The sequence below is a fragment of the Geotrypetes seraphini genome, chromosome 2, assembly GCF_902459505.1.
Source record: "Geotrypetes seraphini chromosome 2, aGeoSer1.1, whole genome shotgun sequence".
Lineage (NCBI taxonomy): Eukaryota > Metazoa > Chordata > Amphibia > Gymnophiona > Dermophiidae > Geotrypetes > Geotrypetes seraphini.
This window is the reverse complement of record NC_047085.1, coordinates 42,182,467-42,254,555: the sequence shown is the minus strand read 5'-3', so window position 1 is coordinate 42,254,555 and position 72,089 is coordinate 42,182,467. Positions and strand designations below refer to the sequence as shown.

At 42.8% G+C, this 72,089-nt stretch overlaps 1 protein-coding gene and 1 long non-coding RNA gene across 2 annotated transcripts; both read right to left on the bottom strand.

Moving 5' to 3' along the window:
• Positions 1 to 20,967: 20,967 nt before the first annotated feature.
• On the bottom strand, positions 20,968 to 21,998 carry LOC117355842. The gene is made up of 2 exons (XR_004538457.1): positions 21,594 to 21,998; positions 20,968 to 21,065 (listed from the first exon to the last, which is right to left on the bottom strand). It is a non-coding gene; the product is annotated as an uncharacterized LOC117355842 (long non-coding RNA).
• A 6,650-nt stretch (positions 21,999 to 28,648) lies between these two features.
• FBXO32 (F-box protein 32) lies at positions 28,649 to 67,088 on the bottom strand. The gene is made up of 9 exons (XM_033934793.1): positions 66,884 to 67,088; positions 54,599 to 54,711; positions 52,717 to 52,766; positions 50,061 to 50,153; positions 45,083 to 45,176; positions 41,312 to 41,496; positions 40,099 to 40,281; positions 31,501 to 31,644; positions 28,649 to 29,414 (listed from the first exon to the last, which is right to left on the bottom strand). The coding sequence occupies exons 1-9, from the start codon at positions 66,994 to 66,996 to the stop codon at positions 29,325 to 29,327; spliced, it is 1,065 nt and encodes a 354-aa protein (XP_033790684.1). The 5' UTR covers positions 66,997 to 67,088; the 3' UTR covers positions 28,649 to 29,324.
• Between the last annotated feature and the right edge of the window lie 5,001 nt (positions 67,089 to 72,089).

Genomic DNA, 72,089 nt, shown 5'->3' with positions numbered 1-72,089 from the left:
GAAGGACTGAGGTTGAGTTAGACACTAAAGAATAACAGGGGATGGTTTCCCAGTGTGCACCACTTGCTGTGCTCTTCATTTAAAGATGGCCTGGCCTGTAGTGTTCACAACCCACTATGCTTTAATTTCCTGTATATGGACTTAGTCATTTGTGACGAGTCTAACACCCCCAATTGTTTTGAAAAGCTGGCTCCTATGCTTCTGTTAAATATTGAGAATCTAGTGATTGAACATAGTGCCTTACCTGGACGTACGTAAACTGATCCATTGGTGTTAATTGATAGACAACCCATAAATGAACAAGAGGTTTTACCTGTCCTTCAGTAGTTATGATGCCATACTTGTGTTACTCCAGCTCTTCATGTTTTCATATTTGTCAGAATTTGCTCTTTTCTGATCTGAAGAAGGGTTACCTTTAAAAGCTCATCATAAAATGCACTGAGTTCGTCCAATAAAAAAAGATAGATTGTGAGCCCACCGGGACAGACAGGGAAAAATGCTTGAGTATCTGAATAAATTCATATAAACCATTCTGAGCTCTCCTGGGAGAACAGTATCGAAAGTTAAAATTTAAAAAAAAAAAATTTCCTTTGGGTTTTTTTGTTTGTTTTATTTCTTTATGCTACCTTGGAAAGTGGCCACCACACCATTTCCATCTCATACAAAGAAGAAAAATCCACCACAGATACAGAAGCAAATTCAAACACAGCGGTAGAGACGACAATTGGCAAAGGAGACAAAGGCTCTCAGTCAGACGATTGTAGATAAAACTCTTTAATTTGATGATTTATTGTAGGTAAAAACATTTCAGCACAGCTGGTTTATCTCCCCTTTTATGTTTTATTTTCATTTTGGGAGCAAAACAACACTCAAAGAGAGAGACCAATATTCCACACAGATTCCGATACAAGCAGCAACAAAAAAAAAGTGGAACAGAAGATACTGTACATATAAGGAGATTTCAAGTGCACATGTTTATTCTCAAAATATAATTGATAAATCCACTAAAAACGCCCTTGAATGCAGAACTTCTGTGGCAAAGTTGTGACAGAAATTGTACTATATACTTTTGGCTCAGAAATGTATCTTGAACATGGGACCTTACACGGGCCGTGTTTCAGCGGTATTTTGCCTTCCTCAGGGGCCTGATAGTAATCTTTAACCCGAGATCTAAGAGAAATGGCGGTGAGCTTTAAAAGTTGTCAGCCTTCAGTAAAACTGGAAATTTCAAAGAGGAGAACGTGATGCTTGGCAGGAGACACTCATACTAAGGGAGTGTTCTCTTTGAAATTTCTAGTTTTACTGAAGGTTGATAGCTTTTAAAGCTCACAGCCATTTCTCTTAGACCTCAGGTTAAAGATTACTATCAGGACCCCTGAGGAAGGCAAAATACCGCTGAAATACGGCCCGTGTAGGGTCCTGTGTTCACAGTATATTCCAAAAGTGAGAGGATGATATGCACGGATGGGGAAAGGGACCTTGGGGTGATAGTGTCCAAAGATCTAAAGGCGAAAAAACAGTGCGACAAGGTGGTGGCTGCTGCCAGAAGGATGCTGGGCTGTATAAAGAGAGGCATAACCAGTAGAAGAAAGAAGGTGTTGATGCCTCTCTACAGGTCGTTGGTGAGGCCCCACTTGGAGTATTGTGTTCAGTTTTGGAGACCGTATCTGGCGAAGGACATAAGAAGACTTGAAGCAGTCCAGAGGAGGGCGACGAAAATGATAGGAGGTTTGTGCCAAAAGACTTATGAGGAGAGACTGGAAGCCCTGAATATGTATACCCTAGAGCAGTAATCTCAAACTCACGGCCCGAGGGCCACATGCAGCCTTGGTATGTTTATCATAATCACAAAAGTAAAATAAAACAGTTTCTTGATCATATGTCTCTTTAGCTATAAATTACAATATTATTATTAAGACTTAGCCAAAAGGAAAGATTTATAAACTATAAGTTTTACCTCTTGCAAAATTGTCATTTCTTTACTATGACATTAACTATTGTTTTCTGAGGCCCTCCAAATACCTACAAATCCAAAATGTGGACCTGCAAAGGGATTGAGTTTGAGACAACTGCCCTAGAGGAAAGAAGGGACAGGGGAGATATGATTAAAATGTTCAAATACTTGAAAGGTATTAACGTAGAACAAAATCTTTTCCGGAGAAATGAAAATGGTAAAACCAGAGGACATAATTTGAGGTTGAGGGGTGGGAGACTCAAGAGCAATGTGAGAAGATTCTTCTTTACGGAGAGGATGGTGGATGCCTGGAATGCGCTCCCGAGAGAGGTGGTGGAGAGGAAAACGGTGATGGAGTTCAGAAAAGCGTGGATAAACACAGAGGATCTAGAATCTGAAAATAATAGTAAATAGTGAAGAACTAAGGCCAGTACTGAGCAGACTTGCACGGTCTGTGTCTGTATATTGCTGTTTGGTTCAGGATGGGCTGGGGAGGGCGTCAATTGGCTGGGATGGTGTAGATGGGCTAGAGTGAGTTTTAAAGGAGACTTCAGTAGTTGAAACCTTAGCACAGTACCGGGCAGAGCTTTTGGATTCTTGCCCAGAAATAGCTAAGGAGAAGAAAAATAAATAAATTTTAGATTGAATCAGGTTGGGCAGACTGGATGGACCATTTAGGTCGTTATCTGCCGTCATCTACTGTTTTACTATGTCACGACTTTAACACAGAAGTTCTGCATTCTAGGGAGTTTAGTGGAAATATCAAAGATACTTTGAGAACAATAAACATTTGCATTTGAAATCTCCTGTATGTCCAGGATCTTCTGTTCCACTTTTTGTTGGTTATTTTCATTTAACACATCATTTGTATTTTTACCTTTTGTTTTTTTGCAGCATGTTATTGTTTTGAAGCTTCTTTAATCTGGTAATTGAGGTTCAGTCACATATCAGGTATGATTTTTGGCTTGCTCCTCTCTATTATATTCCATTTTTCTGTATGATTTGTAGCAGGTTGTGTTTACTTGTTCCTTTTGAGTTGGTTATTTATTGTTTTTAATTGTTATGGCCCATTACTGAGCATATTGTGCACGGTCTATGTCATGTTTTAATTATCGTTTTAATTAAGCATCATAAGAGCATTTTACTGCAGGCCGGCAAATAGGAATTTAATGAGCGTCAGAGCATTTACCTCTCCAGCCCACCGTAAAATGCTCTTATGCTGCTTAGTAAAAGGAGCCCTATGTTTGTAAATTATGTTATAATTATGTTTTCATCGTGAGAGATAGCCATCCAGTAAAATATCGGCTAATCTCAATAGAGTGACACCACCAACTCCAAAGAAGGGAAGAGAGAAAGCTTGCCTTAATAGGGAGAACAAACCAGTGAAACGGCAAGCGTTATGTCGAAACCAACAGCAATAATTTTAGTTTTAAAAAACACGCCCCAACAAGAATCTTGGTTTCGCCAAATGAAAATGCCTTCCGCAGGGGACACTGGAATTTGAACACGTGAGGCAGATTAAATCTATACAATGTAATGCGTTATAATATACAGATGGAGTATAATATTGAGTTAATCCAATCATGCATCTGTCACATATGATAGGCCTTGCTGTAAAGATCTAAGGCAGGCAATACTGGTATTCTAACACCCATATTAATTCCTTAACTTATCTCTACCACAGTTTAGTAAAAAAAAAAAAAAAGGGGGGGGGGGGGTTCTACCTTGACCTGGAGCGCTAAATGCTTCAATGCTGCTCTGACGCTCATATGAATTCTATGAGAATCAGAGCATTTAGTGCTCTGGGCCATGGTAGAAACCTACTGTAGCTTAGTAAAGAGACCCCAGTGTCTTTCATTCACAGCTAGCCATAGCCCAGCATTGGAGTAATACACCTTGGCCAGGGGTGAGAAACATAAGAACTTAATAATTACTATACAGGCTCAGACTGAAGGTCCATCTAGCCCAGTATCCTGCTTCCAACGGTGATCAATCCAGATCATATGTACCTGGCAGAATCCCAAAAAGCAGCAGAATTCCATATTGCTGACCCCAGGGATAAATAATGGCTTTACCCTTGTCTAACTTAATATAAGTTCATAAATTTTTCCTCCAGGGTATCATTGTAGACAATATGATGAAACTTTCCGCCCAATGTACGGCGGTGGCCAAAAAAGCAAACAGGATGTTGGGAATTATTAAAAAAGGGATGGTTAACAAGACTAAGAATGTCATAATGCCCCTGTATTGCTCCATGGTGCAACCTCATTTGGAGTATTGCATTAAATTCTGGTCTCCTTATCTCAAGAAAGATATAATGGCACTAGTAAAGGTTCAAAGAAGAGTGACCAAGATGGTAAAGAGGATGGAACTCCTCTCGTATGAGGAAAGACTAAAACAGTTAGGGCTCTTCAGCTTGGAAAAGAGAAGGCTGAGGGGAGATATGATTGAAGTCTACAAAATCCTGAGTGGAGGAGAACGGGTACAAGTGGATCGATTTTTCACTCCATCAAAAATTACAAACACTAGGGGACACTCGATGAAGTTACACAGAATTCTTTTCAAAACCAATAGGAAGAAATTTTTTTTCACTCAGAGAATAGTTAAGCTCTGGAATGCGTTGCTAGAGGATGTGGTAAGAGCGGATAGCATAGCTGGTTTTAAGAAAGGTTTAGACAAGTTCCTAGAGGAAAAGTCTATAGGCTGTTATTGAGGATGACATTGGTGAAGCCACTGCATGGAATGTTGCTACTCCTTGGGTTTTGGCCAGGTACTAGTGACCTGGATTGGCCACCGTGAGAACGGGCTACTGGGCTTGATGGACCATTGGTCTGATCCAGTAAGGCTATTCTTATGTTCTTATGTACCCAGATACACTAAAGGGGGAATTCATCAATGTGTGCTACTGTTAATATGGGTTATTTTAGTACTCCTACTCCTCAATATGCTGTTCTCGCTGGGATTTCAGGGTTCTGTTTTCTCCTGTTTTTCTTCCTACCTCTCCCATCGTTCTTTCAGTGTAATTATGGTGAATCCTCCTCTGCTGTTATCCCACTGTCTATCGGTGTACCTCAAGGTTCTGTCTTGGGTCCTCTCCTCTTCTCCATACATACCCTCTCTCTCGGTACACTGATCTCCTCCTATGGTTTTCAATATCACCTATATGCTGATGACTCCCAGATCTATCTCTCCACCCTAGATATCTCTACAGGAATTCAGGCCCGAATCTCAGCCTACCTGTTTGACATTGCTGCTTGAATGTCTTATCGCCATCTAAAACTGAATATGGCTAAAACCAAACTCCTCATCTTTCTGCCTAAATCCACCTCCCGCCGTTCTCTATTTCTGTGGATAATACACGCCTCCTCCCTGTCTTGTCAGCTCGCAACCTCGGGGTCATCTTTGACGCCTCTCTCTCTTTCTCCTCGCAGATCCAACAAGCCCCTAAAACCCGTCGCTTCCTCCTCTATGATATTACCAAAATCTGACCTGTCCAAGCGCGCTACTGAAACCCTATTCCACACTCTCATCACCTCTCTCGTAGGACTATTGCAACATACTTCTCTCAGGTCTTCCGCTCAACCTCTCCCCCCTGCAACCCGTTAAAAATGTCGCTTTATGACTCATATTCCTGCTAGATCTGCCATGCTCATGTTCCCCTCTCCTCAAGTCACTTCATTGGTTCCCCATCCATTTCCGAATACAATTCAAACTCCACTTACTGACTTACAGTAGCCCCTCAATATCTGTCCTCACTTAGCTCCCATTATGCTCCTCCCACTCCCTCACGTGAACTCCGTTCATCAGCTAAGACCCTCCTATCTTACCTTTTTTCCTCCACAGCCAACTCCAGACTCCGTCCCTTCCTTCTTGCCATGCCATAAGCCTGGAGCAAGCGGCTAGACTCAATATGTCATCCTCCGTCTCTAGCAGTATTCAAAGTTCAAGCTAGAAGACCACTTTGTTGGAGCTGTTTTCAACTCTTAATTCACTATCAGATACCTTATACCCATTGTATCATTCCTTCTGCCAGAAACTCCCCAACCCGAAGATGTTCTGTCTGTCCAAATCAGATTGTAAGCTCGTCTGAATGTTAAAATGTACAGTGCTGCACACGCCTTTCAGCACCACAGAAATGATAGTAGTAGTACTTGGTTCCCATTTTATCCAATGCAACCTTGTGCTAAAATAGCCCGTCTTAACAGTAGCATATATTGATGAATTTCCCCCCAGACTGCTTATACCACATTCTCTGGCATCAAGCTTCACAGCTTCACTACTCACTGATTCCCCCCCCCCCCCCCCCAAATTCTATAAAATATGCCTACAGTTCAGCAACTACATTGGCAAGCCTAACTTACCCCTCCTTTTACAAAAGCACGGAAAAGGTTTTTCGCGCCGGCCAGTACGCTAAATGCTCTGCACTGCTCTGATGCTCATAGGAACTCTGTACTTGCCAGCCGGTGCTAAAAACCTCTTCTGCGCTTTTGTAAAAGAGAGGGTTAATTGACACCAATTGGCAAATTTCAATTTATTATTTCTAATCTGCCTTTATCCAAGGCAGATTACAAAATACATATCTAATAAAACAGTAATAATACATACAAGCATACTCACAAAACAGAATCTGCTGTCACATTAAAATCTAACATTACTGACCACCATATTTCATATTACAGAAAAAATATGTTTTTTTAAACATGTGTTTAAATTTGTACAAGTTTGTCAGATGTTGGAAAAATATTGAAAATTGCTGGACTAAAGGCTCCTTTTACAAAGGCACACTAGCGGTTTTAGCGCGCGATTAGCGTGCGCTAAATTGCCTTGCGCACTTGCCGCTACCGCCCCCTTTTAAGCAGGTAGTAATTTTTCGGCTAGCAAGCACTAATCTTGTGCATGTGCACCTTAGTAAAAGGAGCCCTAAGTATATAGCCCTTGATGGAGACTGCCACAACTTTGTTGGTTGGGCTGAGTGTGGGAACGCTGAGGACGCCATTCTGAAACAGGGTGAGATCAGCACACTGATTTCCTGATCCTTGTGAAAGAAATGCTGAATCATTTCCTCTCTCCCCCTTACCTGTCACAAATGAACCCTTATCTTAATTTAACTAGTCCTTATTTGGAAAGGACATCAGCTGACAGCCTTGGATACGTGCAGAGACTCAGGGTTTGTCAACGTGTTAATCAGGCATTGCTTACGTGCAGAGTTGAGGGTGATACGATGTAAATGCATGTGACTTTGTATCCACCAATCATTAGACATGTAATTGAGGGAGTTACTATGATGTCAATAGAATAGAAGCATAATAAAAGGGGTTCGGAGCTAGCCACTGGCAACCCCTCCTTCCTGTGTGTGTGTTCGCTGTGTTCCATCCCTACAGCTGAGAACTTTTCAGTGGCCCCTTGTAGATCTTTTCTTTGGGTGATGACCCTTAATATGGAACCTAACATCACATAGCTATGATTTGGATTATTCTTCCCAATATGCACTTTGCCCTTGTCCATTTTAAATTTCATCTGCCATTTTGATGCACAATCTTCCAGTCTACTAAGGTCTTCCTGCAATTTCTCACAGTCTACATGCAAATTAACAACTTGGAATAGTTTTGTGTTATCTGCAAATTTAATCACCTCATTCATAATTCCCTTATGTACTCCACTATTCACCTTCTTCTATTGAAAGAGCCATGTAATTCTACCTTTTGTTTTTTATCCATTAACCAGTTCCTAATCTACAACAGAACATTGCCTCCTATCCCATGGCTTTTTAATTTTCTCAGAAATTTTCAGGCGGGCCCTTCCAGTCCAGCTCCCCCTCTTGTTGATTCCTGGGCCAGTTTCATGAAGCAATTGTTTATTTTGTCTAGGAAGTTTACCTCCCTAGCATTTCCTGAGAAGACATTTATCCAGTCAGTATTGGGTAATTTAAATCAACTGTCAACAAATTATATTACAAAATAAAGGAGAAAAAGCAGTTTATAACCAGCAATCAACAAAAATATCACCACTCTACAATATCTGTGGTTGGGTCTGCTGCCAGTTCATATTGAAAGTTATCTAATATAATAAAATGATAGGCCGCGCATGCGCACTAAAAAAACGTGTTCCCTGATCCGTCGCAGAAAAACGAGTGTGCATGCGCGCCCCTGGCTCTCACTGTGCACTATGATCAAGCTGCCGCCACGGCTCCTCTCTCGAACCGCAGCAGGATCGAGAGAGGAGCTGCGACGGGGGCTTTCAGGACAGAATATGATTACCATGTTTCTTTAGGCAGCCCCAGTTGTTTACTTGGATTCAATGTCAGCATTAGGGTTCGCCGCCCTCCAGCCGTCAGAGCCAGGTGAGGAAGGCCGCCGCAGCCTCGCGGCTAGGTAGGGGGACAACAATCGTGCTTATGCTCAAGCCGCCGCCACGACTCCTCTCTCGAACCGCACCAGGATAGAGAGAGGAGCTGCTGCGGGGGCTTGAGTATAAGCGCCATTGTTGTTCCCCTACCTAGCCGCGAGCCTGCGGCGGCCTTCCTCTCACGGCTGGCGGGCGGCGAACCCTAATGCTGACATTGAATCCAAGTAAACAACCGGGGCTGCCTAAAGAAACAAAGTTTCACGGTGCTTGGCCCGCCAAACAATTCCTGCCGTTGCCGAAATTTGGCCCACTGTTCCTTCCCTTCCTCCATCAGGTACAGTTCAGCTCCACCTATGTTAAAAGGAGCTGCTTTGAAATTGGAGCCCTGCCGCCACCGTAACACGTTCCCTCTGCCGCGGTCCCATATGTCAGAGAAGGGGCAGGACTAAGGCAGAGGGGAACGTGCTACGGCAGTGGCAGGGCTCTGATTTCGACGCGGCTCCTTTTAACATTGGTGGATTCACTGCACCTGATGGAGGGAGGGAAGGAAAGGTGGTTGTGCGCTGTTGTGCCCCTCTTTGCCCTCTGACCCTCTCCTAACTGCTCCCTCCTGTCTCAGACCAATGGGGGGAGGTGCCTGTCTTCAGCTTCCGGGATGGAGGGAGGGAAGAAGAAAGAAGGGGCCCTGGCAAGCGAGTTATCAAAAGCGAACCATAGCCTGGGACCCCTACATGGTATGAATAATGACCAGACAACAAAAGGTAAGAAAAATAATTTTATTTTCTGTTTTGTGATTACAATGTCAGATTTGAAATGTGTCTTGAGGGAGGCTGCCGCGGCGGCTTTAGACAGAGGGGTACCATTTTTGTGGGAGCCGGCCTTCGGAGAGGCTTGGGACGCGGGGACGGATGCGGGAGGGGCTGCCGCTGCGAAGGGCTTTGGTGGGGGAGCCAGCCAGACCGCAAGTGTGGGGACGTTGTAAGCGCCGATTGGTCAAGGAGCCGCCGCTGCTGAGGCTTTGAAATTGCTCTCCCACCGTCACTCCCTCCCGCCCCGGCTCTGCCTCTGCCCCTGACCAGGTTCAAAAGCAGGAGACGCGATCATCTAGCACCCGTTAATCTAACGGGCTTAAACACTAGTTTCCTCAATAAAACATAAAAAAATATTCTTGTTGAAACTACAGTACAAGCTGCTTAGCAGTTGACAGGGTTAATTTTCAATCTTTGTTCTTCCCTTAAAGGTTCCTGGCTTTCTTTTACCTTTGTTGCATCTTCTCTCTCAGGATGCCCTAACTTCCCTGATTTGATAGTATCCTTCCAAGATACCTCACTCCAAACCATGTACGTCTGAGTGACTATTAGCTTTCATCCAGATTCTAGTTTAAAAGCTGTCCTATATCATTTTTTAAAATGTTAGCACCAGCAGTCTAGTTACATCCAGGTCATGGTAGAGCCCATCATTTCAGAACTGGCTCGCCTTTCTCTAGAATGTTGACCACTAATTCTCATGCATTGAGACTCTGGAGCCCCTCATGGATCCTATGTATGGGATGGGGAGCATTTCTGAAAATTCTACCATGGAAGGTCTGGATTTCATATTTCCTACCTTGGATCCTAAATTTGACTGCCAGAACTCTCCTCCCCACATTTTCATATGCTATTTGTAAGTGCATGTATCTAGACCAGTGGTCTCAAACTCGCAGCCCGGGGGCCACATGCGGCCCACCAGGTACTATTTTGAGGCCCTCGGTATGTTTATCATAATCACAAAAGTAAAAGAAAACAGTTTCTTAATCATATGTCTCTTTAGCTATAAATTACAATATTAGTATTAAGACTTAGTCAAAAAGAAAGAATTATAAACTATAAAGAGTTTTACCTCATGCAAAATTGGCATTTCTTTAATAAGACATTAACTATTTTTTCTGAGGCCCTCCAAATACCTACAAATCCAAAATGTGGCCCTGCAATGGGGTTGAGTTTGAGACCACTGATCTAGACAGATGGTTCCTTTCCAGCACTGTCTAAAATCTGTCTTATTTTTACACTAGGCAAGCAAATGATGAAGCAATCCTCACATCCACCAGCCACCCAGCTATCTACATGCCTAACAATCAAATTACCAACTAAATTGGCCGTCCTAACCCCTCTCTCCTAGGCAGAAACTCTTAGGGCTCTTTTTACAAAGGCGTACTAGCGGTTTTAGCGTGCGCTTAGTATGTGCAAAAATGCCGCACACACTAGCCGCTACCGCCTCCTCTTGAGCAGGCGGTAGTTTTTCGGTTAGCGTGCGCTAATCTGGTGCATGTGCTAAAAACGCTAGCGCACCTTTGTAAAAGGAGCCCTTAGAGACACATCCTTGATGCATGAGGATCTTGCATCCCCTTTAGCCAAGAAGAAGAAAAAAACCCCAAACTTATAAGATCTAACTCTTTTGTTATCTCATCTAAAATTAGTTACTTAATATCGTTCCAGTTTACTAACATAATTAGAATATCAAATTCCAATTGATTCAATTTTGTAATAGTTTTAGAACAAAAACTATCTATTTCTCTTACCCCTTGAAAAATAATCTCCCAAATTCTCTGCTCACCTCCTACCCCATTCCTCTAGTCACCTCTTGACATCCTTAGAGCCCCACTGACCAGCACTCCATCTCCCATACTGGAGACTACATTAACACTTTACCTCCCTCTTAAAATTTGGTCCTCATTCCCTTTAACTACAGCGGGTCGGATGGCCTTTTATAATATGGTGCTCTTCCCCATATGGCTATATAGATTTCAAGTTTTGCCTCTTTTGCTTTCACATTCCCATTTTCTTCAGTTAACTCGAGGGATCCAACACTTTATTTGGGGGGGGGGGGGCAAACGCCCAAGGATGACATATGTTAGGGCTTGTTTGCCGAGGGAGCGGGGTGGTTATGGCTTGCATAATATTTGTTGGTATTCAATAGCCTGTCAGATGAGACACATTAATGATTGGTATAGGGGTACCTCATATTTTTCTGACACTAGGTTGGAGTTATCAGTACTTTCTCCTTACCATATTAGTTGCCTCTTGCATGTCTCGGCTCCCGCCCTCCGACCTCTGGTGGCAATGTATCCCTTATTTGCCCCTGCACGGAGGGCATGGCGCTGGGTTTGAAAGTGTCTTCATTTATCCTCAGAGGTATCACCTTTTCTCCCGCTTCAGGGAAACTGTAATTTTATACCTGGGCTACGGGACTCAACCTTTCATAGATGGGCCCAAAGGGGATTATGTTATCTATTTCAATTGTTTACAGAATCTGGACAGTTGGCCTCCTTTGCCAATTTAAAGCAGACTTATGGCCTTCAGGAAAAGGACTTTTTTGCATATTATCAAATTCGCCATTATGTCCGCTCATTGCCAGCTTGTCATTTAACTGAAATTTGTCAAGAAGCCATATCTGAGATGTTTAGTTTTTCAGCTCAGCAATATATCCCTTTAAGATTTCATCTGGTGGGACTCCTCGACTGTCAACCCGGCATCAACTTGGAAATTTTGGCGACATCCTGGACTGCGGATCTTCACTGCTCTCTTTAAGCGCAGCACCTTCAGCAGGCATGAAAGTCTTCCAGAAAAATCTCGGCTAATATGGCCCATTGGGAATTACAATTTAAGATTATATTACATCTTTATATCCCACCATAGAGACCCTATCGGATTGGCATTACTTCTTCTCATGGCTGCCCAAAATGTACTCATGCTCATGCCTTGCTGGGACATATGCTTTGGGCTTGCCCATCTATTCTACAGTTTTGGAATCGGTTGGGACAGTATATTTTTGCTCTTTGGAGGAGGCATTGGACTCCCACACCTAGAGCTCTTTTTGGAATTTATACGCTAACTTCTCCTAAGCTAAGAGGACTGTTGGCATTTGTGGCCAGAGCGGTATTGATGGGAAAGAGGGCCATTTTGACCAATTGGTTGTCTACTGACCCGCTGAATTATAGTCAGTGGAGGTCTATGATGATTGTTCATGCATCTTTGGAGTGCCGGCAGTTTGGGGACCTGGACACTATGGAAGGTCATCGTTTCTATTCAATTTGGGAACATTTCTGGATGGATCTCACACCACATGCTCGCAGCAGATTGTTGAATATCTGAAGTTGACTGTTTTCTTTTTCTTGTTGTGCTCAATATTGTTTCATGGGTGGGGGGAAGGGGTATATTTGGTGAGTATTTAAAAGAAAATTGTTGTAATTTGTTTGGCGCATTGTCTTGCTCTTTTATATTTAATAAATACATTTAAACATAACATTTTACCTCCTAGAAGCCCTGAGGCTGTGTCAGCATTTACTTCTGGCTGCCCCAGGTCACTCTACTCCAAGCAGGCTCACCAAAACTCCTCCTGGTGATTAAGGATTAAATGTATGGTAGAAGACTAGAGTGTTGCATTTATCGGTTAAAAACTAAACCAGCAGGGTTTTAAAAAAAATAAAAATAAAAATCAAGGTTTAGCAATGTAAGCCAATAAACAGAAACCATACGTATAATGCTGTGGTGTTTACTGTCCAGCATCTGAGAAGCATTTAAGTACATAAATATTCTGAGTTCTGTATTTAGACCTAATTGGGCTAATTCCAGACATACTTATGGGACTTTCCAAACTAGATCAACTCTCAGCTTAACATAGCAGAATGGAGCTGCCAGCAATAAAAAGTCCCACAAAATCCTCTTACAGCACTCCCTTTAAATCAAAGTACTGAAACTCTTCTAGTGCTATGCCAGATAAAACCACTGCAAACTATTTTTGCTTCTCTATGTAAGGGAATTTGATACAAACGGTCAAACATCCAGCAGAATTCATTAAAGTATCAGAAGAGAACATTTTCCACGGAATGAGAAGTTCAAGTACAATGGATCAGCACACAAAACTGAAAACAAGGAAGCTGAAAGGGAGTATGAGAAAATGCTTTTTCACTGAGATGGTGATGGACACCTGGAGCAGTCTTCTGGCAGAGGAGCCAAAATGGTATGCAAGGGACAAATAGAACCAGACCTTACAAGGGCTAGAGGTAAACTCTGCTACTGTCTTTCCCGAACAACCACAGTACAAGACAGTGGATTATTCCAGCTGTGATATGGATCCTTCTCCCAACCACCGGGGGCACTGTTTAGCTCTGCGATAGCTCAGCCTACTTCATCTTCTTCCTGGCACAGCAAGTGCAGATGACATTCATGTAGAAAAGCCCAATATGGGTCATTATACAGAAACTTTGTAGAGAATGATATGGTGACCGTCCCTGTGGATAATCGCAGGAAGCCCATGTTATTCTTTGGTTTCTATCAACCTCAGTCCTCCTACACTAGCATTCTTCAATGCAAAGCTCGAGGGTCAGTGGTTGTGCCCATTCATACTCTGATTCTTCCCTTTCTCTTTAAAGAATGACAAGGGGATGGTTTCTCGTGGATATCCGCAGGGACAGTGACAAATTCTGTCACCGTGTCATTCTCTAAAGGCTATGTGTTAGATGTAACTTAATTATTGGACATATTTAAAAGCATACAGCAGTCCAGTAAAATAAATATTACGTGCCTTTTTGCAACTATTTGAAGCTAAAATGCATTTATCCATCTTCAGCTCTTTCATCTGCACTGTCTTTTTCTTTCTAGCATCTGCATCTTCAGGTCTCAGGTAGGATTTCCTTTGCCCTCTAGAGAGGGGCAAAGGTAATGGTTTCATCAGGGAAGGTGTCCCTGAAAGTACTTGCTTGCATAGGATAAGATACATTAAGGCCTTCATTAAGACAATATTGAATGTATGTCTTTTGTTTTCTATTGTACTCTGTAGAGTAGAATACCTCTAGCGTCATTCCTCTTTTGTTGAGCCGTTCACTAATTGTGCAAGTTTTTATAACAGAAGACTTTCTGAAAGCTAGCAAGGAATTACACAAACCAAACAGAGCTATGCCTGTGTTTGAGACAGCCTTGCTTTCATGTAAGAATGTGATATTTGCTGCCAAGAGCTGAGCAGCACTGAACTTGCACTGTAAACACACAGAAGGCGGCACTGTTCCAACCATAATAGACAAAGTGGTCCATGGAGAGCAGGGCTAGTACTCCCATGATGCTGGACTAAAAGCAGCATGGCTGTCTCAGAAAGAGCATTGTTACATCATAAAAAGAATCCCCAACATATCCATCTTCTCTTCCCACTGACCGACTGCAAACTGTCAGCCAATGTTACCTGATGGGTAGCTCAAATATCACACAGGCTGCTTCAAAATGGTTCATGATAGCTTTGTGATCAGGACATGAAGACTGCAGAAAATTCCTGTCCAAAATAAATTTAAAACATTTTCCTCTGCTAATGGAACTTTGAGAAAAAGAAAAAATCTTAGCCATCAAACATCCTCCACTGAAAGTACAAAATGTACAATTTCAGAGAAAATTTTATCTTACACTTCGCTTAAAGGATTACAGTAATGTGTTTCAGAACAAATTGTGTTCTGTTTACAGACCATAATTAGTAAATGATGGCAGATAAAGACTGCCACAATGCATTTTCAAAAGTCTGATCTCTGATGCTGGTTCACAGTCACGTGACCCCCTATATAGAGCTGACAATGGGTCAACAGATTAAGGGTCAAACGGGCCAATAATATTGGATGGGTCATGGGTCAGTAGTCATGACCCACAGACCCAAATAAAATTTATCCTTAGCAGACTGAACTTTTAATATAAAGCTGAAAAAATAAAATGTTTTCTTCCAATTATTGTGTGTATATATATGTTTTGTTTTGAAATTACATCCCTTTTTATGTACAACGCTTAGAATTTGTGATAGGCATTTAATCAAAATTTTTAATAAACTTGAAACTTGTACTGAGAAAAGCTGCCGAATTATTTAGGCCTACTTACAACTAGGATGACTGACTGATTTTATTAAGTTTAATTCTATGTTTACATGTTATGATGTTGAAATATCAGTCAAGATGTCTAAGAATAACTGTAAACTACCTCAGTTTGTATAACATGATTCGAAATGATTCTGTTCTGAAAAGAAAATGCAGATGGTAAAGATGAATGTTGGGGAAAATGTTCAGATTGGTTGAAATCGCACACAGTGAGCAGATTTTTGGCTGTATGGCCTTTGTGAATTGTTCGAGTTGTCTACTGTAAGTCAGGGTCAGACGACGGATCAATTAAACACTATGGGGCTCATAATCAAAATGAAAATACATCTTTAAAAAAACCCTAAATCAGCCCTTGGACGATCAAAAGGACAGGTCGTCCAAGTGTCAATAATCGAAACGGGTTTTAGATGTATCTAAAAGCAGCTTAGGCCTTTTCACTGCTGTGCGCCCAGAGTGAAAGGGGAGTTTTTTGAAGAGTGGTTAGGGTGGGAGGTGGGCAGGATTAACATCCTGCAGCAATAATGTTGTGTGATGTCTTGGCGGAACCGTTATCCGCGCTCTTCAATCTCTCCCTTAGTACGGGTAGCGTCCCGTTGGACTGGAAGACGGCTGACGTCATTCCACTCCACAAGAAAGGCTCCAAGATGGAGACGGCAAACTACAGACCAGTGAGTCTCGCATCAATAGTGTGCAAACTAATGGAAACTCTAATCAAACGCCAATTGGACACGATCCTGAACGAGGAGAATCTACGGGACCCCCGTCAACACGGATTTACTAAGGGGAGATCCTGCCAATCCAACCTGATAAGCTTCTTTGACTGGGTGACGAGGAAGCTGGATGTTGTGGAGTCCCTGGACATCGTATACCTGGACTTCAGTAAAGCATTCGATAGCATACCACACCGCAGGTTGCTGAGCAAGATGAGTTCTATAGGATTAGGCGACACATTGAAGAAATGGATTGGGAACTGGCTTGGAGGTAGGCTTCATAGGGTGGTTGTGAACGGCACCCCCTCCGAAACAACGGAGGTGATCAGTGGAGTGCCGCAATGCTCTGTCCTGGGCCCAATCCTATTCAACATCTTTATAAGAGACTTGACTGAAGGGCTGCGAGGCAAAATAACATTATTCACCGATGACGCCAAACTAAGCAACGTAGTGGGCAAAAGCACAACAGACATAAATTCAATGCCCGACAACATGACGCACGACCTACTCCTACTGGAACACTGGTCTAGGTCCTGGCAACTCAGCTTCAATGCCAAAAAAGTTATGCACCTGGGCAGCCAAAATCCATGCAAGACTTACACCCTTAATGGTGAGATCCTGACAAGAACTGAAGCAGAACGAGACTTAGGGGTGATGGTCAGTGAGAACATGAAGACTGCCAATCAAGTGGAGCAAGCTTCATCCAAGGCAAGGTAAATCATAGGTTGCATACGCAGGAGTTTCGTCAGCCGTAAGCCTGAAGTCATTATGCCATTGTATAGATCCATGGTGAGACCCCACCTGGAGTACTGTGTGCAATTCTGGAGGCCGCATTACAGTAAGGATGTGCTGAGACTTGAGTCGGTCCAGAGAATGGCCACCCGGATGTTCTCGGGACTCAAGGAACTCTCGTACGAGGAACGGCTGGATAAATTGCAGCTGTACTCACTCGAGGAACGCAGAGAGAGGGGTGACATGATTGAGACATTCAAGTATCTCACGGGCCGCATTGAGGTGGAAGAAGATACCTTCTTTTTCAAGGGTCCCGCGGCAACAAAGGGGCATCCGTGGAAAATCATGAGCGGGAAACTGCACGGGGACACCAGGAAGTTCTTTTTCACTGAAAGGGTGGTTGATCGCTGGAATAGTCTTCCACTAGAGGTTATTGAGGCCAGCAGCAAGCCTAATTTTAAGGTCAAATGGGATAGACACATGGGATCTATTCACAGAGAAAGGTAGAGGGTGGGTCATTGAGGTGGGCAGACTAGATGAACCGTGGCCCTTATCTGCCGTCTGTTTCTATGTTTCTATGTTTCTAATGAAAAGTTTGACAGGTTGCCTGGACGGAACTTATATGTTTTGACTTGACGAAGTCAAAACAGGTATAAGTTCCGGATCGGGCCGCTGAGCTGCTCGTGGCTGCCATGAACAGCTCAGTGGCCCAGGCAACCCGTTCCCCCCCACAACGATCATGGCAGGAGAGATGCCTAGTCCCTCCTGCCCGCACCTGCTGCGACTCCCCCACAATGATCACTGGCAGGAGAGATGCCCAGTCCCTCCTGCCTGCATCTGCCATGACTCCCCCGCAATGATTGCTGGCAGGAGAGATGTCCAATCTCTCCTGCTGGACCCCCCCAACCCCCCCAAAGTTTGCCAGCAAGAGAGATGCTCAGTCTCGCCTGCCTGACACCTCCCCACCCCCCTCTGATAGTTCACCGGCAGGAGATCTGCCCAATTTCTCCTGCAGACACCCCCCCCCAAAAAAAAAAGTTCATTAGCAGGAGAGATGCCCAAACTCTCATGCCGGACATCCCCCCTCCCCCCCGATAGTTCACCGGCAGGAGATCTGCCCAATCTCTCCGGCCATACACCCTCCCCCTGAATGTTTACTGGCGGGAAGGATGCCCAGTTCCTCCTGATGGACACCCCCCAAAAGGTAGCCCACCCAGACACCCCCAAGCATCCCCCACTGGACCCCCCCCCCAAGCCCACCAGGACCCTCCAACCCTGTTTAGATGGCTGGCTGGACAGGTCCTTCCTGTGTCCGACCGGCAGACCCGCCTTCACTGGAATGGTGGGCCTGCCTCTTCCCAGTGCATGTCCGGTTGCACTGAAGAGGGGCCTAAGGTCCTGAATGGCCAGGTGCTTAAGGCCCCTCCTGTAGGTGGGCTTTAGGCACCTGGGCCAACCAGAATCTTAGGCCCATCTCCCAGTGCATTCTGCGATGCGCTGGGAGTGGCCTAAGATTCCAAGTGGCCAGATCCCTTAGTCCACCCATACCATTTTAGTAGCCTTCCTCTGGACCGACTTTGTTCTTTTTATATTTTTGAATATGCGGTCTCCAGAATTGTACACAATATTCTAAATGAGGTCTCACTAGAGTCCTTTATCATACTGGCCATGCCTCTCCCTATGCACCCTAGCATCCTTCTAGCTTTCACCATCACCTTTTTAACCCGTTTGGCCACCTTAAGATCATCACATACAATCACACCCAAGTCCCGCTCTTCTGTCGTGCACATAAGTTCTTCACCCCCTAAACTGTACCATTCCTTCTAGTTTTTGCAGCCCAAATGCATGACCTTGCATTTCTTAGCATTAAATTTTAGCTGCCAAATTTCAGACCATTCTTCAAGCTTCACCAGGTCTTTTTTCATGTTATTCACACCATCCAGTGTCTATACTATTGCAGATTTTGGTATCATCCGCAAAGAGACAAATCTTCCCTGACATCCCTTCAGCAATATCGCTTATAAAAATAGAAACATAGAAACATAGAAGATGACGGCAGAAAAGGGCTACAGCCCATCAAGTCTGCCCACTCTGCTTACCCACCCCCTGTCTATGCCCTAATGACCCAATTTTCTTATCTTGACCCTCGTAGGGATCCCACATGGGTATCCCATTTATTCTTAAAGTCTGGCACGCTGTCTGCCTCGATCACCTGCACTGGAAGCTTGTTCCAATGATCAACCACTCTCTCTGTGAAGAAATACTTTCTGGTGTCACCATGAAATTTTCCGCCCCTGAGTTTGAGCGGGTGCCCTCTTGTGGCCGAGGGTCCCTTGAGAAAGAAAATATCATCTTCCACTTCGACACGTCCCGTGAGGTACTTAAATAGGCCCAAGAACAGAACCTTGAGGCACACTACTGGTAACATCCCTTTTCTCAGAGTGATCTCCATTGAACCCTCTGTCATCTTCCATTTAACCAATTCCTGTTCCAGCCTGTCACTTTGGGGCCCATCCCGAGTGACATAAATACAAACCATATATGGACACAGGTCACATGAAACTTTAAAGAAATAACAAGCATTTTACTATCTAAAGACTGAAGTCCAAAGAGTCAGCAGAGCCTTTTTCTTATCTAAAGCTGCTTGCAAATACAGCTATGAAAACAATTGAATTCACTTCACAACAAGACAAGAACACATCTTCTCAAACATAAGATGGCCTTGCAGTATTTCAGCAAGAGAAAGCAAACAGTGTCTGGATTTACAGCTTCAAACATAGCATAAGGAAAACTACAAGACATGTCCCTTCATCTGGAATCTTTGTTGGGCCGTCACATCCCTCTTACCCTTGGATAAGTATGAAGCTTTTTGTTTTCCCCCGGAGGGTCAGCCGTACATTTGTACCAAAGGCTAGTTTGGCTTTGAAAGTGATTCTGGAGGAATGGGTCTCTGTTCACGCTCCCTCTTATTGGGCTTGGCGTAGTCATTTACATGATCTGATGGTGCCTGAGACGGGTTGGGTGCGTGTTTCTTTTCGCCAATCTAAATTCTTTTTGAGGGTCTGGGATCCTAATGTATCTTCTTTGTCTCCTAGAGCCCATAGTCTGATGCTAAATACTTTAACAATCTAAGTTCCTTTATACGGTGAGAGAGCAAGCGCCCTGGGAATGTCTTTTGCTTATATTGTTACTCCTGGCTATTCAACATCTTTTATGTTGTTGGATTTTTTTTTCTGTTGATTTTTGGGTGTCTTTCTGTATTGGTTTGTTGTGTTGGTTCTTGTTTTTCAGGCCATAGCTAGCTGTGGGTGGGGGTGGGGTGGAAGGAGGTCCCCCTTTGCAGTATTTCAGGGCCCATCAGTGTCCAGGGCCCTGATGTTCTAGCTATCGTTTGGTACTGTTGTGACCTTGCCTGTTTGAGGGATTTGGGATACTTGCTCCTTTCTTCCGTTCCCTATTGCTTGTTTTTTTCTACTTTACCACGATTGTACACCGGCTGCCTTTCCTCGCTGTGTCTGCCATTATATTTTACTATGACAGGGAACAGGCTCGGGGGGGACTGAATACTGTTTTGTTCCTTCATATGTGCTCTTTACCTGCTCTTCTTGGAAGGGGTGAGGGGGTTACTGTACTGGGATCTATTTCTGTATAATGTAAAACTTTTGAACATTTACTGTAACTTTTATTGTATTCTTTGTTTATTTCTCTGTTCAATAAAAAAATTATTTTCTCCTAAATCCACATCAATTACTAAACAAATCAAATTAAGTGATTGGAAAACAATGTGATTTTAGTTATTTTTATTGCAGTTCAGTGTCATGAAATTAAAAAAACACCCAAATATACAAAAAGGTACATCATGATTTTAGAAAAAAAAAAACCCAGATCTGTACATGCAAGCAAGGGCTGTGTAAAATGGCTTCTATGCACTGAATTTTGTTCACACAGTAAATCGAAAAGAAGCCTTAATATATTTTCCATTTCAGAACTAAAATTACAATTCTAAAAACAGTCTTCTGCATCTGGAAGCAAAATTCTTGTATCTGCTGTGGAGTGGTACTGTTAAATATGGAGTATGTTGATCCACAAGTAACTTCCATTTAATAAAAAACCACATTGCATGCCAACATTTTCCACAGCGTTTGATACAGAGAGGAATGAAGGACAACCCACCCCCCAACCCACAGTCTGCAAGCTAAAATGTTTAAAGCTTTGATTTTCAACCCAGTTCTTAGGACATACCCAGCTGGTCAGCTTTTAACAGTATATCCAAAATGAATATGCACGAGATAAATTTGCATACAATGGCGGTAGTGCATATAATCTCTTTCATATTCATTGTGGTGTCCCAAAAACTTGAGCTGCTAAGTGTATCGTGAGGACTCCACAAGTTTAGCAAGGACAGCAGCAAAGCTAGGGAGTGTTGCCAGATCTGTGGTTCCTGCCAATTGCATTACTCTTGATATTTGTCTGATGATCCTGTTAAAACAACTAAAAAGAGTAGAGGTGGACCAATTGTATTCCCATAAATTAATGAAGGAAGACAACACAGGGTCAATTTATTAAATAAATACAAACAGGCTAAAATGGGCCAGGAGACAAAAACACAAACAAACCCCAAAACACCTTGAGGAATATACATACAGCATACTGCAGTATACTCGGCTCCTCAGAGAAGTTCGTTCATATCAAATCCTGAATTTTGTTTGAGACTCCTGAAGCAGGCATTTTTCGCTGAAACATGGCTCCATGTCAAGTCCATCAGTTAAGCTGAAGGTGGGTTATGTTTTGTTTTGTGTTTTTGTGGTGGTTAATGGAATTTGCTCAGAGGAGGGAAAGGTGAGTAGTGGAGTGCCTCAGGGATCGGTGCTGGGACTGATTCTGTTCAATATGTTTGTGAGCGACATTGCTGAAGGGTTAGAAGATAAGGTTAGCCTTTTTGCAGATGATACCAAGATTATGGTAGTACTCAACTGGGCTGCTTTGGAAAGTTGGTTGCAGGAAAATTTTGAGCAGTTGTGGGTTGCGTTTGTTTGGGCAGGTTTCCGATTTTAAAATTTACAATGTCAGCAAGTCCTCTGTAGGAAGGAAACTATTTTACAAGGGGTCCTTTTCTCACCAGAACCCGCACGGTGGAAGCGGATGAGAGATCTGTGGTACTTTCTAAGCACATCAAAAGCTCCGAGATCTGAACTGATTGCTGGAACCTCATGGGTACCCATCTGCAGTCAGTCATTGTAGACTTAAGAGACATGATGGCAGATAAAGTTTATTTATTTATTTATTTATTCAATTTTCTATACCGTTCTCCCAAGAGCGCTCAGAACGGTTTACATTAATTTATTCAGGTACTCAAGCATTTTTCCCTATCTGTCCCAGCAGGCTCACAATCTATCTAATGTACCTGGGGCAATGGGGGGATTAAGTGACTTGCCCAAGGTCACAAGGAGCAGCGTGGTTTTGAACCCCCAACCTCAGGGTGCTGAGGCTGTAGCTTTAACCACTGCGCCACACACTCCCCTTTAGGCTGCTTTTTCAAGGAAAACGGGTGGGATTTTAGAAAATTATCTGGCAACACTGAAGCTAGGGGGGAAAAAAAAAAGGAGAGCCGTTAGGGAGACAGGATATAATTTTAAACATGAGGCATAGAAGAGAAGAAGAAGAAGAAAAAAAAAGGGGCAAGTACAGCAGATGCATTGTGAAACTGGTTTATCATTCTTTTAAGGCACTGGGGTTCTTAAGAGAGACTACCATAATTGAGTGATAGATTAGTTAGTGTTAACTGGTGCCCAGTTGTGAACAGAACCCTCTTTATGGCACACGTCAGTTTAGAGGTTCAAGGCTACAGACTGGTCTGTGTTTTGAAGTGATCAGATCAGTGTTCAGCAAAGATATTTGTGTAAACAAGTCTAAGAACACGGCCAACAAGCTGGAGAAGTGCCTCAAAGACGGTGAACTGTGATAAGACACACCGGCAGGTCAAACTGACTCTCAGTGCACAAGAGGGTACAGAACAGAAAGTTTTAGGAACACGCTTCATGCTAACACTGGTCCTTTTCAAACTATGAGCTAAAAGGAATACAACCAGCATGCTAGCAAGCAGAGGTATTTGGGTCTTACATAGATTGTAAAGCAGAGTGGCAAAACTGATATAAGTGGATGTTGTCCTATTGCACAAATTTTGAAACTATTCAGTATCTTTATATGTGCATATTTTATATACACAAACAAAAAAGTTTAAGTGCAAATTTAAAAAGTATATAAAATATTTACAGAAACATTTTCCTAGATTATAAAGTAGTAACTGTGAAAAATATACAACACAAAAGGTGCACACATTTTCATAATGAAAACAGATTATTCAAGATACAAAATTAGTCCAGCGCTATGGTGTGTGTAGCATGCATTAAAACAGAGTGAAAGGCTCAATCTTAGAAAAAGGTAATTATACAATTAACATTCAATAATCATTCCAAGTGAGAATTTGAAATGCTTCTTTTCCTGGATTTGTTTCTAAATTTGCCCAAATGAGCAAGGGCCACACATCTCTCTCTCATGAGCCCAGCAGCTAAAGCTAACAGCTCTATTAAGGAACATAAGGACAAGGTTACAACGTTCCAAAATCCTGAAAACACACACCTTTCGCTTCCAGTACCAACTGCAAGTCAACAAACAGAACACTTGGATTTTACTGTTCGCAATAATCTGCAGTTCCATCTTATTGTCATGGAAAGGAACCTTATGATTTGTCACCAAGGAACCTATTTCTTCCTATGATTCCCCTACCACCAAATGCCTCTGTAGGCAGGGCTGCCATCTGCACAGATGATTTGTGCCCTTTTTATGCACATCCCCATCTTTTAGTTAAATGAGACAATGGACTGCATTGGGAGGCCTCGTACTCTCCCTTAGCAAAATGTGCCAATGTTTGCAAAGGAAAGCTCAGATATTTACTTCTAAATAGCCTGTAAGGTGACATGAAATTTGGCAATAGGGCCCCATGGACAGGTGTTGGCCATGGAAGAGTGCTGTCTGCTGGGGGCTAAAAGTAACTTGTGAGATTACCTATTTAAAATATATATATATTGACTAATCCAGGCCTTAATCCTCCACAAATACCTTCTTTCACATGCTTTATTCTTCAGAACACTCAGGTCTAAATCTCTGCTAAAAAAGGATCCAACATACACTTCAGTGTTTGCTGATAGTAGGACTCCTGTCTGTATATGAAGTTGTTAATGTATACTGTTGCAGATCAGGGATTCACACTAGATACACATGCCCTGTGTTCCACCATCCTCTAAAATATTTTTCAGACCTGGCATTTATTGCTTCTCTTCCTTTTGCCTTCCAGTTAAATCAGAACCAACCTATTGGGCTACAACCTCATGAGTCTTCAGCTCCCACCCCATCCTTGTATTGCTCTATGGTACGGCTGCAACTTGAATACTGTGTGCATTTTTGGTCGCGGTATCTCAAAAAAGATATTACTACTACTTCTTATCACTTATATAAGTGATAGCAGAATTAGTAAAGGTATAGAGAAGGGCAACAAAAATGATATAGGGAAGTTGTCCCAAACCTTTTAAGGAAAGGCTAAAGTAGCTAGGGCTCTTCAGCTTGAAGAAGAGATGGCTCAGGTGCAAAATGATAGAGGTCTATAAAATACTGAATGGCATGGAAAGGGTAGATGTGAATCACTTGTTCACTCTTTCCAAAATAATGAGTAGTAGATTTAAAACAAACTAGAGAAAGTATTTCTTCACATGTGTAATTAAACTTTGGAATTCTCAGGATTTAAAAAAAGGCTTGGATAATTTCCTAAAAGAGAAGTTCATAGGCCATTATTGAGATGACTTGGGTAAATCCACTTATTCCTAGGAAAAGCAGCATAAGATTTATTTTACTACTTGGGGGTCTAGCTAGGTATTTGGGATGGCTACTGCTGGAAACAGGATACAGTGTTCAAGGCCCAAGTCCTCTTTGAGAGTGCTTTTGACTCCCAACTCCTCTCACCTTGGGTTCTGCACCCCCTACTCTCTATGGTCTGTCTGTCTGTCCGTCCAAATTAGATTGTAAGCTCTTCCAAACAGGGACCGTCTATAAATGTACAAAGTTACAGTACTATGTACGTCTTTCAGCGCTAAATAAGTGATAAGAAGTAGTAGATACTGGGCTTGATGGACCTTCAGACTGTCCCAGTATAAGTTCTTATGAAGTAATGTCCACACCACAGTTCCCTCAAACATCTCTTCCATGTGCCCTCTGGTCAGTCTCCCTCAAACATCTCGTCTATGTGCCTTCTGGCCAGTTAAGTGTCACTGAGGGGCCGTAGCATCCGTTGTAAGACTAAGATGCAAGACACCCTCTCTACCCCCTCGCCCCAACCCCCCCCCCCAACAAAAACACAACCCTTAAGCCTTTAAATAGCCAGTAAATACTTTCTCCCATAGGGCTTATTGCTTACATAAGCTACATACAAGTAATGCCATTTCCCCTTCACTCTGCTGCATAGTGAAAAGCACAGGAGTTGTGGATCTGCTCCAGTGGCAGAGAGGTTTGGAAACTTTCAGCTGCAGCCATCTGAGTTATTAAAGTCAAATGAGGCAGACTGTTGCTTGGTCTGACTTCAGTGGTTGTCCATCCCATCCATCCCACAAGTTGCTAGATAACACTGCACAACAATTTTTTGGTTAAGTCTTGATTCCTGAAAAGTTTTTGGTGATTATGACAAGTACCAACTTGGTATGCTCAAATATGGTTTTGGTTTTACTGCATCACGTAAGAACTATGAGAAATAGACATTTTTATGTTTACTGACAATAAAATATATAGTCAAGTTTACGTTTCGCACAAGCGACTAAATGAAACAGAATTAAAAGTGTTTTGCTCCCGAGTTTCTTTTATATTCAGTGTCTGGTGCATCACGTTGTAGCATCCAACAATAGTCGGCAAGCATTGACGGATTCCAATTGCCCTGGTATCGTTTCTCCATCGTAGCTATGTCTTGATGAAACCTTTCACCGTGCTCGTCACTCACAGCACCGAGATTTGCGGGGAAGAAGTCCAAGTGTGAATGGAGGAAATGAATCTTGAGTGACATATTGCACTTCATTCTCTTGTATGCTTTGAGAAGTTTGTCTACCAGCTGAATGTAGTTTGGGGCTCTGTAATTGCCCAGAAAATTGTCAACAACGTCTTTCAAGGCTTTCCAGCCAATTTTTTCCGGCCCAACTAACAGATCTTCAAATCGCTTGTCACTCATAACATGTCTGATCTGGGGGCCAACAAAAATACCCTCTTTGATCTTGGCATCAGTTATTCTTGGGAACATCTGTCTTAAATAACGAAAACCTTCCCCTTCCTTGTTCATTGCTTTCACAAAATTCTTCATGAGTCCCAGTTTAATGTGAAGAGGAGGCAAAAATATCTTTGTCGGGTCAACAAGCGATTCATGTGCTACATTTTTCTGTCCTGGAACTAACTTTTTACGGAGTGGCCAGTTCTTTCTAGAATAGTGCGACTCTCTGTCTCGGCTGTCCCATTCGCAGATGAAACAGCAGTACTTTATATAGCCAAGCTGCAGTCCTAGTAACAGAGCAACGACTTTGAGGTCTCCACAGATATTCCAGTTATACCTGGTATACTGGACATACTTTAGTAACATTTCCATATTCTCATATGTTTCTTTCATATGTGCTGCATAGCCAACAGGTACTGAAGGATAAACGTTGCCATTGTGCAACAGAACAGCTTTCAGGCTTAACATTGACGAATCAATGAAAAGACGCCACTCTTCCGGGTTGTGATCACAACCAAAGACCGAGAACAATCCTTCAATGTCACAACAGAAACAGAGACTGTCGACTTGTGCAAAAAATTTGGTTATATCATGATGCCGGTCTCGAAACACAGAAATTTTCGTACCTGGTGATAGCAAACACCATTCCTGCAGTCTCGAACCTAGCAGCTCAGCTTTTGCTTTTGACAGACCCAAATCTCTGACCAAATCGTTCAATTCGGACTGTGTTATCAGATGTGGATCGCCTGATGAGGATGGTTCAAAATCCGGGTCAATGTCACTGTTAGAACCCTGCACTGCAGTTTCTTCATCTGGTTCGTCTAAGGTCCAATCCTCTGGTGGTTTCGGAACTGGAAGACTGTCATCATGTGGCATGGGTCTCATTGCTGAAGGCAGATTAGGATATTCAATTGACTTCTTGTTTTTGGCAGAGAAACCAGACACATTAGTCAAACAGAAATAACAGTCCGTCACATGGTCTTTCTGTTCTCGCCATATCATCGGAACAGCAAATGGCATCGTCTTTCGAGTACCTCTGAGCCAGGCTCTCAGACTAACAGCACATGTCGCACAGCAAATGTGAGGCGCCCATTGCTTGTCTTGATCACCTATTTTGCAGCCAAAATACAGATGATAGGCTTTCTTTACAAGGGCAGTCATCGAACGTCTCTGAGGCGTAAGTGTATATTCCCCACAGATATAGCAGAATGTGTCGCGGCTGTTACGACACCGACGAGACATATTGCCCGACACCAAAACGTCTATAGCATCAAGCTTACTTACTGTTATATTGCTACAGCTACTATACTACTATACTTTACTATACTGATACTATATACACACACGGACTATCTATATTAACCAAATGAGCAGGATCGGTGTATGGAAGCCACCATTATAGCATGGTGAGACAGCGCAAGCTCGTTCAGACCTGCCCAGACATGCCCAGGATGTCATCTTCCATAAAACAGCTTCCAACCTGGCTAGATTTTATGCATGGACATACCCAGGCGGCACAAACCGTTGTTGATAAGACACTTATGGGAGAAAAAATTGTTTGCATCCAAATATAAGAAAAAATCACGACAAAATTGAAGATTTCTCTGAAATGGTACGTGATGGGTAATTTTTGATGTAATATTCATGATCAGCACCCAAAATTCTATAAGAAACACCCAGCAGTGTTCAGGAAGCAAAAACTTTGTTGTGCAGTGTAACCAGACCTTTGCAGAAGAAATGGCAAAGGAACTCGACAAAAAGTTTTTGCTAACGGGAACAAAACCAGTTTTAGAATACTACCAATCCATAGTGCATATTGAGGAACTCTTTTCAAAGCACTCTAGAAAATGGTATAGTCTAGAGTTATATAACAGTATTAAAGCCCAGTTTGGGTTGTAAGTGCGACAGCTATCTGTTTTGGAAAGGCAGGGCTTCCTACTCCATGGTTCAAATGGAGATGTCAAGGATTGATGATGTTGTGAACCACGAAAAAATCCCAATAGGAGTAATAACTGAAATCAAACCACTCAAACTCCTATGTATCTCTATAAATAAGAGGAGGCTGGGAAAAGTTTAGACAGCAAGAGTGCTTAAACAAGAGAACTTCAGTAACTTTGGCAACATTAAGTTGCTCAACCGCAACTTTGGAGTCGCTCAAAATAGCTGAATGCAGGAAATTACCGATTCCCTAATGCATCAGTTGCATCATAATTTCTCTTAACAATACTGTGTCGATATACAATCGCTCAGGGCTTCTTTTACTAAGGTGTGCTAGCGTTTTTAGCTCACGCAGGAAATTACTGCGCACTACGCTTCTAGAACTAACGCCAGCTCAATGCCGGCGTTAAGGTCTAGCGCGCACGGCAATGTAGCGCACGCTATTCACGCCTTAAAACCCTAGTGCACTTTAGTAAAAGGAGCCCTCAGTATCCACTCAAGGTTGAGCCCAATAAAATATGTGAAAAAATAATCAAAGAATGCACTGTGCTAATATTTAGCAAACTTCAAAAGCAAACAAACATTTGCTAAATTCAGACACTTATCTTGCCAGTTGCAAGATGTGCCTAAATTTAGCAAATATTTGCTTTTTTGAGCGACTCAAAGTTGCAGTTCCGTGACTTAAGTTACTGAAGTTCTCTTGTGTTTAAGCACTCTTACTGTCCATAAAAACTTTCCTAGTGTCCTCTTATTAGGACATTTAAAAACAAGACATAGTAACAGGATTATCGTTGTAGGAGTTTTAAGCTTTGTTGCTATAAAAAAATTAGTATTTTTACATCCAGAATTTTAGGATTGCATCTTTGCTAAACAGTTAGCCTATGTCCATCCAGGGTGTGGTAAATAACAGGGTTAAAAGAACCGTTATCAGACCAGCCTAAGATCCTACGCGCTCCTCACACACCTGTCTTACCATGGATTAGCTATAAAAGCAAATGCCATTTTAGCAACATTGCTGGTACTTTAAAATTTCACTGTAAACTATGCCACACAATAGTTCAAGTTTCACCTTCCATGTCACCATTATTCCAATATGACTGTTTTCTCAGACAAAATTCTCTCAAGTGCCAGGAAGGAAAAAAATATCCCACTCTGTTTCCAAAATAACTCGACGACTTCCTGTCTAGAAGATCTGCTATATCTTTGCAGTCAACTCATAAAAAATAGATATCTATTTACAATTTACTGCTGTATAATAAGTTTGTCTGGTGTGTTCTTGAATGAAGTTTGATAATATGATAGGGACTTGTTCACCCCACGTTCTTTGCTCTTCCACACAACTCAGAATCTTCAACATTACAGCATTCATCATTAAAAAAAACACAACAAAAAACTGTACAATATTTACACAATTGAGTCCATTTTGTAGAAGTCTCCCAAAATAGTGCCTGGCACCACTGTTCAGAAGTGGAACAAGTTGATAAAGTCCTGGGGTGAGAGAGAGACTGAGCAGCTCTCTGGATTATTGGCTGTGCATGGATGTTCAGTGTCCTACGATAAAAAAGGCAGATCAGCACGTTAGATAGGGCCATAGCTTTGCATTTGTAAATCTTCTTTAAGCAAAGATGACCCTGTGACCTCTATATGCAGCCATCCCTTTTTGAGAGTGTTTACAAGGTCCTAATACCTCTTCACTAATAGAAGTGGGTAAGTCTAACTGGGTATCTCCATTCAGGTGTCCTGAGGCCTTGTGGCAGGAGCCTAGTCGATAGCAGAACCTAGGCGCCTGGGTACTGTTATAGGATACTAGTCTAACCTGATTTATCTGCCTGCATCTAGGCATCCACATTTCTGCCAGTTAGGAAACTTAAGTGGGATCCCTGCCTATCCTATGCATGCTCTGCCCCAGCATTTGGCCCTAGCTTAGAGAATTGCCCTTCACCTGAATTTGTGCATGCTAACACAGTGACACTTTCTTGTGTCTAGCTTTCAAAACTCGCAATTCAGAACACTGGACAGTCTACAACATATTTGGCTAGTGAACATCTGCAATGCAGATCAAGTAGGCATTTGAGGACCTTTTTGCTAAAGCTTAGCATGCACTAAATGCTAAGCTGCCCATTAGGTATAAAATTGGGTTCTTAACATTTACTACCTGCTAAGCTTCCATAAAGGCGCCCCTTTGTAATTTATCAACTCTCAGGAGGAAAGTGGTGGTGGGGGGGGGGGAATTTTTGTTTTTAGAAGCAGTCTGTGTAAAGAGATTTGCATTAACATTAACAGACTCAGCCAAAGTTTTATTGGTCTCGGAGACGGACTGGGCAGTCACATTTTCAGGATATTCAGAGTTAAAGAAACATGACCTAAAAGGCATGCATGTTCTGAAAACTAGACTGACTGGAAATCTTGTTTTCTGAACAATGCTGGTTGCCAGGCTGAAAAGTGGCATCTCTGCATAGGTAGGAATGGGTGGTGGGACCTTACTGTTGAGGTGCACCAACTTGGCCTAACACTTCACTGATTAGCCCTAATAGTCAGAGCTAAATCAGCAATGCTTTGCTAAAATATTCAGTTGAAGATTTAAGTAAAGCCAGTCTGGGTTTTTTTCCCATTCAGAAGTTCCCTATGTAGGGATTATTAGGTCCCTTTGATTGAAACAGCATGTAGGACTCTGCTCTAATGTGATGACTGACTGGCTTTCAACATACAGTGGTACCTTGGATTACGAGCATAATCCGTTCCAGGAGCATGCTCGTAATCCAAAATGCTCGTATATCAAAGCAAGTTTCCCCATAGGAAGTAAGGGAAACTTGCTTTGATATGTTCCCCCCACCCCCCCCACGAGGCCAGCAGCGCTGCTCCCACCCCCCACGAGAACCGGCATTGCTCCCCCCGAAGGCCCCCCCCCGTGAACCGGCACCCTCCCCCCCGCGATCCGGCACCCCCCCCGACCTGAGGTCCCCCCAACCCACCCGAACCCTCTTTTTACTTTTCTGTAGCCTCCACAGCGGTACCGGCATCAGCATGTCCTGTGCATGCCGGTGCCTGAAGATCTGCTTCCTGTGCTGGGCCTGAGAGTTCACGTTTGACGTGAGAGTTCACGTTCGACGTGAACTCTCAGGCCCAGCACAGGAAGCACATCTTCAGGCACCGGCACCAAGCACAGGACATGCTGGTGTCAGTGCCACTGCGGAGGCTACAGAAAAGTAAGAAGAGGGTTCGGGTGAGTTGGGGGGACCTCAGGTCGCGGCAGGGGGGGGGGGGTGCTCGCAAATCGAAGCGCGCTCGGTTTCCGAGGCGCCGATTTTGCGAATGTTTTGCTCGTCTTGCAAGACACTCGTAAACCGGTGCACTCGTAAACCGAGGTACCACTGTATTTGCTTCTAGTATGTCATTACTCAGGACTATTACAGAAGTGTTATACACTGGAACTTCATAAGCCCCACCAAAGACTGAGGAAATAAGGCCCATGTTAATGTTGGAGGAATTTACAGGAAATAGCCAAACTGATTTTGGCTAGTATAACACGTAGGAGAACCAATCAGGTCCAAGGTAGCTTCTTACAGAAGGAGTAATTAGTGGCTAAAAAGGAGCAGAACAACTTATCTGAATATTATTGGACTTCTGCTGAGCTCACCTTCCAGGATAAGATGTGGCAGTGTCTGCAGAGCTGAAGTGTGCCTCCATACTGTTCTCGTTTTGGGTAACATCTCACAAGTTTAAAATACATCTTCTTCCAATCCAATTGCCCTTTGTCAGACAATATAAGGCGCCTACGAATCTGAAGAGGAAAGAGCAACAGTAATATTGTTTTAGTTCAAGGCCATTAAAAATAAATAGTTAAAACCACAGATCTGTTTCTTGTCCTGTTCTGAATGGAATGGAAAAGAGTAGGCTGAAAATTCCTCATTTACTCTTTCTAAAAATACTAAGAATAGGAGGCATACACGGAAGCTACTACGTAGTAGATTTAAAACCAATTGGAAAATAATATTTCACTCAATATGTAATTAGACTCTGGAATTCGTTGCCAGAGAATGTAGCGAAAACAGATTGCTTAGCAGGGTTTTAAAAAATGGTTTGGATAATTTCCTAAAGAGTCCATAAGTCATTAAGATGGGGAAATTTACTGCTTATGCCTAGGATAAGGAGAATAAAACCTGGATCGGCAATGGTTAGGAATAGGATACTGGGCTTGATGGACCTTTGGCATCTTATGCTCATTTATGTCATTTTTAGGGCTATTGTGGACAACTTAATGCAAGGAATATTTTCCGAGGCTTGGCTCTTGGGAAGTATCCAGAGTAAGAACACCGACCCAGGGTTGACTCAGTCTATGGACCTGGTGAGGCCCTAGCTCAGGGTGCTGGTGATGGAGGGTGCCAAAATCCCAGTCAAGTCTACCATCAAACTTCTAGAGACAGATGCTGGACTTGAATTTTGGCACTCTTTATCATCAGTGTCCTGAGCCGGTGCCTCACCTGGTCTAGCAGGAGGGGGAGCCTTAAGGGAGATAACAGATCACAGGTGGGGGGGGAAGGAGGGGAGGAAAAATATACCAAATAGTAGGTGTGGGGGTGCCAATGCAAAGATTGCTTCAGGGTGCCACAATCTTTTGATCTGGCACTGCTCAGACCTCTATTCTCCCCTTTTCATCTGCTTCCTCGCTGCACACTTGATTCCAAGCTCCTCCCAGACTTAGTTTTACACTTTACCCTCCATCAGGGTTTGACTTGACTTAAATGCTCAACTCTTGTAGGATTGGAAGGAGGAGTCATCTTGACCCTCTTATGCACCTTTCTTTACTTTCTCTCATTACCAATGAGCTCTAAAGGAATGGGGTGGGGGAGGGAGATCATCTCATATTTGTGTCTTATCTTCCTCATCCTGCTCTAAAATCCACCCCCCCTCACCCCAGAAGTCTGTTGCTTGGCAACAAATTATGAATCTTGGCACTCATGATTTTTTGGCTGGCTTCCCATTTAGTATCACACTTGGTCTGTTCCTTTGTGTTGCCACTGCTTGTGTGCACACCTGGACTAGGCCTTTGCACTCTGCTCCCATTCACTACTCTCCCTTTCTACTCTGTTAGGTCTATCCCAGAACTAAAGATACTCTCCAGTTCTGCGAATTTCCCTTTGCATCTACCCCAGGGAGCAGGATATTCCACCTAGACTGATGCTCATCTCTTTTAAATAGGCATATACCGACATGCAACAGTATTGCCGGTTTCATTTCTAGTTTACTGTGCTGACCAATGATGCTTATTTTGTTTTGAAAGGTCCAGTATTTTATTCCTTCCCAAGAAAATTAGATAACTGTACCATAGCAATACCAGATCAACCTCTCACTGAAAATTGTCAGATAATTCTAAGTCCATTTTTAGATTTTCTCCAGAGGCCCTCTTAAATTTTGTAGGGAAAGGAAAGAAAGAAGCCTTGGTACGTAAAAATCAGATTGAGTTACCTAGGCTTCCAAATAGAACAATTACTAACTGTAACAGGAGTTATCCAGGGACAGCGGGCAGCTATTCTCACATATGGATGACGTCATCAGCGGAGCCCGGATGCGGAAGCTCGCAAGCAGACTTGCTTGAAGAAACTAGAAGTTTCGAGTTGACCACACCGTGCATGCGCGAGTGCCTTCCCGCCCAGCGTAGGGCACGTCTCCTCAGTTCAGATAGCTAGCAGAGAAGCCAACCAGGGGAGGTGGGTGGGTTGTGAGAATAGCTGCCTGCTGTCCCTGGATAACACCCGTTATGGTAAGTAACTGTGCTTTATCCCAGGACAAGTAGGCAGGCTATTCTCACATATGGGTGACCTCCAAGCTAACCAGAATGGGGTGGTGGGAGTGTTGGCAATTTAGGAGAATAAATTTTGTAATACTGTTTGGCCAAACTGTCCATCTCATCTGGAGAAAGTATCCAGACAATAGTGAGAAGTGAAGGTATGAACAGAGGACCAAGTAGCAGCTCTACAAATTTCCTCAATAGGTGTAGATTTGAGGAAAGCTACTGAAGCTGCCATTGCTCGAACTTTATGGGCTGCGACTCTACTGTGTAGGGGTAATCCAGCCTGGGCATAGCAGAATGAGATACAAGCAGCCATCCAGTTAGAGATGGTATGCTTAGAGATAGGATGTCCCAACTTATTTGGATCAAAGGAGACAAAAAGTTGAGGAGCAGTTCTGTGTGGTTTGGTGCGTTCCAAATAGAAGGCCAAAGCACATTTACAGTCCAGAGTATGAAGAGCTATTTCTCCAGGATGAGAATGAGGCTTTGGAAAGAACACTGGAAGAACAATGGATTGGTGGAGATGAAATTCCGATACCACTTTAGGGAGGAATTTAGGATGAGTTCGAAGGACCACCTTGTCATGATGGAAGACAGTGAAAGGTGGATCAGCAACTAAAGCTTGCAGCTCACTGACTCTTTGAGCAGAAGTGAGGGCAATGAGAAACACCACTTTCCAAGTGAGATACTTCAGATGAGCCTTGTCAATTAGTTCAAATGGAGGCTTCATTAGTTGAGCAAGGACAACATTGAGGTCCCAAACCACCGGAGGCGGTTTGAGAGAAGGTTTGACATTGAAAAGTCCTTTCATGAATCTGGAAACTACTGGATGAGCAGAGAGGGGTTTCCCTTCAATAGGCTGATGGAAAACCGCAATTGCACTGATATGGACTCGGATCGATGTAGACTTGAGGCCAGTGGATAAATGCAAAAGGTAATCCAAAAACAGAAGATAAGGAGGAATGTTGAGGCTCCTTATCATGAGAAAAAAACCATGCAGAAAATCTAGACCATTTTTGGTGATAGCATTGTCTAGTGGTAGGCTTTCTAGAAGCCTCTAAAACGTCTTACAGATTGAGAAAATTGAAGTGGAGTCATGTTGAGAGGTACCAAGCTGTCAGGTGTAGAGACTGCAGGTTGGAATGAAGGCGAGATCCTTGACTGTGTAAGCAGAGATGGAAAAACTGGTAGAGGGTGGTTGTCTCGGCCACTGAGGAGCAATCAGAATCATGGTGGCATGATCGTTCTTCAACTTGACCAGAGTCTTGAGAATGAGAGGGAATGGAGGAAATGCATATAGGAAAAGATTTGTCCATTCCAGAAAAGCATCTGCCTTGAGGCGATGAGGAGAGTATATCCTGGAGCAGAACTGAGGTAGTTTGAAGTTGTGGGGAGCTGCAAAGAGGTCTATCTGAGGCATTCCCCACTGAGAAAAAATGTGATGAAGAGGCAAGGAATGGAGGGTCCATTCGTGAGGTTGCAGAAGATTCCTCAAGTTGTCCGCCAAGCAATTTTTTTGCCCCTTGGATGTAGACAGCTTTGAGGAAGGTGTTGTGGCGGATTGCCCAGTTCCAAACCTTCAGAGTTTCTTGACAAAGGGAGGCAGATCCTGTTCCTCCCTGTTTTTTGACATAATACATGGCGACTTGGTTGCCGTCCGAATGAGGACTACCTGGTCGTGAAGAAGATGATGAAAAGCGTTGAGAGCCTTGAAAATCGCTCTGAGTTCCAGATTTATGTGACATTGATGATCCGTACTGGTCCAGTGGCCTTGTGTACTGAGACCATCGAGATGAGCGCCCCAAGCGTAGGTCGAAGAACCTGTCGTGAGGACCTTCTGATGAGGGGCATTTGAAAAAGCAAGCCTCTGGAGAGATTGGAAGAGAGCATCCACCAACAGAGAGACTGCTTCAAAGAAGGAGTGACTGATGTTTTGAGAAATCGCAAACTTGCGTCCATTGAGAAGCCAGAGTCCACTGAGGAATTCTGAGGTGAAGTCTGGCAAAAGGAGTCACATGTACTGTGGAGGCCATGTGAGATGGAAGAGTGGGAAGACACTGCATGACAAGAGTTGAAGTAGAGCTTCCAGATGTTGTTGTGGAAGGAATGCTCTGAGTTGGATAGTATCCAAAACAGCTCTGATGAATTGTAGATGCTGTGAGGGCTGAAGTTGGGATTTGCGAAAGTTGATTTCGAAACCCAAACTTTGTAGGAACCAGGTAGTCCGTTGGGTCACTACAATAACCCCCTGAGATGTTGAATCTTTGATGAGCCAGTTGTTGAGGTAGGGAAATACCTGAAGACCATGGTTCCATAGAGCTGCTGCTACCGCTACCAGGCACTTGGTGAACACCCTGGGAGATGAAGCCAGGCCGAAAGGCAGCACTTTGTATTGAAAATGTAGATTCCCCACCTGAAATGTGAGGTATTGACGGGAGGCCGGATGAATGGGATTATGAGTGTAGGCCTCCTTGAGATCCAGAGAGCATAACCAGTTGTTCTGCTTGAGGAGGGGATAAAGGGATGCCAGGGATAACATGCGAAATTTCTTTGACCAAAAATTGGTTGAGAGCCCTGAGATCCAGAATGGGCCGCAGATCACCCGTCTTCTTCGAAACAAGGAAGTAATTGGAGTAAAAACCCCTGTTCTGCTGTTCCAAAGGAACTGGTTCGATGGCATGGAGATGAAGCAGAGCTTGAGCTTCCTGAAGAAGGGCGGTCTGGGATGGACTGGAAGCATACTCTCTTGGAGGAAGCTCTGGTGGAATCTGAGTGAAATGAAGATAGTATCCTTCCTTGATGATGGTCAGCACCCAGAGGTCGGATGTAATTGTTGTCCATTGGTGGTAAAAATGATGGAGACGACCTCCTATAGGGGGGAAAAGAAGTCAGTCAGAACGGTGGAGGTTATGCTGTTTTAAACAGTCAAAAAAGGCTGAGTAGCCTTAGGTGCAGCAGAAGGTTGAAATTTTTGTTGCTTCTGAGGTTGCTGTTTCTTAGGAGGAAGGCGATTGTAAGGAGCCGTCCTTGGAGCAAAACGCCTCCCATATATAGGAGGAGGACGTGTAGTTTTGGCAGGAGATGGCTTTGGCTTAGGTCTGACAATAGAAGCAAAAGATTTTTCATGTTCAGACAATTTCTTGGTGGCTGCCTCGATAGATTCATCAAAGAGGTCATTGCCTGCACAGGGAATATTGGCCAAGCGGTCCTGGAGATTAGGGTCCATGTCAATGGTACGAACCCAGGTAAGGCGACGCATGGCTACACAGCAAGCAGCTGCCCGGTCATACAACTTGAAGGCATCATAAGAGGACTGAAGGAGATGTAATCTGAGTTGTGATAAAGAAGTAATGACTTCTTGAAATTCAAAGTGTTTTTGAGTATCCAAATAACTCAGAAATTTAGGTAAAAGAGTTATGAGGAACTCAAAATAAGTAATAAAATGAAAATTATAATTGAGGACATCATAGAATTTTGATAGATGCAACGTCCGAATTTGTCCATAGTTTTTCCTTCCCGTCCAGGAGGAACGGTGGCATAAACCTTGGAAGAATGGGACCTCTTTAAGGAGGACTCCACAAGCAGGGATTGATGAAATAACTGAGTTGTCAAACCCTTTGCGATGTACAGTTTTATACCTAGAGTCCAATTTGCCTGGAACAGCTGGTACGGTATAAGGAGTCTCCAGGCATCTGGCAAAAGTATGAGACAAAAGCTTGTGAAGAGGAAGCTTAAGAGACTCTGCCAGAGGTTGAGGTAGATGCATGACTTTGAGGTACTCCTTAGAGTATTTGGAACCAGCATCTAATTGAAGATCCAAGTCAGCCATCTGACGAAGAAAAGATGAGAAAGATAGCTGATCCGCCAATGCTTTGCCTCGAGAAGGACTTGAGGACATCGAAGTAGCCTGGGTCGAAGATGAAGCTTCAGCAGGAAAAAAGGCATCAAAAGAATATGGAGACTTCAGGGCCGGATTTTCCTATAGGCTAACTAGGCTTCAGCCTAGGGCCTCAAGATCAGTGTCACATTTTTTATAAAGGTTAGTACCAATAACAACATGTTTCATTTAACATATTGATATATATCACAGTAATGATGTATTTTATTATCTCTCATGTAATTTACAAACTTAAAAATGGGAGGTGAAAGGGCCTCATAAGTGGAATAGCCTAGGGTCTCTTTTCATCTAAATCCGGCCCTGGGAGACTTGGACGAAGCAATCGAAACTGCTGCATCCTCGAGGTGTGGAAGTGGAGACCTCGATCGAGGACTTGGCGGTCTAGCCGAAGTAGGAATAGATCGAGACTTAGTGGAAGAAGGACGTTCTTTAGAAGAACTATGCCTCGAATTATACCTCTATCGTTGGTGAGAACGGAGCTTGGAAGCAGATCTCGAAGATTGAGGAGACTTCGCCTGTGAGACAGAAGCAGCCGATGCCACCAAAGAATGGATAGGACTGGAGGTTGTAGAGCGAAGCTCCAGAGGCTTGATGGAGGAACCTCGATGCATTCTGCTCCTTGCTTCACATGCTTAGATGCCAGACCAGACAGACACTCAGAGACTCTGCTTCCTGCAAAGAGTGTGCAAGCTCAGACTGAGACAAAGGAAGCGACTCGACCTCGCGGGAGTCTGCAAAATGCCCAGGCTGGATAAGAGGAAGAAGCTTTGGTTCATATTAGTAAGGGACTGAATGAATTGCTTCTCCAACATGGTCTGGAAAGAAGCCGGCAAGGATGGATCCACGTCTGAAACCGGACCACCTACTTTGGCTGGAGGTTCCACCGAGGCAGTGTAAATGTGCTTCGACTTGGAAGTCTTAGGCACTTTAAGTACCACCGCTGGAACTTTCTGCTGAGCTATCTGACCTGAGACAACAGGGGAAGATACAGCAGATGTCGTTGAAGAAAGAGCCGCTGCAAATGAGGAAGGTCTGATGAGGCTCGAGGTGGAAGCAGTAGGAGCAGGAGGAGTCTCGGTCAAAGGTGAGGCCGAGGTCGCCTTTTGAAGTCGAGGGATCGGAGGAAGACTCCATCTCGAAGAGCTTCTTTACCAAAAGATGACGACATTTAAGGGTTCGAGGTTGATGAGTAGCACAGTGCTCACACGACTTCGGTTGATGATCCGGCCCAAGGCACTTGAAGCACCGACGGTGTGGATCCGTAAGGTAAATCGCTCGCTGGTACTGGCTACACTTCTTGAAGCCGGACATAGACTGGCCGGACATAGAAGGAAAATCGGCTGCTGCAAAATCAAAGCCCTTGGGCGGGCTGCAGCCGAGTGGCCTGCCACAGCAGTTGTACAGAAGATTTAAAAATTAAAAAAGAAAAAAACCCAAAAAACTATAAATAAGAAATAAAGTAAGAACAGCGATTCGTGAAGAAAAAAATACAAACCGCGGTTCAGAGAAGGCACAAAGTAACGAAGTTAAACGCAGAGAGTCAAACATGGACTTCTCGGCTCCGCAGAAAACTGAGAACTGAGGAGACGCCCCCTATGCTGGGCGGGAAGGCACTCACGCATGCACAGTGCGGTCGACTCGAAACTTCTAGTTTCTTCAAGCAAGTCTGCTTGTGAGCTTCTGCATCCGGGCTCCGCTGATGACGTCACCCATATGTGAGAATAGCCTGCCTGCTTGTCCTGGGATAAAAGATTAACTGCAAGTCCTACACATGTTACATAGCAAGAGACTGTGTGACAGAGCCTATAAATACCAAGGGAATTGTGCTAGTCTTTCTAGACATCGCAATTCCCATCTCCATGTTCTTTCTAAAACTGGGCTCCACACTTGTTCTTGGACTACATTTAAGCAATAAACTTACTATCCAAGATGTGCATGATTAACTACGAAACCGGTATATTCTAAACTTAAGTCTCCTTGCTGATAAGGAAATATTTCAGTTAAGGTGACTCGTTATCCAACTTTATATGCTTGGAAAAAAGATCAAATCTGCTGCCATAAGACTGGCTCTCTGGCCTCTCTGGCACAGAATTCCTTAGAGTGCAAGTTGAAACTGGGCCTGCAAACAATGGACTGTTCAAGGTAAAAGCCTTCCAGCCATTAATACTGATCATGCAATTGAAAAAAAAACATTCATTTAGTACACTGGATCATCAAAAACAGTTTAGAGAAAAAGCAAAGCGCTCTGGAGATCCAAAACACATTACAAAGCCATTACTTATCCCTCTCCAATTTCCCCACCCCCACGCCCAATTTTCACATCCTAATTTACCGGTCCTGATGATGACATTTGGTAAAAACAGTAATCTGCAACATCTTATGCTCAAAGAAAGGTCACTTGAGTTGGCTGGCTTCCCCTGAAATTAAACTATTTGGTGGTGGTGGGGAGGGGGGGAAGAAATGTAGCTGGCTGCACAGCTGTTCTGTCTGTTTGCACGCTAGCCAATGATCCCTGGATAAACAAGCCCAACTGTGGATAAAGTTACCTGTCTGTCTGTGAAGTGATAATGGCAGAGATTTTTCCACAACAGGCGATCCTCACTCAGCACCAGCAGGTCTGAAGATACCTGCCCAAGGCTGACAATGTCTCTCCCATCGGCCAGCCTCTGCATGATGTTTAATTGTAAGCACAAGGGCAAATCTGTAAAGGTCATCCCTTTCAAGGCAGGCTAGAAAAAAAAAAATATAAATAAATTCTCTAGTTAAGTGAAAGAATCACTATTACTAGTTGCACAATCTGTGTAAGGGGGTTGGGATAATTAGGACCACAAATTAAAGTCTATTATGCTACAAAGCAGGGCTTTTTTCAACGCAGTATCAGCACCTTTTCCAGCCTGTCAGGGATGTCCACAAAGAACCAGCATTGCAAAGGTAAACAGCCTGGGGCTTTGGGGTCTGTGTGCATGCTTGGTGTCTGCTAGGCTTCCTGTGTCAGAAGGGGTAGGACCACTGATGCTGAGCATGCAAACCCCAAACTGCAGACCTGGAGGATGTGGCATTGAGTGCAGTAACTGCACAGGAAAAAGTTGATGGGAAGATTCTGGACCAAAGGGGACGTGAACAGCGAGGGGTGGAAACGAGCTGGAGATGTTGCATGGGACAAGAAGAGGGAGATATTCTGTGGGCAGGGTGTAGAAAGATGCCCCACGTGGAAGGGAGGGGAGATGCTGGATGTGGACAGGGCTTTGGGGTGTCCATTTTTTTTCTAAAATTTGTGGTCACTATTGTATGTATTTCCTGAGGCTCTAGCCATGTACTGAATGCAACTAAAGGTGAGGTATTCTACCAACTGTGTGTATCAAATCTTAAGGATCCTCAGAATTAGACCATGCAAGGGTCTAACCATAACCATGGGATAAGCGCATTTTGAAGGTCAAATTCTTAATTTAAACCTGCCCACAAATTTAGTTTAAAAAAAAAAAAAACCACCCCCAAACATCCCTTACACCTGAAACTGGTGTATATATAATTTAAGATGGAAGGCCAAAAGGTAGACCCTAAAGAAAACAGTTGACTTTTCTTGAAGGTCTGCTCTTTTTTTTTGTTTGTTTTCCATCTTGGATATTGTACACCGTTTGCCTCGTTGAGTTATAATTTAAGACAGCAACTATTTTGGTTGTGTTAGCTTCTCACTCGGGTGATGAGGAAATGAAAGATTGTCCACTGGGCTTCCCCAGAGCCTACACCAACCCCTCTTACCCTGGTGATCTGAATGTTGTTCAGCTGCTGCTGCCAGTGCAAGATACTCTCCATTCGGTACACCCAGAAGTTAATGTTGCCCACCAGCACGGATTTGCCCACCCTTTGGACCAGGCTGCAAAGGGATGTGTAGAGGGTCTGCAGCAGTTCCTTTATTAGCCGGATGTTCTGCTGATCTTCAAGGACTAGAAAGATAAGAATTGTGTACGTAAGAACAAAATGCAACATGACATGCTTGCGTTTAATTAAAAAAAGAAAAATAAGCTACAGATTCCCATATCTTCAAACGTTGCTTCAATTAGGGAGCAGATTGTATCAATGGGGGAAACTGGCCTAAAAAATGTGAAGGCCCTATGTAGCAAACATGACCACCTTAAATTTCTAACCTGTTCTGAGCTCTCTGGGGAGGACGGGATATTTTATTTAGTTAGCTTTACATCTTAGCCATATTTGTTCTGGGACCAAACAGAAAACGTCTTACTGTTGACACATGAAGTCCTGAACTTCAGTTCAGGCATCCGACTAAGACTTTGGTCCTCAAAATGACATACCTCAATTGGATAATCTATTAATAAATAAAAAAAAAAGGTGATCTTTGTTTTCAAACAGGAAACTAGCTGGAACATGAAATAATTTTAGTTTTTTAGTGATTTTGAGCAGCTTATTTTTGGGCTTATTGTTCAAGCCACCCAAGATTTAGGTGCCATTAAGCCTTTGGGAGGTTTATGAAGTTTATCCTTTTATCACTTGCCTCTTCTGTACAGTCCCTGGAAACAAGTACAAATGCACTCCAAGCAGCTGGTAGGTATTAATATAGCTGGGATTCCCTCCCTTTTTTTTTTTTTTTTTTTTTTTACAAAAAGCAGCATTTGTAGCCTAGCACCCACAATTTGGAATCAAAACTCGTGTCCTGCACAGCAATGGCCATCAAGTCATCCCAAGTATTTGTTTGAAAATGGACTAAAATTTAGTTAGGAGGCTGATCCCATCGTGTTCCTTTTAAGAGGCTGAAGTGGAGTTAAGCCTTTTTTTTAGGATTCCCTTCTGTTGAGTCATTTTCCACCAATCCAGGGAACCAATTTAAGAATGGACTAACAAGATGGTAAATGCAAAGACCCTATTATGACTAAACACTTGGCCCAACTATACAAACAGCCAGAGAGATTTCCTTTTCACAAAGTGTATAATGTTCTTTGCTATGGGCAAGCAGGATAGTTTTAGCCTCCCCCCTCCTTGCTTTTGTGTGTTCTATTTTTTTTTCCTGATATTTAGCATTTATCAGGAAGGGGCAATACGAGGAAACTTCTGCACAAGAGAAGCTTTGTAGGTTAGGATTCAGCTTGGAGAGAACTCGTCACCGAATCAATTATAGAAGGTTACAATGTCAAGAAATGGCGGTTCTATACATTTTGCAATCTACTTTGGTTGTTCCCAACCTTTGTGGGTTTCTCATGAACATTGTTTCATGCAAGCATTTGACCAAAGAAACTTGAAAACTCCATTCCACAGATTTTATCTGAGCCCTTCTTCTCCACTGCCAATTCCAGACTTCATTCCTTCCACACCTTGCTGCCCTGCATGCCTGGAATAGACTACCTGAGTCCGCGTGCCATACCCCATCTTTGGGATTTCCTTCAACAAATAACCCTCTCCCTCTGCTCATCACCCTAACCAGCAGTTTAACCATCCCCTGCTAACTGTAACCCCTACCCTGGCATCCTGTCTATCTTGATTCACTAGACTGAACTCATTCGAGTAGGGACCCTTCTCTGTGACTGATAGTGCTCTACAAATAGTTAATTTATGAATTTATTTTGTTTTCTGTCCTGCCCTCACCAAAGAGCTCAAGACGGGTTACAGGCTTAACATACATAATATATAGTTAATAGTAGCAGTAAATTTGTTTTTCTCGATTATAAAATAGGAAGCCTTATCAGGTATGCCATGGAGCCTATGCGCTATATCTTGTGTTGATAAAGATAAGAGGTCTGGTCTAGTGGTTGAAGTGGTTAGGTTTATTCCAGAATTGTGGAAATTCAAGGAAGCTACTCACAGGGGGGAGTCACTCTTCATACAAAGGCAACACCTAGGCCCCGATGCTCTAAAGCTTTCCATGGCCCCAAGACTCGTTAAAGCAGTCTTACTGGCACGGAAAGCTCCCCTCCTGATGGGGGGGGGGGAAGGTTCTCCATGGCCACTAATGCTCCTTGCAGCAGACACTATGAATCCTATGCTAATACATTACAAGGAGCACATTAGTATTATATGAGCACGCTGTGTAATGTTCTAAACTTTTTTAGAGCATTACACAAACAGTTTTTAGAGGCAAAATTTTCTGGCAGGGTCTGAGCTGTAGCCTTATTTTCTTGTCAGAGTCTGAGCCAAAAGGCAACTCACACCCAGCACCGATTTAAAAAAAAAAAAAAAAGCCCCCCCAATTCCCCCTCCCGCCATGCCGCCATCCCCTACCTTCTACTGAAGATTGGCAGCAGGCCTAAATCTTGAAAATAGCATATTTTCCCCTTCCTAGGTGCACCCTGGGATGCACAGGGAGGGGCCTAAAGCCCCAATTGGCTCAGGTACCTAAAGCCCCTCCCAGGAGATGTGGAATGTATCGGGGGATCCTGGGCTGGTGGGAGGGGGGGTCCTTTAGGAAGGAGGGAGTGGGCCTCTTTCCTGCCGATTTGGGGTGGGGGGATGGGGAGGGAAGTTACAGGGGTGTGGGAACTGTGCAACCTTTTTTTTTAATGGGCAGCTGTTGAGCTCGTACAATACAGGTGATCATTTAAAAACAAAACAAAATTTGGCAGCAGCGCCTGTTCAGTTTAGCTGGGGAATCCCTATCAGCTGAGCCAGAAGGACTCCATGAAGCTGCTGATTGGCAGCTTCAGGGAGTCCTGCTAGTTCAGCTGATCAGGGATTCCCCTGCCACGATCAGCTGAATCGGCAACAGCAGCCCAGCAAGCCTGACAGAAGGGATGGCAGTGGGGAGGACCTGTACCTAGTGACTGCTCTTCTAAGCAAACACCAGGCACAGTTCCTCCCCCTTTTACCAGGGCTGCGCCACAGGAACATGCATATAATTTGCATGCTATTTATGCTGAGCATCACTCGGCACAGAAAAAATATATCTCCCGCCATGGTAATTTTTACCATGGTATCAGTGCATTGCGCATCAGGGCCCTAGAGCCTAAATTTGATCATTACGATTGTAGTGTTCCAGAAGTTGTTGCAGTGAATAGACTACACCAGGGGTTCTCTCAACTCAGGACAAACTGGTCTTGTTTTCAGGATACTCATAATGAATGAATATATGCAAGATTAATCTGCATGCACTATTTTTCATTGAATGCAAAATCTCATATATAGGTTTTCAGGATATACACAATGACCGACTGGCTAGGATGGAATGTAAAACTGGGAAATAGAAATTGAAAGTTTGTTTCAGAAATGACTGGTGATATTTGACCTGGAAAACCCACAAAGGAGGAAATGGGGAGTCAAAAAGTGAGTTTACTAGAACTTTAATACAAAACTGTTTCCTGGATCTTTTAAAAAAGAAAAATTCTACAATACAGTCAAGAGTGTATTTAGCCTACAGGTTACTTGTGCAATTATGGCCCCGGTCTGGGATTTTGTTTACATTGTGGGATTTGTGGTCCTGCTTCCACTGTAAAGAAAATTTAAACAAAATCCCTTGTGATCAAGGACAGGGTAGGATAGGCTCAAAAAAAAAAAAAAAAAGGCAATATTGATGATTTGTTTTATTACCTTTCTGCACCACTTTTTCCAAAATGTTCATGTAGTTTTTCTGGGCTATGCCACTCAGGGAGGTCAGCTGTGACTTTGCAATCAGCTCCAGCAGCTGGGGATGGAAATAGAAGCCGTCAGTTCTGGCACCCAAATCCTATCACATGACTAGAAGCACACTGGATCCTCATCTGACAGACGCTAAGGCACAAAGAGGAACATTAAATAAGTGACAATAGGCACCTCTTAACACTCCCAGAAATATCCCTAGCAGTACACCAGTTTACACCTGCTCTTGCTATCCAGAGATTTTATAATATGTCATTTTCATTACAACACCTCAGCTCTGTATAAATTATATGCACTATAAGCAGTCCCAAAAATTTTAGGCTGCAAACTTGAGTCTTACTTAGACAGGATGCTTACTTTTCAAGCAAGCAAACAGTCCTGGCTGAGTAATTATATCAGTGGAGCCATGCTGTCCTATGGCGCTTTTAGAAAAGTAATCAAGACAATATTATTTGAGAAATTTATCTCTTAATCTGTGCTTTCATTTTTAAACATAATTTTATTCTATTAATTTTAAATTTTTAATGTCTCTAATACAATAGGTTGTATTCATTTTTTACTATTCTGTATTTCACTAATTGTCCAGTTTTTTCTCTCTTGTGGAAACCGCCTAGAATTCTTTTGATTAAGGCGGTATAGAAAAATAAAGTTATGTTGTGTTATGCTAATATAAAAAACAGCTATTTTTCTATATGCAACATATTTTAGACAGAAAATTTCCAAAAACTGCCCCATGACAAAGTTGATCAGTAGCTGAACTGGTTTCCCAATGAGTGACTGGAATTTATACAGCCTTGGTTAAGCATGTTTCTGCTAGCATGCCACCTATTGCAGGGATCCTATAATCAGATGCTTGCTTGTGCTGCTTAATGACCCACCAACATCGGACCAGTAGCTTGGAGCTCCAAAGTGGCCTGGAGTGATCGAGTGACTTTTGTTCACCTCCAACATCAGCTCTAGTGACAAGATGATCCGAACCTGATCTGTATAGCTTGTGTGGGCTTTTAATAGAAGGAGAGCACAAGGGAAACCAACTTGCCCGAGAGAGCAATCTGCTTTTGGTCATGACTCATTTAAGGAAGCTCATACAAATCATGTAAAAATCAAGAATTATTGCAATAACTCAATAAGGTTAGGATATTGATGGTGGGGCTACTTGATCCTCTACAAATCTGTCTTTTGCCCCCGTACACTCCAGAGGCTGCCCTCTAACTCTGCACTGACCTGTTCCTGGCCAGATCTAAGGGCTTTTACTCGATCCTCATCCGTCCGTAGCCTTTGATACTGTTAATCACTGCTTACTCCTAGATATGCTGTTCTTGCGTGGATTCTGCATATCTGTCCTCTCCTAGCTTTCCTCCTACCTCTCCTATTGCACCTTTAGTAGATGCATTAGCGAGTCCACCTCTGCTGCTATTCCGCTAACAGTTATTATACCCCAGGGTTCTGTCTTAGGACCCCTCTTTCCTTGGTGTCCTGATCTCATCCTATGGCTTCCAGTTTCACCTATATGCGGATGACTTCAACTCTACCTCTCTACACCCAAACTTTTACCTAGAGTCCAAGAAAAAGTCTCAGCCTGTTTGCCAACATTGCTGCCTGGAGGTCTTGCTGCCACCTGAAACTAAACATGCCCAAGATTAAGCTGCTCCTCTTTTCTTCAAAGCCCTCCACTCCTCTCCCTCTGTTCTCCATCTCTATAAATAACACTATTGGGTTTTGGGTTGTTGGTTTTTTTTTTTAAGTGTCCTATGGTATTCTAGAATGAAAGTCCATACAAGATAAGTCCTCAATAAAACCCCAAAATCCCCACACCTAACACCAGAAGGAACCCCATTCTCTAATACAGGGGTGCCCAACGCGTCGATCGCGATCGACCAGTAGCTCAGGAAGGCAACTCGAGTCGATCGCACTCGTGTTGCCGTCCTGATCTACGGGCCGATCAGCCTTCCTCTCCAGTGTTCTCCCTAGGGCCTTTTAGCTGGGCGGTCCGCCCAGCTGTCATCTGCCGCTGCTGAACATTAAAAAAAAAAAAACCAAAAAAACCGGCTTGGAGATTTCAGCCCCTAGCGAACTTATGCTCCGGGCTCTAACGTGTGCGTGCAGGCTTCTCTTCTCTTCCCTCCGAAACCGGAAGTTATGCCCGGGGAGGGGGGGGGGGGGAGAAGGGAAGCCTGCACGCACACGTTAGAGCCCGGAGCATAAGTTCGCTACGGGCTAAGGCGGGAGACATGTTAGTGAAGCATTTCCTCTTCTTGCTGCTGGGTCCTGCCTACTTTCTGTTTCCGCGAAGGCAGGACCCGGCAGCATTTCCCCCAACAGTTCCTCGCGATGCTGGTCGGCCGAAGCAGGGAGAGGTTGGGGCGGCGTCGGCTTTTGGGCGTGTTATTGGCGTCGGCTTTCGGGCCTGTTATTGGTGGCGGTTTGGGTCCTGGTCCCCGATGGCATTTTGGGTCCCCGATGGCAGTGGCAGTGTCTTGGGGGAGGGCAGGGAGAAAGAAAGAAAAAGGGCAGGCAGGGAGACAGAAGGAAAGAAGAGAAACAGAAAAAAAGGAAAGGGAGGCAGAGAGAAAGAAAGGGCAGGGAGAGAGGAAGGAAAAGTTGGGGGAGGGAATGAGGTGTGGAGGAGAGGAAGCATACAGGCTGAAAGAAGGGAAGAAAAACTGGATGCACAGTCAGAAGAAGAAAGTGCAACCAGAGACTCATGAAATCACCAGACAAGGTAGGAAAAATGATTTTATTTTAAATTTAGTGATCGAAATGTGTCTCAATTTATATCTGCTGTCTATATTTTACACTAAGGTCCCCTTTTACTAAACCGCAATAGAGTTTTTTAGCGCAGGGAGCCTATGAGCGTCGAGAGCAGCGCTGGGCATTCAGCGCAGCTCCCTGCGCTCTAAAAACTGCTATCGTGGTTTAGTAAAAAGGGAGGGGGGTATATTTTTGTCTATTTTTGTATGGTTGTTACTGAGGTGATAGTGCATAGAGTCATCTGCTTTGACCTCTTTGAAAAACCCTGGAATAGGAATGATAATTAACATTTTCTATGCGTACAGTGTGCGTTGTGTTTTTTTAAAATTTTATTGTTGGTAGATCATTTTGACTTGGTCATTTTAAAAGTAGCTCGCAAGCCCAAAAAGTGTGGGCACCCCTGCTCTAATACAATCCCCCCCCACACACACACATTTATCCATGTTTGCCACAAAGCCACATGATCATACCTGCAAACAAGTTAGCAATGGCAATATTACTGTTCAGTCTGCTTTGATTCAATCCAGGCAGATTGTCATTAGAGTAAAATACTGATAAAACTCATTTGAGTGGCAATTTGATATGTTTGCCTCAAGATGTACAGTATGTTTATAACTCAAGAACAGGCTGGCCCTCTAAGAGAAGCAAAAACCTTAAAATCTCAGATCCTTAAGGTCTTAATATTCTGTCTCAAATTTCCCCCATCATGTCTCACTAAACTGGAGTTATAAAAATGTAACAAAGATTACTGAGTGATTGCCTTCTCATGGTGTCTGCTCTATTTCAAGATAGTTAAAAAAAATTTTTTTGTGGCTAAAGCCCCTCCATTTCAAGATTTTATTTTTTCATTGTATTTAAGCTCTTACCATTTCCAAGTTTTCCTTTTTATTCCAGTAAGTCTATTTGTTTTGTCCCCTCCACTTTTTACATTTAAGTTTGTTTTATTTTAATAATATTCTGATAATTGTAAACCGTTTAGGTATGTTTTTGATAAACGGTACATCAAAGACTAAATAAATTTGGAAACTTGGAACACAAATACCGACAACAGTCTAACCAGGCTGAACTTTTAAAACAGCCGACTTTACTGTGGTATCAGACTATAAAAATCAGTTCTGACCTGGGGGAAAATATCAGCTTGTCACAAATTATTATTAGTCCAGCAATAATCGCCTTTTTCCCATGCGACTAGGGCAGTATTAAAGACTGGTATGTCAAGATGCTAACGGATTTTACGGACTTCAAGAGACCTGGAAAAACAGTCCGTTATATTCAGAGTTGCATTTTTTTTTAAAAAAACTTTATTTAGGTCAACTTTATGTTCAGTCAATGAACAACAGTCACTGCACAAGCATATCAGCAACATCAATAACAAAACTCAGCAAAACATTGGGACAGCACAAAATGATTGCAAAACCAGAACCCTAAAAGATGTTCTAAAGCATTATGTTGTACTGTACTGGAAAGAAAAAACTCTCATTTTCTTCTGGGCTGCATTTTGATATATCACCGGCACGCCACGCACCTTGTAGGCGGAGCCTGCATGTCCATTATAGCCAAACAAAACTACAAGCTAAAAGCAGCTCTGGGGACCAAAACTGTTTGTCCATTATATGCGAGTCCGCTATATGTGATGATTTTCTGCATGTGTATAAAGGTGCACTGCCGGAACCAGCGGACCTCGTCCGCTATAGACGAGGTTCCGTTATAATGAGATTATACTGTACGCCACTCTAAGCAAGAATACTATCTGCAGTAAATCAGTTTAAGGAAAGTGAACTTTTTCTAAAGCACTCCTTTGCCCAATTGACAGTATATATTTAACCCTCCCCCCCAAAAAAACTTTCAGAAACAAATAATGTTAGGTCAGCAAAAGGATTAGAAAAGTTAACTTATTGAACTTATTTACTACAGACAGTGTTTCTTTGCAGGCGGTACCTTTTCAAACTTCTGCTGTTGTGTTAGTGCTGTTTAATAGAGCAATTTCAAATCTTCATTTACCCCCTGTTATACTTGATTGAGAAGTGAAACCTAATTTGGTTCAGGGTCACCTGGAATTTGTGTAGCCTTCTTTTAAACGCAAGCAGCAGCGTGTTCCACCACAAACTAAACACACATGTGAAAGCAAAGCATTGTGGAAGGAATCCCAGATTGACGAGCAGAAGGTCTCGGTACTTACCCTCACCACATAGTTGAACTTCCTGGAATCTAGAATGGCACTTGAAAAATCTAGCCGGTTGAAAGCTTCCCCCAAAGTGCAATAGCCATGACGCTAGAAAGAAAATAAATAAATAAATAAACATGGCTAAGCAATATGCCCAAGGAATCAATTCAGAAGTTGTCACCGACATAGGAGAATGAAGCTGGACTTGAACACAATTCCTGTCACAGGCCTACACACCATGAAGGTGAGCATTTGGTAACGCAATTTAAAAAAAAAAAAACTGTTTAATTTGAATAGCATTATTTTACTACTAGGCCACTTACAAATAATAGACATTGAGCTTTAACAAATAATAAAAGCAAGCAATGTGAAGTCTTGAGATCAAGTGTTTTTCAGTAGGATTTAGCACAGCCCTTGTTAATGTATCTTTTTACAAATAAAATTAAAACCACTAAAATACTTTGTGCTTGAAATACACCTCATAAACTTCAGTTTCAGAATACACAAATATGCCATCACTGCACTTAAATACGAGTATATTATCTAAGACATGACTATCTTAGCTGATTAATTGTGTGCAACTTTCTCAAATCCAATCTTCACCATGCTTAAAAAGTGCTGTTTTGAAGCAGCCATAGCCTCACTTCTAGCCTCTTCAGTGGGGCTTCAGTTATAATCCTATTATACAGTATTACTGTAATATAAACAGATTTTTGGGCCCAAAAAATGGGTTTCGGTTTATATTTGAGTCCACAAGATAGCCGTGCTTTTATCCTCCCTTTCTAATGGCGGGCACTGCTTTCCTAAACTTCCCCCTCCCTCTGACAGGTGCTGCATTACTCTGCATTCCAACCCGCTGTCGCCACATTCTCCTTACCAGCTCTGGCGCTCGAGCTGACTTCAACACTTTTTGTCCTGGGCCAGTGTGGGACCTTGAGCATCTATGCATGCTCAAGGCCCTGCATGAGCTCAGCATACATTATCAGGCAACAGCTTCCTTCAGTGTCATGGCAGAAGGCTTTGATCACCAACTAAGCTTGTTTTTAAATACAGTGGTGCCTCACACAACGAACTTAATTCGTTCCAGGAGCAAGTTTGTTATGCGAAAAGTTCGTTATGTGAAACGCGTTTTCCCATAACAATACATGTTAAAAAAAATAATTCGTTCTGCAGCATAAAATATGCTAAGATGACATAAAAAAAGATAAATTTGTCAAAATGGTGAAAATGGTGGTCTTGCTGAGGCCAAACTCTTTGACGAGGTCACACTGTTTTACCCCACATTCACTCCTTCTAATTATTTCCCGTTTCATTTAAACAGAAATCACCTTCCTGCTTTTTTTAGAAGCCATGATATATAAAAAATATTGAGTTTATCTTAAAAGGACGACTGTATACAGTGAGAGAGGGCAGTTAAGCGCAGTGACTAACGACTGCCTGCAGTGCCTGCGCGGAAGGATGCAATACATCGGCAGCTCGGGCGACTTCGTTGTGTGAAACGAAGTTCGTTGTGTGAAACGAAGTTCGTTGTGTGAAGTTCGTTGTGTGAAACAAGACATGAAGTTCGTTGTGTGCGGCGTTCGTTATGCGAGGCACCACTGTAGATGCATTTTTTTCTTCTTTAAATTTCTTGAATATTTGCTGCCATAACATTTTCTAAACCCAAATTTGGATGAATTGAGTTTTGGGTGAAAAGAATGCGATTGCTAGGACACACTGAACCCTATTTTCATGGTACAGGAGAAAAAAAAAAAAAAAAATTTAAATTGAATCAGGTTGGGCAGACTGGATGGACCATTCGGGTCTTTATCTGCCGTCATCTACTATGTTACTATGTTACCAGTGGGTAAAACAGAATTCTGTAACTGCATTCAGGTCATCTATTAACTCTGCATATTTCTAGTGGGAACTGTGCTTTGCTACAATATTAGCCTCTCTCAAAAACCAGAGCAGATGTAGCCAAAAATCTACGGTTTGAAACTCAGAACTCTGCAGTATTGGGAGTGTATGGTGCAGTGGTTAGAGCTACAGCCTCAGCCCCCTGAAGTTGCGGGTTCAAATCCCACACTGCTCCTTATGACCCTGGGCAAGTCATCTAATCCCCCCATTGCCCCAAGTACATTAGATAGTGTGAGCCCAACAGGACAGATAGGGAAAATGCTTGAGTACCTGAATGTAAACCACTTGGGAAATAAGTGGTATATACATACAATAAATAAAATATTAAAGATAGATTTAAACGCAATATGGAGATGAAATTGCTGTGAATGTGTTGGGAGTATGAAAAAGGTGGATGTTTCTGGTATTTTTTGCACCACTTATGGGAATACGTGGAGTCTTTGAAAATTTGGGTGATCCTGGTGAGTCTACAATCACGGTTTATATTGAAGTCAACCTTTTTGGTGGAAAAAGGGCCATCTCTATTTATATTTGAGTATATATGGTAAATAGTCCTCATAAACAGCACCATGCCTGGAAGAACTCCAGCAGGATAACCCCTTTAAAAAGCCAACAGCCCACCCATGTTTTCATAAGACATTTTCAGGGTATAATTGGGTGGCGTACCTAGCATATGTGACACCTGGGGTCCATCATTTGTAACCCCCTCATTGTATCTACAGAATTATACCAACTATTTAAATAAAAAGAAAAAAAAACCACAAACACTTACTTCTTTTGTGCTTCCTTTATGCACATAGATCCATTTTTCTTGGGGCAAATCTGTGGAAAAAGAATTGTGTTTTTATTTAAGTCAATTAAAAAAAAATTCTAGGTAAATTTGCTAGATATAGCTAGTCATCAAGGTCTTAAGAGGTGGTGTAATTTTCTCTACCACATCTGGAAACTGAATTGCAAGTCCTCACAAGTCAGTTAAAATATCAACAGCTAGATAGGCTTCCCTCCCACCTGTATCTAGTGAACACACTACAGGACATTAGAAGTCAGGTCTTGGCTGTAAAAAGCATTTTGGGAAGTTTACCCCTGCTGTGTTCTGTGGTAATTGGAGGATTCTACTAGAGTTGGACATCAACCAGGGATGCAGTTGCTACTAACCTTAAAACAGAATATAGCCGAGGTAAAATAAATTACCATTAGTTCTAATGCAAGTAGACCTTATAGAATGTATCCAATAGTACTGAAAATCAAATGCCTCCTTCCAAGTGACTGTGCAAGCATTAAGGTGCCTCAGCCCTCATCTGGATGAAGCCACATACCAGATGATTAGGTAAGCAGCAACCTGCCCCTGCAGTCTCTGGTCTCTAGACTGTGTGTTGGACCACCAATTGCCTTAAGATGGGGGAATGCCTGAATTTTCTTTAGTTCCCCCTCCTCCATAAAACAATGAAGGGCACTAGACCCACCATGGCCTCCATACAGCTGGTTTTAGTTGACTGACTAGACCACTGGTCTTCATTAATTTTTAATCTGGGACCACTTTGGATTCTAATGAACTGAAGGAGAGCGGCTAAATATCTTCTCGGGGGGAGTGGGGGGGGGGGCACAACATTGACACAGTGGTCAGCAATGACATCCATCCCTACAGCCCACCTTCAGATTTTATTGGGGAGGATTCAAGGTTTTGACCATTTCCAAATGCACTCTCGTCTATTGAAAAATGCCTTGTCGTTCAAGCAGTGTTCTCCTTCCCCCTCTACGTTCCTATTTATGTCCCAAGCCTGTTTAGAGAAGAACAGAAAGGAAATGAGTTCTCTGGAGGCCCACCATTGGCCCATTGGCCTTGCATTGAAGAGCACTGAACTAGACCAGCCTGCCTTGAAGTGCTGAATATTCAATATACCAGCTTATATGGTGCCATGAATTTTATGAGTTCAAACACTTGACTCAAAAAAAAAAAAAATTAAGTCTTTCAGTGTTTAAACTTAAAGTATAGCTAGAAAGAATAGCCCTAAAGAGCATTTTTTTTTTTAAGGTCCTTTTCAGTTAAGCAGTTAGAAACTGCTCTTGTTTAGTTGCCTTTCAGTTCAACAATGGTGCTTGATTAAAGGAAAGGTTAAAAGGGCAGGATCAGTGCAGGGCAACCCATACAGGAAGTATAACCGACATCACTTTCACTTTAGAACAGCTAACAAAAAGGTAACCCTGACCTCAAATGCTTCTTGTCCTGAAAGAGGTGTCCAGTGAGAATCTGCTAATGGGAAAAAAAAAACTCCACTGCAATCTCTTACCTGCTGGTATTCAAACTTGGGAAAAGTGCCATGACCAACAGGAAATGAGACTGATTTCATAAGGAGGAAAACAAACCCAATAGAGCAAAAAGCTCTAATTGTCAATCTAACTCAGAAATAAAGCGACTTCAGCATAAATGGATAATAAAGCTGTTTGTGGATGTTGAAACAATCAGAGTTTATCCCAGTGTAAGACCGTATATTTTCTTATGCTAGGCATATACAAGAACCTGCTGAATAAGAACTGAGGGACCCCCCCCAATCAGGACCCAATACATGCCTACACAGTATGGAAAGGCAGCTCAGTTCTCTTCTGCGACTAGCAAAAAGGCTTTTGGTGCACTTGCTCCGATATGGAATCCTTACACTGAATCTTTGCTTTGTTGTTCAGCAGGTCCTTCTTCCGCTTCTTAGCAGCAATATTGTAGTTTGTGTTATATAAGAGATTCTCTTTGTTGTATTCTTCCTTCTTGCAGTAACTGAGGAGAGAGATGTAAATGTTAATTTCTGGAAAAGGCAGGGAGGATTGGGTAAACACGAGATAATACTAGAACATCAGCAATTCAATGCTTTTCATTTCTGGAAGCAACATCACCGAGGCAAGTACTGAAAGCACGTATTAAGCTGTACAAAGGGACCTCACATCACTAAACTTAAGAATCTCAGCTACTTACATAATAAGTCATGCTCATCTCGGTCCCCTGTGGATATATTGACACGAAATCAGTGGTCAATAAGACTAAAATTATAAAAGATCTGCTCAATGAATTACAACCCAGCTTTCTATTTCTAAGCAGAACATGAACACCAATGCAAGTCAACCCCAGATTACAATTAGAATACAAAATCACTCACCTATTGAGAGCTGGTCACAGGGGTGAAGACCTGGCAATAATGCACAAATCATCCTTTCACATCAAAATTGTGGAATCTAAATCTTACCTCACTAGAACTACTAATGGTAGAAATAACAGCCACTCTTTCCAATGTCCCATCTGCTGCATACTTCTACATCCCTCCTGGAAAGTGGCTAGAAGCTGAACCACAATACATTAGGACTCCACTCTCATCATAGGAGAACTAGACTCCACCTCAAACTGAAATTCCTTAACCTCTTAAATGAGCTAGGCCTCAAACCCTTGTTCCAACAACCCACACACGAAAAGGTCCATCAGTTAGATCAACTTGCCTCCTCAACTTAAGCAAAAGCTACCTAGAATTTAAAATTAATTCCTTATCTAAAGTACCTTAGTTGGACCACCTTCTCCTAAAATTCACCATAGTCTGGAAAGATATCAATGACCCCCTGAATAGTCTATTATAGAAAGTAACCCCTGAATCAGACTGGAATGAAATAGATAACTCGTTACCCCTCCCCATCCCTGACCAATACTTTCTGGACCATTGGAAAACTATCAATGAACAAATCCTAAACAAGCTAGCCCCACTCAAATGCAGCAAAAGAATCCAAAAATCAGAGCAATACTTCTACTCGGCACTCATGTCCCTAGAGTTTGCCGACAAGCTGAGCATTACTGGCGTAAACACCCGTACTCGGAAAACAAGATTAAGGGCTCCTTTTACAAAGGTGCGTTAGGGGCCTTAATGCGCGGAATAGCGCATGCTAGCCGCTACCGCCTCCTCTTGAGCAGGCGGTAGTTTTTCAGCTAGCACGCGCTAAGCCGGTGCATGCGCTAAAAACGCTAGCGCACCTTTGTAAAAGGAGCCCTAAGTGGCGTCAGAAAATCCTAGAATATAAATCACTGATACAATCAACTCAGAAGATATCTTAAATTAAAAATCAACAAACTTCTCAATATTAGATAACCTAACCAACATGAATGAGATCACAAATGGTGACACCCCCCTCTATTCCAACAGCCCCGGAACTAGTCAACCATTTTAAAACAAAAATGCCAATCCACACGAGACCAACTACCCCCCCACTGATCCAGCTAAACCTACAGACATCTTGGAAGGACTCTGAAGAGATTACATTCAAATACACAAAACGGCTTCTCCTAAAATACTCCAACGCACACTGCAGCCTTGACACCTGCCCACCTTACCTGATCAAAGCAACTACCCCAAAAAACACAGGAAAATAACCCAATGGCTCAACTATCACCTAAAAACTGGCCTTTTCCTCCAAATCAAGAGGAATCATCTCAACACCCATCCCCAGGAACCCAAAACTAAGCCCCTCTGATGTAACCAATTATCGACCTGTAGCTTCCAGCCCCCTATTATCATAATGGAGGAATATGAAAGAACTCACCAGGACAGGATGGGAAGAGTTCCCATGGGGACAGGGAAAAATTTGTCCCCGTGTCATTCTCTAATTCAGAGCACTGTCACGATAAGCAACCTAATGGCTATATCAGTAGGCTGAAAGTCATGGAATCCACAGTTCAAAGTCTGCCCAAGGCAGAGGGTTGCAAGTCAATAGTCGGCCCACAATGGTCAGAATTTTCAGACTTAGAAATCAATGTCTTTCCTGGAAGAAAGATGGATGAGGGAAGATGCTAGAAATACCTATTGTTTTTTGGTTTGTTTTTTTTTTGGGGGGGGGGTTGTTTTGTTTTAAACACATAATGGACTGAATTTTATAAACGGCACTGAAAAGAAAAGAAAAAAAATCAGCACAAACAAACCATGCTAAGCATTATTCTATAAGTGGTAGTGAAAGTTAGGCGCCTTTTATACAATAGCACTTGGTGCCAGGAACCTCTTAACTTTAGGTTTTACCATTTACACCAACTAAACCCTGGTGTAAATTCTTACACCTAAATTAGGCCCAGATCTAATCTAATCTTCAGTTTATATACCAGGTCATCTCCCAACGGAGCTCAACTCGGTTCACATGTAATTAAGACTAGCATACATAAGAACGAGGATAAAAAAAAAAAAAGCTGGATTATCGTCAATTCTTTGATACTATAGTTAAGCCATTTAAATTTTGTGTAAACAGCAGAGTTTTCAAGGCTTTACGAAATTGTTGTGGCTGGCCTATCAGTCCAATGGCGTCAGGAAGTCCATTCCACATCTCTACCAGCTTGAAGGCAAAAGATTGACTAAGCTTTCCTATAGATCTAATACCCTTAAAAGAAGGGAATGATAGTTTATATCTCTGTGTATTCCTCAAATGGCAAGATCTGAAGGGGTTCCAATATAAGGGAACTTAAAGGATTAAATATTCCATAGAGAAGCTTAAAGAATGCATGCACATTTAAATTGAATCCTCAAGCAGACTGGAAACCAGTGAAGCTTTCTCAAAGGAGAAACATGATAGTACTTTTGCTTCCCAAATATAATCTTTGCTGCCGTATTTTGTATCAGCTGAAGTTGTTTTAGACTGCCCTGCTTAATGCCTAAATAGACTGAATTACAATAGTCTAGCTGGGCAAGCACTGTAAATTCAGATCCTTCTTATTCTATAACAGTGTATATAAATTAATGATCTACTTATCAGGGTGTGGCCACACCCCCTTTTTAGAACCAAGCAAATACAGGCATAAAACTTAATGGACGCCAATTAACACCGATTTATAAAGCTCAATTATCAGAACTAATGTAGCTAAATTCAATGAAATTACGCATGCCATTTTAGCACCATTTAAACAACTCGGGAGATAATGCATGCAAATTAATTCTATGTAAAATTTAACTTGCTACACAAGTTTATTTTTCTAAGACACATTATTGGGCAAACATTTTTAAGGGCTTTTAAATTATTGCAGGCGCTGCTGCACAAAACCTAAAATGAAAACCTTAAAACAAGTGCACTCATTTTGCAATTATAGCGTGCCTAAAAAATGCACTTGTATAGTGCACCCGTGCGTATAGTGCTTGGTTTGTATAATGCATATTATATGCTCAAAAATATGGTAAACATCTCCATGGCATAAGATCACAGGAGGTAGGAAGCTCTGGAATGGAGGAGGGAACAGGATGAAGGGGAAAGGGACAGACTCAGGAGTAACCAGAGAAAATACTTTAATATCCTATTAAATATTGCCATGCTTTTTGACTACTATCATGTTCCCTTATGTATTGTCTTATTGTGTCATGACCTACAATGTACCGTCATGCTCTATATTACTATACCATATTCTACTTTATTATATATGTAAACTTGTAATGCGTTGTGAGCTCTTCTGGGAGGATGAGATAAATCCAAAGAATGAAAAACTGGGGTGATGCGTAGAACAGTGTCTTTTATCACCTCTATTGTGACTATCTGAATTCAAGAAAGCATTTCTCTCCCATATTTATAGATTAACATGGGCAGTTACTAGTAGCCAAATTCTGCTTTATCACCCTTCACATGGACAAACTCATTTATCTAACCCATCTTTTACATGCCCTGCAATCTAATCTCCATCCCTCATATCAATCTGGATATCTTCTGGGGCATGGCCTTCTTGCACCTCGGTCCCCATCTTTGGAATTCCCTCCCCTCTTCACATTTGTCTTGAACCCTCTTCCAAATGTAAGAGTTAAATCTGCAAAGAAGCCTCTTACCTTTTCTTCACTGGCCCAATGTTCCCCCAACCCCCTAAACTTCACTAATTTAGTGATATAAACCTCTTTCTCTGGCATCCACAGCTATAGATCAAGAGATTAATAAAATTCTCTCTTTAAGCTCCATAGTTAGACTATATGGCCTATCCAGTCTGAAGATCCATCATTTTGCTTCTGTGATATATAGTACGAGTGTAGCAATTGTTCTATAGCTTAGTCACTCAGAAGAGCTCAGACCCATCTATAGCTGACAGAAGGCATGCGTTGATCATACATCCAGAAAATTAGAAAATTACATGCATGAATGGTCCAGTCATCTCATCTGGAGTGCATGGTGGTTACCTGCTGACAGGCTATACAACAGTGGTTCCTAACCCTCTCCTGGAAAGCCACCAGCCAGATGGGTTTTCAGGATAGCCTTAATGAATAAGTATGAGAGATTTGCATATAATGGGAGGTAACAGGCAAGCAAATCTGCTCCATGCATATTCTAGTTTTCAATTTATATACCGGTCATCTCCTGAAAACCTGATTGGCGGGCAGTCCTCCTGGACTGGGATGGGAACCATTGCTATAGAGCATTCTTCAGAAGTCACCTGGCAGCTGGTCACAGTAAAATGCTTCCCAGTAGTCCAACCCACATACACACACACAAAAAACAAACAAACCCAAACACACAACTTTGAAAACAGACCAACTGTTTGCCTTCCAGAGACTTCCTTGCAGCCAAGAAAACAAGTTTATTGGCTGTAGGCCTCAAGTTCTTAAATCAAGATGCTACTCAAGCAGGTACTTGCTGCTTAGGAAGTGTTGCCAACTGGCTGGTTTTCAGCTGGCCCCAGATATTGGCAGAGGTTGAAAGCTGGCCACTGAAGCTGTTTTTGTGGACGACAAGAGGCCTTGCTACAGGAGTAACAGCATTTCACTTGCTGCTGTGATCCTCCAAGGCCCTAGGTGGAGACAGATACAAGGCAGGGGGTCCAGAACATGACCTGTGCAGAGTGGAGGGTTGGTTCCACCCTGCATGCTATCACAGGAGTTACGAATACTACAGCTGTAGAAAGAGGTCACTGCTTCCCTACAAATCATCCGGCTGGAGTGGGCCAGTCTCTTGAATTCCTACTTCCTGCCCACACACTAGACAAAGCATTGAGTAACAGCACTCCAGATAACAGGTGCTCACAGCTCCCTTTGGCACCACTTATATGGCTGCACCGATTCCTGCTCAGCAGCCTCTGCTGCACTGCCACTCATTAAATTGTGCAGGAAAGTACAGCTCAAATGCAGAAAGGCAGGGCTACTAAAGAGCAGCACATGGCTGCCAGCTAGGTGTTCCTTGATCCGAGTATAAAGGGGAAACTGGCTGGGAAGTTCAGTTTACCTTTTTGTTGCATTTCAAGCTTTAAGTATAGGCATTCTTCATACCACACACATTTGTACAAGTCACCTTAACTTAGTGAAAGGTAGATAAGACCAAATCAGCCTTGGATCTGGAAGTACCAACTGACAACTAGGTAACATCAAAGTTTCTTCATATTTGTGGTATTAACTGTAAATAATGCCTGTGACAGAAAGGCTGTCAAGGGGCTCCTTCTCAACACCTGTTGATCCAGTTTTAATTTTACCTCCACTATGAATGATGTGTTCTAATCATCAGGAAAAGCAGAGCCATGTCTTAGACATAATAGGCTAAAGTCAGAATGGAACATATTTTAAAAGGAAAAAGCCTAGCTGGCAACATTGTGATTTTTCACGTCATTCTGTCTGTACTTACAGCCTTTGGCTATCAGCTCAAAGACACGCACACTGTTTTTAATCTACATTTTTATCTGTGATTCCTACACCAACCAGACCCCTGAGGAAGGCGTGTTCACCAAAACACGGACTACGTAGGGTCCGGTAGGACAATTATGTATGGACTATAAACTTGGATTTATATTTATACATTTTTATTGTGAAGTGACTATTAAATCATCTTTTAGAACATCTACATCCGCAATTTTTTGTTGTCATAGCTGGCAACAAAAACATGAATTTAAGTTTGGTGTCTATTTAAAGTGAGGGTTAATTTATGAGCTAGAAGTATTAGAAAAATTAGCCTCTAGTCTAAAGGGTTAGCTTTATTCGAGTCTATGAGGGGGTGTTGAAAAGTTCTTAGCCCAAGAGAATGACGTGGATATGGTTTAATCAATGATCTAAAAACAATGTAAAAAAACAAAAAAAAACAAACACACAACAAAAAAACCATAGAATTTTGATTCTGCAAAATTGGCACCAACGAAATAACACTTCAGCTACAGTGGCAAAATAATGCTCAGAATTTATGAAGTTGGTTGGCTGGGCTGAGAACTTTTTAGCACCCCTCATACTGCAGGAAATGGTAATGGAAATGCATAGTGAAGAATGTTTTGAAGAGAGAAATCTGATAAGATTGTCTTACAAAGGAATATCTGAATTTGAATGCTAATATGCATACAGCCTGATATAACTTTGAAGACGAGTACGATGCAGTGCATACTTGCTTTCACTGGCTGGTCTGGAACGTGAACAAATGGAGACTTTCAACTGGCTAATGAAGTACAAATTTCTAATTAATAGCAACAAAACTTGAAGGGAAGGCAATATAAGTGTTCTCAAACATGGCTTTTTCAGTGCTACCTCAGTTTTAGTTATTGATGGGCGGACAATGTTCCAGAACGTAAGGTAACCATTGGAGGCAGTTCAGCTTGTGCGTGTGTCCGGTGCTGGAGGAGGCGAGAGCTGAAGGCGGCTGAGAACGTGACCTTTGGATACTTAAGGCACAAGTTTTCCATAAAGAATCATTCTTTATAATACCGAGGGCCTCAAAATAGTTGGCCCAAAATCTTGTCTCTTGCAGTTGATACTTTGATAGTTTTTCACTTTCTACATGTTGCACTGCTTTCAGCTGTGTATAGCTGAAATTACCAGAAGCAATTAAGGAAAGATTTATAAACTATAATTTATAAATATTTCCTTAATTGCTTTTGATCATTTCAGATTTCAGAATCCACATGCAAAGTTGTCATTTCTTTAATAAGACATTAATTATTTTTTTCTGCAGCCCTCCAAGTACCTACAAATCCAAAATGTGGCCCTGCAAAGGGTTTGAGTTTGAGACCACTGCCCTAGACAATCTCTCCCTCCACCCCCTCAGAATAATCCTGTAAAAATATAATTGGGTATACTTTTAATATGAACTTTGCTCTCACTACGAGTAGGTGCTAAAAAAAGTTCTCATTCCAACCAACCAACTTCTTAAATTCAGAACGTTATTTTGCCACTGAAGCTGAAGAGTTATCTTATTTTGTCAAATGCCAATTTGCAGAAACAAAATTCTGTTTTGACATTGTTTCAGATCATTGATTGAACCATATCCACGTGGTTAGGCTGAGAACTTTTCAGCACGTCCTAGTAGTGTGAAGACTTTCAGTCTCTGGTAATCAAAGCCAATATTGTGAAGTCATAATGCCTCATTCCACCAATAAGAGCCAACCTCATCAGTGATGTCACAATGGTTTGATTGTTCTATACTTGGCTCACTTTCATTACATTTGAGAGGGTGCTGAAAAGTTCAGTCCAACTAACTTCCTAAATTCTGAACGTTATTTTGCCACTGTGGCTGAAAAGAATATTTTTATGTGGCAATTTGCAGAAATAAAATTCTATGTTTTGACATTGTTTCAGATAACTGATTGAACCATATCCACTTCATTCTCTTCTTTGTTGGGCCGAGAACTTTTCAGCACCCACTCATATCCATACATAATGACATTTTCAGGCTATATGAAAAGTGACCACCATCTCTTCTAGTAAAATGTTTGCACAAATAGGTTTTTTTGGGGGGGCGGGGGTTTTGGGGGGGGGGGGGGGGTTGTGGCTTTCAGGACCTATTGCAGTAGAGGCCCAGTCAGTCTGGTTTTCAGGATATTCTCTAAGAACATAAGAATTGTCACTGTTGGGTCAGACCAGTGGTCCATTGTGCCCAGCAGTCCGCTCACGCGGCGACCCTTGGTCAAAGACCAGCGCCCTAACTGAGACAAGCCCTACCTGCATACGTTCTGGTTCAGTAGGAACTTGTCTAACTTTGTCTTGAATCCCTGGAGGGTGTTTTCCCCTATGACAAGACTCCGGAAGAGCGTTTCAGTTTTCTATCACTCTGAGTGAAGAATAACTTCCTTATGTTTGTACAGAATCTATCCCCTTTCAATTTTAGAGAGAGTGCCCTCTCGTTCTCCCTATCTTGGAGAAGGTGAACAACCTGTCCTTATCTACTAAGTCTATTCGCTTCAGTACCTTGAATGTTTCGATCATGTCCCCTCTCAATCTCCTCTGTTCGAGGGAGAAAAGGCACAGTTTCTCTAATCTTTCACTGTACGGCAACTCCTCCAGCCCCTTAACCATCTTAATCGCTCTTCTCTGGACCCTTTTGAGTAGTACCGTGTTCTTTATGTACGGCGACCAGTGCTGGACACAGTACTCCAGGTGAGGGTGTACCATGGTCCGGTACAGCGGCATAACCTTCTCCGATCTGTTCATGATCCCCTTCTTTATCATTCCTAGCATTCTGTTCGCCCTTTTCACCGCCGCCACACATTGCGTGGACGGCTTCATCGACTTGTCGATCATAACTCCCAAGTCTCTTTCCTGGGAGGTCTCTCCAAGTACCGCCCCGGACATCCTGTATTCGTGCATGAGATTTTTGTTACCGACAGGCATCACTTTACACTTATCCATGTTGAACCTCATCTGCCATGTTGATGCCCATTCCTCCAGCCCAGATCTTTGCAATCCCCCTTCACTACTCTGAATAACTTTGTATCGTCCGCAAATTTAATCACCTCACTCGTCGTACCAATGTCTAGATCATTTATAAAGATGTTGAAGAGCACGGGTCCAAGCATCGAGCCCTGGTGATGCTCTTCCAGTCCGAGTATTGTCCATTTACCCCAACTCTCTGTTTCCTATGATCCAGCCAGTTTTTAATCCACGTGAGTATTTTTCACCCTCGATTCCATGGCTCGCAATTTTCCGAAGTAGTCGTTCATGCGGAACCTTGTCAAATGCCTTCTGAAAATCCAGATATACAATGTCAACCGGCAAATTTCAGTTTTGATTCAGTACTGAAATTAGACTGGAAACTAGTTTCAGTTGAAAATGCCTGTGCATTTTCAGCTGAAAGCTGACATTCACTCCATAGGTTTACTTTAGGAAGGCCTGGTGGGCTAATGGAATCTTTGGGGGCAAAAATGAACCCCACTCATTCCTGACCCATGCTACTGCTTCTCTATTTGCAATGGCTGCAGAGACTTACAGCAGCCTTGTGTTAGCTAGACTTCTTTGGGAGGTCCATCCACCATTTTGCAATTAAACTTGTACCAATTGCAAAATGGATGCTGATCTACCGCAGCAGCCCTCAGCAATCATTGAAAGTGGATCAGCAGCATGGAACAGGAATGAGAGGGGTTCCTGTTCCCAAAGACTCCAGTAGACCACTAGGTCATCTTAACACAGACCCAGGGAGGACCTACTTGGGGGTGGGGGGGGTCAGCTCAGGAAGGGAACTGATTGGGTAAGGGGAAAAGTTAAATTTACGTTTTGGTTTCTATCAAAACTGATCAGCCAGTTTCAGTTGCAGATTCGTTCTCAGCAGAATCCAAAGATCTTAGGTTCAATCAGACTCTGGTATATGAATCTTTTGTGCATAATCACTGTGGATATTAAAGAGGCATCATATACAATCTCTCATGCATAATCACTGTGGATGTCCTGTAAACCTGACTCCCTCGGAACAGGTTTGGTAACTCCTGGGCTCACTTACTGTTTTAATTTGACTGCAGCTGCTCTTTGCCATTCTAGGGGACTACCTAGTTTACCTAATGAAATATCTGGATCTCCAACTAAGAATTCATATTCACCATCTGCAGGCTGAAAAGAGCCAGATAACGTGGAACTTCAGCTGAAATGACTCTTGCCCTTGAAAGCTCTTACAGTGATAAGTCAGTTAATCTATAAAAGCCTGTTTTCACTGCTATAGACCTGCACTTCTGGAAAATTAGCCGACTCCACTGGTACTAGTGACGTTTTCAAGTCACACAATCCTTTCAGACATTAAATAGTTACAGTTTAAGTACTGAGAAATCCAAGCCTTTTTTATTTTAAGGAACTACTGGATACTGCAGGAGTGTTTTGAACTTAGAATAATTTATACATTGACTAAGGGGCTATTTTGTGCCCTTTGGAATGGGACTGAAGATTTCAGAGTTTAAACCCTCCTCACTCTGAGTCAAGTAGTTCATTTCATAAACAAAAGCTTAATAAGTCTATTTGATGGCCGGCGTTCAAGAAAATGACACAGTTAGAAACCAAGAGCCTGTCATAATGATACATGCTCGTCTAAAGTCAGAGTCCAAAACAACAGCTTTTCAGCTCTAAAAATAGCTTTAGTACAACTGGTGGGCTGGATGTTTCAACATGCCATGTACTAGCATTATACAATAATCACAGATAATGAACAGCAAGCACCTGTGACTAAGCCTTCTTGGAACATTTTTCATACCAAGGAGTATCTGTTATATCAGAGATTCTCTATATACCAACACAGTTACTTAAAAAATAGCACAATCTCTAGCCAGACAGAATCAATTGGGTAGAAAGCAATGCCTGCAACTGAAGTCGAAGACTTTAACAATAGGAGCTTTATTTTTTCCTTAGGTTTCCTTGTAAATATCTGGCTACATATGGAAATAAGTACATTTTTAAGGAGTTATTTCTTCAAGATAAAACTTCACCCCAGACAATTTCTGAAGATAAATGTGACTAAAATTAAGCTCGCTCTTTTTTTTTCCTGTCTGAGGCTAATACTGGAGAGCTCTAGAAAATAAATATATATATATTTCTATTATATTTTTTTTCTTGTAACTTACTTATGAAGCAATCCCATTAGTTGGGCTAGATTTAATTTAGATCTTTAACTGTTGTTTTCCTGAATTTTTTAATGTTATGTAATAAATATAATACAATAGAAAATAGCGCAGCCTTAAAAACACAAAAGCTAGCTTTTCATAATGACTGGGGGAGGGGTTCCTAAAGCCCACAGAAGTTACACCCCTCCCTCCAGGCCCAGCTGTTCGCTCAACATTAGAAGGAGCTGGTACCCATAATCTCGCACACCACTAAAGACAAAAGCCCATAGTGTCTCCCGGCCTGGCAGCTTGCACCACTGGTATAATAAAGCAGAGCCAGAGCTTAGGGAACGGGCCCCAGGCCTATTATCAACCTCCAGGGAGTCCGTGGCCCGCCGCTTCGTATCGCAGCGCCGCTCACTGGCCGCTGACGCTCACTGCAGGGCACGGGGACAGTTCGACTCTCAAGCCCCGCCCCTGAAATCTGCAAGGCACAGTGACGTTTCGCTCCGGGCAGCTTCCGGCAAGAAGACCACACAGGCGAGCTCAGCTTGTTTACAGCCTGTCAGCCATAAATCAAACCCGGGATGCGACAGAAGATCAAGTGCGCAGTTAAATAAGAACAAGTCCGACTACTCTCCTCCAGCATCATCTTTGCAATGCAACAATCTCGTTAGCATACTAGCGCTTCATGCCAACCAGATTATTTTAGCGTCACAATCTGCTCCCCCCCCCCCTTTTAAGAAAATGAGAGAGCAAAAGAAATATATCCCATCATTCGGATTGAACGGGAAAACTTATCCGATTTGTCCCCACACTCCCTCCTCCTCCTATTACTAATCATTTCTATGGCGCTTCTAGACATACGCATCGCTGTACATCCTCCTCCGCGGGCTTTAGCCAAGCTGAAGCGGAAATATCTTCCTTATGAAACATCCCAGCATCCTATCCTTGATTAATTGTTTTAGGAAGGGGGTAGGAATAACTCCTCCATCACCAGTGGCGTAGGGGTGAATTTTTCCAAATGGGGGAAGTGGGACAAGGCAAAGCTATATGGGGGGGGGGGGGATATTACCCACTAGAAGGCTCAAGTGGAGAGGAACAGTAAGAGGCAGCAACGAGTGGCTAAGAAATCCAGGGATGAGAGGAATGCCCCGACCCCCACGTCAATCGCTGTCTCTCTCCTCCACTGCGAATCGCTCACCTGTTAATTTCATTGACATAGTTGCTTTGCTCATCCAAAAACCTTTTCCAGCCGTCTTCGGTTTTCACCCAATTTTGCCCCGGGGACCTCCAGTCCTGCCCTAGAAAAGGCATGGTTTAGGCTGGTGGGGGAAAAGATACTGTGCACAGCTGGCTGCAAAGATGCTTTCGTATTCAGACTCTAGTTCTGACCTTTCAGCCGCCACCGCCGCTGCCTTTATAGCGCTGCCTTTGTTGCCGGAAATGTGAGCCAGAGCCGCCCCCCTCCCCCTTCTCGGGACACGTGGCTTTGTTTATGCTGCTGTCGGTGTTGCAAAACTGTGTGGAAACTTCGGGCTTGGAGGATGAGCGGGGGCTCCAGTCTGTTCCAACAGCGTTGTTAAAAAGGCACCCAGGAAGCTGCAAAGCCGAGGGGGGAATTGGAAAGAGTCGGGGAAAGGGATGGTAGAATACTGAAGCTGGTTTTTTTGTTTGCTGGTTTAGGAAGAATGGGGTTATTTCTTCCATCGCCTCCTGCACCTCCCCCCCCCCCTTTTGCAGAATCATTTGTCTGTTCATCTTGTCAGCCTTTACTGAAGTTGAGCAGCTGTTACTACTTATATCACCTCTCAGGTTTCAGAAATTTTCCATAACCTTCTGACAGCCCACAGAATTTTACCTAACATTTGTCTTTTTAACAAAAATCCTCTTTTTCTGCCCAGGCACTTGGCCTTTTTAATCTCTGCCGATGCTGCATGAGGAAATAATGATTATATATCTTTTATTAGAATAGCTATAGTGCTTAAAGGTCAGATCCTTCTCTTTCTCTCTGGAAGGAGAAAAGTTTAGTAAAGAGGCTTATACAGGAGAATATTTTCGGGAGCCTTGTAGAGAATGACAGGGGGACAGAATTTGTCACCGTCCCCGCGGATAACCACAGGAAACCATGTCCATGTCATTCTTTAAGGAGAGAGGGAAGAATCAGGGTAAGAATGCTGGTGTAGAAGGACTGAGGCTGAGCTAGACACTACAGAATGACACAGGGTGGTTTCCCACAGTTATCTGTGAGGACAGTGACAAATTCTGTCACCCTGTCATTCTCTAAAGAATAATAAGACCTTATTAAGGTGGTGCCTTATAGACAAACTATAGACCTTATTAAGGTCTATAAGGTGGTACCTTATAGACAAACTAATTTATTGGCACTCGAGTTTTTGAGGACTAGATTCTGCTTGGTCAGATTCACTGGGGAAAATACTTCAGTCCTGTCACTGCACACACTGCAGTGGAATGCCATAAAATCATCTATATACTGTATATAGAAAAATCAAATATTTATATTTAACTCATGCCTTTTCATTTGCAACTCAAGCATAGGAGTAGGTATGATGGTAGATAAAGACCCCAAAGCCCATCAGGTCTGTTCAATTTACTTCCTGTTATCACAGATCCCAGTTGACCTGTGTGTCCTTCCCTTATTCCCAAGTAAGAATCCTTTGTATACCACAGAAAAAGATCAGGCTTCAGCAGTTGTTGTCTGTACTTTTGCCTTATAGTTTCACTTGCTGCATTGCTAATGTGAAATCATTTCATTACTATTCTCAGCATAGTTCTGTGTGTGTCTTAAATGCAAAATAGGCTTGCAAAGCTGCATATAGTTCAGTAACATTATACAGTATGTGATTTATTTTTATAAGCATTTATCACTGATCTTATCACTACAGTTCAAGGCAAAGTACAAAGAAACAGAATAAACAGTGTCAAGCAGTAATTACAAACAAAAGAATATTTAAAAAAAAAACCAACAGCATTGCAAGCATCTTGACAAAATACAACTCCCACAAATCCGAGATATTGCTGTCTTTCTTCAGGGCTTGTTTAGAGAGAAAATCATGTGAGTAAATGGACTAAAATTAGTTGTGCAATGAAAGGATTTTTTTTTTCACAATACACCTGCCTCTGGGCATCGGTTTGCAGCTTGAACTTAGTTGACTGAGTGAATATGCTTAAACTGGTTGAAGACATGCTTTATTTGAAAGACAAAGAGGAGGAGAAGGAAGAGGTAGAGGTTGAGAATTAAGCGGAAACCTATGAGGCTTGTTGGCTCTCAGGAAGCTGCTACTAATGGGTAAAGGCCAGGGTAAAAGGTTTAAAGCTTCTAAAGGCCCTACTACAGGAAGCAATGCCTCTAAATAGGTTAATTTTGTTTGATCCACAACAGTAATGAACCTCATTCCTAAGCCAAGGTATGTGGAGCAGGATCTCAGTCAGATTTACTGCTAACACTTGTGCCACATAGAAATTCTGTTTGGAGTTCATCAGATGTAACATAGTAAATGATGGCAGATAAAGACCTGAATGGTCCATCCAATCTGCCCAAACATACCGTACACTTTCTATAATTTAATGATTTAATTTAAATTGTTCTTTTTCTTAGATACGCAAGCAACATCAAGAGAGAAATTGAGAAGTTTTTAAACTAGTAAGAAGGGGAAAGCTGACAGTCGACCAAGAGTCGATGGTTCGGAAAACAGTATACCCTGCGGATACCATGCAGGAAGATAGCGGGGAATTCTCACCGGATCATAGGAAAGACAGAAATCCTGATGGATCGAAAGGGACACAAGAGGGAAGGAAATGCAAGAAAGTAACAGGCCGCAAACTCAAGTGTATGTACACAAGGAGCCTGAGGAATAAGATGGGGGAATTGGAAGCTATGGCACAAAAAGATAACCTTGACATCATCGGCATCACAGAAACATGGTGTAACGAGGAAAATGTCTGTGACACTGCTACCGGGATACAAGCTATATCACAAAGACAGAGTAGGTCAACCTGGACACAGGGGCAAAACATCGATCCAGAATGACGGCCATGGCACTGAACTTCCGAAAAGGGAATTACGACAAACTGAACACATTTTTTGCATCTGTATTTACCGAAGAGGATATACACAACATACCGGAAGCCAGGCTATATGCAGGAAACGAAGACGGGAAACTGACAGGGTTGACGGTCAGTCTAGAAGAGGTATGCAGGCAGATTGATGGGATTAAAAATGATAAATCCCCAGGACCAGACGGCATCCATCCAAGGGTAATCAAGGAACTGAAAGGGGCTATAGCTGAACTGCTCCAACTAACAGCCAATCTGTCAATCAAATCGGGAAGGATTCTGGAAGACTGGAAAGTGGCAAATGTTATGCTGATCTTCAAGAAACGTTCGAGGGCAGATCCAGAAAACTACAGACCGGTGAGTCTGACCTCAGTACTGGGAAAGATGATAGAGGTGCTGATAAAGGACCGCATCATTGATCACCTAGACCAGGGGTGTCCAACCTTTTGACTTCCCTGGGCCGCATTGGCCGAAAAAAATGTTTCTGGGGCAGCACAAACGCGCAAATGCTGCAGCAAGACAGAGGAGGGAGCCGGCAAGACAGTAAATACCCAGGGACAGCAGAAGAAAACACTGCATCGCCCTCGACTGGGGCCGCACAAAATACTTCACTGGGCCACAGGTTGGACACCCCTGACCTAGACGGACACGATCTGATGAGAACCAGCCAGCACAGCTTCAGCAAAGGAAGATCTTGCTTGACGCATTTTCTGCACTTCTTCAAAGGAGTAACAAACAGATAGACAAGGGTGACCTGGTCGACATTGTATATCTGGATTTCAGAAGGCATTCAACAAGATTCCGCATGAACAACTTTTTCAAAAAATTGCGAGCCATGGAATCAAGGGTGAAATACTCATGTGGATTAAAAACTGGTTGGCAGATAGGAAACAGAGTAGGGGTAAATGGACAATACTCGGACTGGAAAAGTGTCACGAGTGGAGTGCCGCAGGATTCGGTACTTGGACCCGTGCTCTTCAACATATTTATAAACGAACTGGAAATTGGTACGACGAGCGAGATGATTAAATTTGCAGACGATACAAAGTTATTCAGAGTAGTGAAGACGCAGAAGGATTGCGAAGACCAGCAACGTGACATAAACACGCTCGAGAAATGGGCTGCGACATGGCAAATGAGGTTTAACGTGGATAAGTGTAAGGTGATGCATGTCAGTAACAAAAATCTTATACACGAATACAGGATGTCCGGTGCAGTACTTGGACAGACCCTCCCCAGGAAAAAGACTTGGAAGTACTGGTAGACAAGTCAATGAAGCTGTCTGCGCAATGTGCGGTGGTGGCGAAAAGAGCGAACAGAATGCTAGGAATGATTATGAAGGGGATCACGAACAGATTGGAGAAGGTTATCATGCCGCTGTACCGGGCCATGGTACGCCCCCACCTGAAATACTGCATCTAGCACTGGTCGCCGTACATGAAGAAGGACACAGTACTACTCAAAAGGGTCCAGAGAAGAGTGACTAAAATGGTTAAGGGGCTGGAAGAGTTGCCGTACAGTGAGAGATTAGAGCAGACGTGCAGGCCAAATCTGGCCCAAAAGACAATTACCAACTTACGATAAAGCTGGCCCACCAGAAGTTGTCTGATAAAGATTTGCGCATCTCATGACCACCACCATACTATGCGAAGCTGTTCTCCCTGCACTTAATCCTCGCAGCCAATCACAGTCTCCATCACCCTGTGCACTGCCTTCTCATTGGCTGCCTCCCACTGCTTCGCTTCCAGATCATAGGTACATAGAGTACAGCTGCCGTTTAGGAGTCCTTCCTTATTGGCTTAGAAGTCTTAGATCCCACCCACAAGCAGGGCATGCTTGCCTCGCTATTCATGGAAGTTGGCTATGGAGGATTACAGCGTTGCCAACAAGAAAAGAGGCTAAGGTGGTCCGAAGAGTCTCCACATTACCAGGGAATACTATGATAATGGTCCCCATTCTTGGGGGGGGTCTTTACGTTGACATTCGCAGCCGCCCGGTCCTCCTTGCTGCTGGTCCTCCCACCTGCCTGCACTCACCCAGCTGCCTAAATTTAATCCTCCCAGCAGGCATTTACGTTCACGGCCTCCTTGTCCTCCTGCTGCCATCGACTGCCTGCTCTCTACTGTCTGTACTCCCGACTGCCTGCACCTTTCAGATAAGTCTCACGGTAAATTAAAAAAATTTGTTTTGTTTGATTGGGTTCAATTATAATGCTGTCTGGTGGGGTAAGAACTTGCAAAAAAGTGTTGTTGTTTTTTGTTTTGGTTTGTTTGATTTCATTTTTTTAATCCCCATTGCAATGCTGTATGTTTGGGAAAGGACTTCGAAATGAG

Bases quoted from the DNA above. Each gene is read 5' to 3' on its own strand.
- FBXO32 (XM_033934793.1), bottom strand. From the start codon at position 66,996: ATGCCTTTTCTAGGGCAGGACTGGAGGTCCCCGGGGCAAAATTGGGTG. The intron at 54,712-66,883 runs GTGAGCGATTCG...CTCTCTCCTCAG, and splicing joins TATGTCAATGAAATTAACAG to TTACTGCAAGAAGGAAGAAT. The intron at 40,282-41,311 runs GTAAGAGGGGTT...TTTTTTTTCTAG, and splicing joins ACAACATTCAGATCACCAGG to CCTGCCTTGAAAGGGATGAC.